General features: G+C 36.2%; 1 protein-coding gene across 1 annotated transcript; it reads left to right on the forward strand.

The window, feature by feature from the left end:
* Positions 1–2,746: 2,746 nt before the first annotated feature.
* SPTLC1 (serine palmitoyltransferase long chain base subunit 1) lies at positions 2,747–34,629 on the forward strand. The gene is made up of 14 exons (XM_085323258.1): positions 2,747–2,869; positions 9,719–9,813; positions 13,816–13,909; positions 14,381–14,453; positions 15,791–15,923; positions 17,410–17,539; positions 19,539–19,628; positions 20,351–20,458; positions 21,923–22,018; positions 22,274–22,370; positions 23,647–23,701; positions 29,236–29,353; positions 30,129–30,202; positions 30,687–34,629. The coding sequence occupies exons 1-14, from the start codon at positions 2,747–2,749 to the stop codon at positions 30,778–30,780; spliced, it is 1,380 nt and encodes a 459-aa protein (XP_085179384.1). The 3' UTR covers positions 30,781–34,629.
* The last annotated feature ends 19,502 nt before the right edge of the window (positions 34,630–54,131 follow it).

Raw genomic sequence — 54,131 nt, forward strand, 5'->3', positions numbered from 1 at the left:
CCGGCTGACGGCGCGGGGCGGGCGAGGCGGCAGCGACCCGCCGCTGGCGTGTGTGGGGCGGGGGGCGCCGCGGAACCGGCCCTGGCGGCGGAGCGCGGAGCCGAGCCGGCCGCGGACACGTTCACGCGTGTCCCGTGGCTGCCGGAGCTTGGGTGGTGCGTGTAAAGGCGTCCTGCCGCCGGGCTGCCTCGTTTGGCGGTCGGAAGGATCGCTTGTTTCTGAGTTAGGAGGTAGGTGGACAGAGTAGAGCCCGTGCTTGGTCTGGTAACCGGCGCGCTTTGCTTGGTCGCAGGGAGAGGGGTGTCTCCTAGGGGGTAATGCGCCCTGAAATGCGCAGCGTACCTGTCTTCAGATCGCCTCTCACCTTTGTCTCATTGAAATCAGCAGCTTCCTTTGAATCGGAGCCCTTTTCCTTGTTATGTAAAACTCTACTGTAAAAGTGTGTGTATACACACACACATGCATATGCTAATGTATATATTTTCCTATATTTCATTTAATAATGTTATAAGCGAGGTTTATGCATTGGCCTGATAAAGCCTGATAAGATGAACTTGCTGAACTGCATTCTTTGAGTACAAAGTCAGGGTTTATTTGCAAAAGAAGAAAAACCACAAAGTGTTTATGTCTGAGTTTCCTTAGAGGAGATCAGCATGACACATTTATATCTAGACTTTGTTTCAGGATATAAAAAGCATATCCTAACRATGGGCAGTGCTGTTGTATCAACCATCCACTTTTCCTCTCCTTCCTTCCAAGTTAGATGACCATCCGGAAAACAGGATTGGCTTTTGAAAGCAGCAGAGATTGAATATGCCATGTATTTAAAATTACAAACCCTTGAAAAGGTTGCAGTCTGTGGTATCAGTGTAGTTTGTGGATTTGGGTGAATTAAAGGTGAGCAATTTAACTAGTGCTTAACTGGCTTCTAGTTAGAAACAGTCTCTTCTGTGTCTTTCATAAGCAATGCTTTACACTGCTGTCAGGTAACATATTCTTCTTGCTCTGTTGCTTGTGGTCCTGATCTACTGATTAGGAGCTCAGCAGGGGTGATTCTAATGAGAGATGTGATTTCCTTCCTCTTCAAAACTAGGCAGGTAGAAAGGAAACAGCAGAGCTCTGGAGTATAATTGGGGGATTCCTGGAATAGTTTATTCACAGAAGTTTGATACTCAATTTTGCTTTGTATTAAATGTGAACAGGTAATGTGACTCCTCAGGATTCCAGCCCTGGCTTATTTTTACATGTGTGTGACRTTATTTGTAATGCCAGGACTAAATATTGAGTGCTGGACTAGTAGTTCCTGAAAGACAACCTCARGATCTGATGCTTAAGGAAATACTGTTTTTCAAGAGCGTAGTACTGACAACATCTGTTCCTCTTACTGAGGTTGCTTTCCCAGTATGATATTGGCCCACTTGTTTTGTAAAATAGGGGGGGAWAAATACAGCCTGATACTCCAAAGGCATTGATTGGTAACTTTTAAAGATATTTATACAAGAGCTTGCAATATAAGTACAGAGGTGCTTTGCTACCAAAACTGGTAATGCAGTGTAGTGTACTGAGTTCATGGTAAGTGTAGGTACTGAGACGTATGGGAAGGTAGTTTGCAGGGACCTCTGTTGCTTCTCTGCTAGGTCCACTTGTGTTATCCTGGAGCCTGTATCACAGATGTATGCCTAATTTCTTTGCTAAACTAAAAAGTGCTCTGCAAATGATGATTTTATTGTTTGTAGTCTGATATGCTGTAAAACTCTTTACTAGTTGTAAAACTTGGTATTCAATTTCCCTTTTTTTCTGGGTGTGCGATGCATTCCATTTCTGTTGCCTGCATGTCAGATCCCACCAGAAGCTGTTGATACTTGAGAACTTTTCCACTGAGTTGAACATGGAGCATACCAATGTGTATGCACTTTCAGTCCTTTAAAAATGATTGACTTCCATAGTGTAGACTGAAATCTTGCTGAAATGGAATAATTATATCAGTCATTTAAACTAGATGTCAAGTGCTGATGCCATAGTTCTGCATAAGCTTTAAACTGCTTCTGCTGCCAGAAGAAACTGGCCTGCCTCGCCCTAGTCATCCAAAGAGACTAGCTTCAACTTAGATCAATTCTCTGTTCTGATGTGCTGTATACTCTCTTGTGTGGACACAAGAGGATTTATGAATGTAAGTGGCATGGGGGCAAAAGCACTTTTGGTGACCATGCTGGGTAATATCAGCTCAAGGTGCCTGACAAACTAAGCGTTAGAATGCAAAAATGGGCTCTGTGGGCAGGATGAGGTCTCCTTGTAAACAATAGTAGCTTTTGTTGCTACTAGTATATAGTTGCAAAAATCTATGCTTGAAGTTGGTAGCCATAAGTGAGACAGACCTTCAAGCCCTCAGAAACCTTCAGTTTGCTRTTGTGAAAGCTTTCTGCTTTCGCAGTTACTGGTGCAATTTTTAAGGCTTATCTGCAGTGCCTCAGCTCTTAGTACTCAATTTACTGCATGTGTAGAATTGAAACTAATTATCATATCATTTTAGAGTTGTTTTATAACAAATAGAATAAATCCATTCAAACTCAAGTTAATAGCTGTGTGGAGTAGTTGCAAAGCAGTGCACTTTTGTACAATTTTTAGTGATTCAGAAATATATATCAGCTGGTGCAATGCAACCTTTTTTCAACTAGAAGTATAATTAGTAGTGACAAAACTATTGCAAGTTTATTCAGATTTATTAAAATAGAATAGTTTTATTTTTATGTTTTATTTCCAGGCCCCAGCTTACCATCTCATTTTGGAAGGAATTCTAATACTATGGATAATTAGACTCCTTTTCTCCAAGACCTATAAGCTTCAAGAACGATCTGATCTAACACCTAAGGTATGTCAGGAAAACATTCTTCTTTAGAGCATCAGTTTATAGCTGTTATTATGTTCGAACATCCATGAGTTGAACTATTGTTGCATCACAAAGTTTTTTTAGTGGAGATTTGAAAGGATTTCTTACTTTGGAGTAAGAAACTACTTATTACTTAAACACTTGAGATCTTGCTCTTAAACTCTCCACTACAGTGTTTACTTTGAGTGTAAAAGAACTGATGTGACCAAAGAATCACTGAGCTATGAAAACCTGGTGTCAGTTCTACTTTATGGATGGATTTCTTTTAAAAATGGAAACTATATTTTTTTAAAAAAAACCCCATGAACTATTTGATTGTAAACAATAGGAAAATATGTGGTCTCTGTGTGTGATATCTATGAATAGTAACTCTCAGAATTTAAAGTGAATTCTAGAGACCTTTGTAGTTTAGCTGGGGGAGCAGATGTTCCTTTTGCAATGCAGTTGCTTCAAACAAGGCTGTAATAGTGTGTGAAGACTAAAATTTCTCCATGACTTCTAAGTGGAGACTATCAGGAATGAACAGAATTTGTTCTGGAAATTTCCCGGGACTCTTTTGTCTGAGGCGTGGTCTGCAGTTGGACTTGCTGCATAATGTCAGAGGCTGCAGTAGATATATCTGAAGGATGATTGGACATACTGTCTTAATGTGAAAATAAYGAGATGAATAAGAAGCCATTAATATTCTCAGTGACAGATGTACTACTATAGGAGTGTAGTACAAAGTAACAGCTGACTTGTTTCTGCGAGGTGTTGATCCAAAATTCCAGGTAACTTACAGAATTTGTTTGCCAGAACTTAAGAGACTAGTATTCTTTGTGAACAACATAAAAGACCAGAATTTCTTTGTGGTGCAGAGGAGGGTTTGTGAAACAGATTCATGGGTATTTTACAGCAGCACTTTTCATACTTTGTCATTCCAACTATATCATGTGCTTGCATACTTTGATCTTACTCACACTAAGGATACAGGTTAAGCGTGCGGGCTTTACAGTACAATGTGTTTCAGGATCATTGAATAGGATGCAAGATCTGTAAACATAGGGCTGTAGAGGTGAATGAATCTGCAGGAAACATGCCCTTTAGAAAGGGAGTACCTGGTAAACAAGCTTAGTGTCCTAAAAACAGGTAAGAAACAAACTGAGCAGGAATTGAGAAAGAGTAGTTAAGTTTTGTGCTTGAAGAGGCTTATGAACTGATCATTAGATTCTTGATATTTGCCTTGTTTATTAAGAACACGGGGGGGAGTGAATACGAGGAGTACTCCAGCCTGGCGAAGCACTGAATGTTCAGATCATCTTGGAAGACAGGCTATAACTTTTTAAGTAGCCTCTGGTTGTCTTTAAATATACTAGGGACAACTCCACTCACAAACTAGGATAATTCATTAAATAGAGTTTTCTTGTCAGATGGTTTTGATCTCTGGTATTTTGGATAACTTTATTTATTTATTTATTTATTTTAAGATTCATCTGCTTTGCCACAGATGGTAGAAAGGAGCATTTTACTTCTTTTGTATCAAACTGGATTTGATAATTGGTGACCTGAACAAAGCWGAAACCTGTTTTTTCCCAACAGCATTGGGGATTATACACAGATATTTCTGTGTGCATGTTGAATGTTACAATCTGGTTGCAGATGACTTCCTTCATTCACTGACAGACCATTTTGCTGAAGGTGTACACAAAAGTACACAGACAAATCTGGAACACTGGTATGTGTTGTGGGGGGGAATTTTGCTCTGCATCTTTTTAGCTTTGCGCAGTGAGCAATTGAGGGATTGCAAAGGCAACTTGTCTGTTGCATCTTAATGGAAGCGGGGGCTCAGGAGAGGAGGGAAATGTTTGCAAATGGCTTTTACTTAATACCAATCCTGTTTCTGCAGGATGGTAAGAATGAAATCCATTGTTGGGACAGTGATAGCAGACTTTCTGAGGAATAGAGGCATGCAGACATATTATTGCTGTCCTGTTCTGATGAGTTTTATACAACCTTTTCTSAGCCTGAGGGGTGGAAAAGAGTGTGAATGCTAGCAAGAAACCAAAGTGATCAAGACTTGGTTGCAAAGATACTAGATGTATTATCAGTTGCAGGGCACAGAAGAAAAAACATGCAAATATGCAAGAGGCGCATTACAKAAAATGGTTTGACTTAAGATACTGAAAATGTTAACACCTCTAGCTTTTTGTTATCTGTRTCTTGGTAGTGAAAAGAATATAGAGTGAATATTCTTTAGTCTGATGGCATGATTAAGGTAGCTGGCAATGAAGCCAGATTTAAGCCAGTCTAGTTGACTTTGCATCCATCTTCAGAGCTGTGAGGTGGTAGTGTTTTCAATAGGAAGAAAAGTATTTGGAAGAAAATGTCTTGTCTACTGCCATTGTTTATTGAAAGTAAGCATAAATACAGCACTGAAGTGAATGTGTGAATAAGTCTACTACAGTCGGAGAAAGAAAGAAGGAGACTAATATTTAACACATCAGAATTGTGGAGTGATTCAGTCTCTTTCCTATAATAAAGGTGAGTGTTTTTAAAAAAAAATAATTGCAGAAACCACTTAATCTTCACTAAAAATCCTCTAGTAGTTGATACTTGTCTGTTTTATACAACATGAGATCCCACACAGAGGCTTCTGTGTGTATGTAGAGCTGCATGTTGTAACATGTCAACTGCTAAGCAAGAGGAGTGTTGATTTGCTCTCTAACTTATTTTAGTTTGATTCATGCCATAGTGTCCAGTCTCTAGAAAGCATGGCTGGGTTGTATGAGTACGGGAACTGGAGATGGGCCAGATCTCACRGTGGAGCTCTGACTACCTTTGTGTCAGCCAACCATGTAATGATACTTGGAGTTTCTCTGTCAATTATTGTGGCAGATGCTACCAGAGCAGAGCTGGATTCATGTAATAAAAATTACCAAAGAATACCACTATTGCACAGCCACGTAACATGATCTGTCAGGACCAGCCTGTCCTGGGGAACTGGAGGTAGATGATATATTGTGCAACTTAGTGAACTGAGGAGTCACGCTTCTGAAATAGTGAAGAAATCCACCCTAAAGGTGGGTTCTGAGTTTAGTCAAATGTGTGGCAAGAGTGCTTCCAAACCAATTCCAAGCAGGAATCAAATTTCAGACTGATTGTCTCTCATCCTTTAATAACAAAATTTCCTGAATCATTGACTAGAAAGGTAGAGTATTTCTCTGTGACTGTCAGTCCTTGGTAGCTCAGGATTTCAGGAGGTACTGATAAATCTGTGGCTAGACGGGATGCTATTCGTATAGATTCCTGTGGACTTCTCACTTGAAATGAAATCTTTAGAAAAGAAGCCAACTGCCAGTAAAGAATGTAGAATGGGTTACAGGAGATGCAGTATGATGCAGTGTGCGCTCTCAAGCCATCAAGCATTTGTATGAGAGGAAGAAGCCCACCAGACATGACTCTTTACTTTGAAATAAATGTTACTGAGCTTCTCTCAAAATCTGTGAAGTCTTAAGAGCAAACGTCTTACWTCTATGTATATATATCTATGTTTTTGGTTTCAGAATTTCCATTACAGCAGCAGTATGAAAACAGTTTTATTATGTTGATATTAGTCAGAGTATTGGTGAGTTCCTGTCAGAGAAAATGCTTAGTAAATAACCTAGAAATGTTGTAGGACATGAGAACTCTCTCTTGCTCACATAGTATTCAGGCATTGGATGCTCTGCAGAGAAGGAGAGAGGCAGACTGTTCTTATAAAGATTTTGAGTTGTTTTGAGACAAGGCTCCTTACATAGGTGAAAGTTCTTTTGAATATTAGTACAGCTTGAAAGAGAGAAATTTCTAACTAGTGTGCTCATTGTTTGTGCCAATTTATGGTATACTGGTATATTATACTATGATTTTGTAAATAACAAATTAAAGACCTGTGTTTTGAGGAGTGTAATGACTGGAAATAAAAAGAAATTAATGTGTGCATATTGACACAGATATATGTATTAAACTGTTTCAAAGTGCTTATGTTACCTAACAGCTGTCTTCATTAAGGTATTATTAACCTTGTTTGAAAACCAGGGTCAGCAAAACAACTTGTTTAAATAATTTATCTTGGATATGTTTGCACCTAAGTACCTCTCTTATCCAACATATCTGGTATTTAAAAATAAAATAAACCAGCAAACCGTAAGTGTGTGTGTGTATATATATGTGTGTGTATACATATATATATATATATATACACACACATACACACACATATATGTGTGTGTGTATGTATCAAAATTATAAAAGAAGGAGGAATAGCTGAGATGAGTTCACTTATATTACAGCCAGAGTGAGAAAATTTGCCAATTTTGAGTTGGRTTTTTCATCAAAAGGGTATTGTCATACAGTGAACCGAGGAGAACTAAGTGAATCAAGTGTATATTGAAGATGKTGCAAATTAAAAACTGGTTTCTTTGTATACTTGAATATTAACATTTTTACTTTTTTAAGTTGGTCTGAAGTTTGGTGCATCTGTGGAAGATACAAAATATCAGTGCTGTTCTAAATGTGAACACATTGGAGTAAAGGCTTTCCAAGACAGTCATTCCATTAAAACCTACTTTTGCTGGGTCTTACATTGATAAATTTTGATAAGAGAGAGATGCTCATAAGCATTTACTCTAAAAGGTCAGCAGGAGAGGCCAGCTGCCTGGCCCAGTTGTAGTTTGGGTGGCCTCTTCAGGTTGAGGTTGATACTGATTTCAATCCTCAGTATTGCTAGTCCTTGACCGTGATAAAGAAACTTATGTCACAGAAACTTTTGGTACACTATTACCTGTGCAGAAAAACATGTGGAAGGAGAAGACATGAGACAAGAAGGTATAAATGTTTGTCCTTTATGTCTCTGTGCCATTAAAATGCAATGATACAGAGATGAGAGTGAATGTGAGCTAGAACTAGTGAAGCTTTGTTGTTGAGACTGAGGTTTAGCCTTCCACTGTGTACTGTATTTTGTGTTGGGGGAGGGGGCAAAGTCAGGATATTGCTACATCTTGTCACCTATGTTGTTAGTTTCAGTGTGCTCCATAYATTTCAAAGAATGAATCAAAGCTTATTGCAACTTAGTATGAGTGGGAGAGAGAGAAGTACTAACTAGGAATTCCATATTGCCTTTGTGTTCATACATCTCAACTATAGTTTTACTATGCTGATTTATTGTAGTTTTGATGTCTTTCTAGAAATACCATTTTTCTTTCTGCTAAACTCCATATTAAAAAGCTTTTAATTGAATTTACACATTTAATTATTTAAGCTGTTCAATGATATGTTGTACCTATAGTTCAACAAAACTAAGACAAAAAGAAAAAAAGCTAGTATTTGCTTGCTCAGCTTAAATTCTGCCCTCGAAGAAGTGGTTAACGATTTCCTGAAGAAATGGAACAGTATTCCAATTCATGTGCTGCTACTGCGTGCAAGGCTCGGTGGTCTGTCTACAGTGGATAAAGAAACTGAGCACCTCTTCCAACATAAGTGTAGCCACTTCAAAATATTAAATATATTTAATTGCATTGCATATACTAATGACACTTATTTCTTTTCAAATATRTGTCCCTTGATTAAAATTATGGTAAGAAGTCCAACATGAAAAAGTAAAATAAAAAGATCTTTCAAGTACATCTGCAAAATATTAGAAATACAAGTGATATTTCTATGCGCACATAGAAATATTTTTTCTGAAATACAGGACTATTGAAATTTCCATYTGAGTTTTGAAGTAGACCTTTATGGAGCTCTTGGGATATTAATTAATATTCCAGAAATACTTAAAAATGAAGTTATTCATTAGCTTAGTGAAAGGAAAGTGATAAAAATGCAGGAGARTTGAACATATATTATTGCCTATAGTTTCCTTTTGATTTCTAACTTTTTTTTTTTTTTTGCTTTGAAGTCTTTAAAAGGTATAGTTGAAAAAAATCGAAATGGAAAATGTTACTGCAGAGATATTTTTAAAAATCAATGGTAGTATTAATATTTAGGTATTGAAATAAGCAGCTTTAAAGATTCTCCTGGTTTGAGAAGTAGTAGAGAAATGTAATACCACTGTAGTAATAAAAATTTAAAGTTGCCATATTAACAACTGTGTTACCAGATTTGTGTCATTATACTGGTAAATAATCCTTGTCTTGTGTCTCATTTTTTTAATAAAGTACATTTATGTGGGACTAGTCTAATGTRTGTGGAATACTGGTCCTCTGCATGTCCTTCAGCAACTTATCTAAGTGAGTTTTTCTATATATTTGTAAAGCACTTTGAAAATGAATGTGCTTTTTCTATTCCTCCATGGTTAGGCAGGGGTATGTGGATTAGTAGTTGTGCTGCTTTGTTGAGTATTTTGCAGTCTATATTCTCCATTGTGTCTTGCCCGTATATGTATTATTTTACTTAGCATTTTAGTACCACAGTTCTTTATATAGCACTCTTGAACATTTTAGAATATGAAGTGAGGCAATTAGTTTGTATTTAATCGCATGTACTGTAGAGGAAGATTTTCATAATTAGTAGACTGAATGAAATAGTACTGATTAAAGCTTGACAGGGACACCAAGTTAGTATCTCTTTTTTTGATGATCATACCATAAGATCTTTAATGCACAGAAAGTTGGGCTGCCTTTGTTTACAGCTCATTCCCTTTGAAGAATGCAGAACTGCTCAGTTGAACATGCTGATATAATACTAACCTTAAGTGTCTCAGAAAGATGTCATATACTGCTGTGCATCATTTCTCATATGTCTATTATCAGCTATTTAATAGAATGTRTTTTTTCTAATGGAATTTTTTTCAGTGGTATATTTTTTCCTCTTCTTTAGGAAAAAGAAGAATTGATTGAAGAGTGGCAGCCAGAGCCGCTTGTTCCTCCTGTATCAAAAGATCACCCAGCTCTCAACTATAACATTGTTTCAGGGTAAATCTAATTGAAGTAAATTGTTTTTATTTCAGTTCAAACAGGTGATGACCATATTTTTAAGTATGTTGCTAAGTAAGGATTTCAGTTCCCCTGAAGGCTTTCATGAATGAATTGCCTTTATAGCTAACAGGACTGAATTTGCCACTGAAAAGAAGGTCTCCCCTGTGCAACCTTATCAAGGCAATATGRAGATAATGTTTACTAATTTAAATGCTTTAATTCAGCAGTTTTTAGAGTACTGATTTGGGGGCTTTATCTTAGAATTTATTTTGAGTCTATATTGTTTGATTTTAATTTCTCATGTTTTGTTTGAATATTAGAGTAGACTTAGAGGTCCAAAAGTGATCAGCAACCTTTGCAGGGGTGGAGTTAAGGGTACTGTATCATCACAGAACATTTCAGATGAAACTGATTCTGTGGCTAGCCATTTGATGCATCATGAAACGTAGTTGCTTTTAAAGGTAGTAGATTTGGATAATCAAAAATAGAGATGTGTGATGACAAAGTTGTTTTGTGAGGAAACTACAGATTTTGTGAAGAAATTGTGGGGTCAGCATTACTTTCTTATGTGTTTTGAGGCTTATAAAGACATCTGTGATGGTTTAGCCAAGAGTCACAGTATTTCAGAAATTGCTTTGGAATTTCTTTCTCAACTTTGTTTATTTATGTTGGTAATTTCTAAAATGTAAACATTCTTAATATCCTGCCAGTGATACTAATATTTTAAAGTAATGTAGTGACAGAGCACAATCATTTGCTCTCACAGGTAGCTCCATTTTGAAGGCTCAGCCACCACAGTAAAGTAATGCCTGCTTTGAAAAAAGAATGCCTATTTTAATTGACTACTTTTATATAAAGTGGGATTTGATTTTTTTTTTTCTCCCTCTGTTGTTATTCAAAGTTTTGAAACAAGCAGTACCTTAGAGTAAAAGGAGGGTTTGGATGGTTTTTTCTTTAAAAAAAAAAAATCAGAACAAAGAAACCTTTTATCTTGATTCAGAAAATGCTTAAATTATTTAGAACCTTACAGTGCAGGGAACATACTGTAACAGAATGTTAATATGTTGTGGTTGTTAAACTTAATAGCAGCTGTGGGGACAACTTGGCATCTGTCTGCTAAGGCCTGATCTGCCAACTAACCACCTTCCCATAAGATGTGGAAACTTAGCCTATAAACTTAGACTGTATTTCAGAGTTAATAAAGAAATGAAAGTTTCTTTATCCTAAATGTAACTCGAAAGCTTTTCTGTCCCCTTTTTAATTAGCATTTTAGGAGGAACTGTATTGATGCTAATGAGGTAGTCCTCTTTCCCTGATTCTCATTTGTTAATGTCTTACATGAATGGTGACTTAGATGTGTCTTAATTATATTAGTCTGTGCTGGTTTAATACTGCATATTTGATGTAATATGTGGATTGGGTTTGTATAGGCTCATAACTACTCTAGGAAGTATTAAATATTTTGGTAAAATCTTAAAAAGTATTTTGACTGACAATATGGAGGGGGGCAAATTTTTTCCTCCCTCAATGTTTAAAACAGTGATCAAAAAATTTTTTTTTTGCTTAAACAAGATTCCAGTGATTTATGTTGCTGAATGATAAGCAATGATACAATGATACCTTAAGAAATGTGTTATGCTAGGGGAAATAAGATGAGGGAAACAATAAAGAAATTAATTTTTTCCTCTTGCAAATACTTATTGTTCATGTTTTCTGAGGTTGCAAGAAGGCTTTATGATATTGTTAACATACATATTTTGGATATAATTATTTACTGGACTAAATTTTTCTATGAGTGGCTTCTGCTTAACTATGAATGTTCCTTTAGAAGATTAGGCAAAAAGCTGATAGTAAAATATGTCCATGTTTTGATAAGGGTTACAGTTTTGTGTAGGCAAGTTGTTAGTGAACATTAGTATATTCTAGGACTGAGAGGTAGTGCTGGGGAGGCAAATTACTTTAGATTTACTGGATTAGTAGCATGCTGTACTGATCCTTGTGTKTATGCCCAAATGCATAGTTATAGACCTGCGCTAGCAAACATTTGTGAACCTAAATAGATGTTTGACTTCAATAGAACAACAATATTTGGTCCAGCTCATTGATGAGCCAGATTGAGGAACTGATCTAGTTTTAATTTTGAAGATGATTAGCTCCGCAAGTCAGTTTGCTGCATGTTTGTATAATGTTGCTGCTGTGCATGGTAGTAAGACAGGACTGCTTTTTTCAGCTGTGTCARTTTAATGTGATAGATTGACAGATAGAATGATAGAGATGCATGGCACATGCAGTATATTAGATGAAAACTTACCAAAGCTGTTATGCAAGCTTTACCATTGCTTAGTTGAAGCAACATATACTTAATCTTCAAAGTGAATAGGTTTAATTTTCTTCATGTTTTTCCAGTGAAGTTCAGGCTCTTCAGTGTTTTTCTTAAATTGTTGCAAGTAACTGACTTAAACTTTGGTTTTACTTGGCACACATTCACCAAATGTACCCATGAAAGTATTGTCAACAACTAGACTCTGAGYAACTGTATGCAGACATTTCATAGAATCAGTAAGGTTGGAAGGGACCTCTGGAGATCATCTAGTTCAGCAGGGTCACCTAGAGCACATTAGGTTGCATCCAGGTGGGCCTTGAAGATCTCCAGAGAAGGAGACTCCACAACCTCTCTGGGCAGCCTGTGCCAGGGCTCTGTCGCTCTCACAGGGAAGAAATTCCCCCTCGCGTTCAGATGGAACTTCCTGTGCTTCAATTTCTGCCCATTGCCTCTTGTCCTGTCACACGGGACAACTGAAAAGAGTTTGTCCCCATCCCCTTGACACCCTCCCTTCAGGTGTTTACACACATTGGTAAGATCCCCCCTCAGTCTTCTCTTCCCCAGGCTGAAGAGGCCCAGCTCTCACAGCCGTTCCTCATAGGGCAGATGCTCCAGCCCTCTGATCATCTTTGTAGCCTTACGCTGAACTCTCTCCAATAGCTCCATAGCAGCACTGTTCCGTTTTGGTTATTTATGGAAACAGCATGACGCCAGTTTCCACATGGGAAAAACTTGTTGGAAATATAGTTTTGGGGAAACAGTGTAGGATCTCAATATTTGACAACATATATGGAAATAGACTGATGCAAGGTTTTGCATTCAGACACAGCTTTGAGACTTYTCAATGCTTTGAATGATTGCAGCTTTTGAGTTTGTAATATTGAATTGTATAGTTGCTAAAACAAGGTTGGTATTTGAAACAGAATATAGATATGAAGTATATATCTAAATGGATAATAACTATTTTTCTCCTTTAAATCTAAAGTAATTGTTTCTCTAAACCATAATTTTTGTACGGCAAAAATACTTTCCATTCTTGCCTTCATATAWAACGTACTCTCATTGTTCTTTTGTTCGTATTATATGTTTCCACACTTTTTGTATTTTCTGTTTACTTGAATTTTTCAAACTCTTACAAATTAAACAGAATTAGAAATTTGAGATGCCAGATAACCAGAATAGTTTTATCTGCTTACTGCTAGTATTTCTATTTTAGAAATACTATTCAGTACAAGTTTGGTATTGTATATTTGCTTTATCATAAAAATATTGTTTTAAATTTCACTTTTATTATTGAAGTGGCAAGTAAATTTCCTTCTTTTTATTCACAGTATTCCTTCTTCCAAATAGGCATCACTTTTAAAGGAGAAATTTTATTCATCTCTTCAAGAATCAATTTTGTATGAAATAAGTTTTCAACAAGGATAACAAAACTAAATATCTCAGGAGGAAATTTAAGGAATCTTTATTAAGCTACAGGAATATGAATTTTGCTAAGATTGGTAGTATATTTATAATTGAACTTTTATATCAATCAGCAGTTAAATGGGAAAAAGTGGGAAAGGGGAATCCTGAAAATGCTTTTTGCCTTCTACTGTTGAAAAACAAAGCTCAGCTACTGTTTATGAAAACATTAACTCTTCACTCGTAACAATAGATCTTTCTAATCTTTTTAGTCCGCCCACTCATAAAATTGTCGTTAATGGCAAGGAATGTATAAACTTTGCATCATTTAATTTCCTGGGACTTTTGGATAATGAAAAGGTTAAGGTGAGTGCTTCTTGTTACTGTGTATTGTATGATGATTCTTTCACTTTGTATATTAACTCAAAATCAGGACTGACTTCAGAAAGCACAAATTTTGTCAAAGAGCTTCTTGCTACTTCTAAATAGCAAGGAAAATTAAAAACCTTGTAATTTCATGCTATTTGCATTATTTTTTTCCTGAAGTTTTAATCTGATGACTCATTTGCAGTTGTTGATTATCATGTTAGATTAGTATCTGCTGTGAGTGTTCATTAGAACACAACAAATGATGTTTAAACACTAGTCTAAAATAGCCATGGTGTGAAATAAATTCACAGAATCCAATACACTATTATACTTTCTATGAAACTGGTTATATTATAGTACAACAACTAGTGTACGTATTGTGGCATAAAGAAAGTTGTGTGAATTGTGTAGAAGAGTTGGTGATCTATTTTAGGAATAAACATTTAATGTAATTTTTTTCTGTTAAAGAATGCAGCCCAGGCATCTCTGAAGAAGTATGGTGTTGGCACTTGTGGACCTAGAGGCTTCTATGGCACTTTTGGTCAGTAACTTTTTTTAACTGACCTTTAAAGATATTCAGACTGGGGTAGCGAGTTGGACAAAATAGTCCTACATAGAGGCAGAAAATTATTTCCCTTACTCTGAAGAACAGTTACCCTCTGGCAATTTCTTTTCTTATTCTTTCTTTCTTTTTTTTTTAATCAATTTCTATGCCTTTTCTCACTCTGTGCTTTCACTACAGCTCTTGGAGGAAAGTTACAAAGTTAAATATAGTCTGCTTTAATTTTGACCACTAGAGTAGACAAAATAAGCTGATTAACATCTAATCAAATATGAATGTGTAAGTTAGTAACACGTTTTTAAGTAGGCCACAAGAGGGCAGTCTGACCTTTGCATTGCATGATAAAGCTTATTCATTAAGTTTATCGAATGCTGTAGTAAGAATGAAATTTTCATTTATTTATGACTTTAATGTTTTGATTAAGAGGTTTGGTGTGAGAGGATGTTACTGAGTTTTTTTCTCTCTTATTAAGAGGCAGCAAGTTGTTAAATATCAGCCTCTGGAAATGGTTCTTTATAGATGCTGGAATTTTGAAATACTGACTGGAAACCAAAGAGCAATAATAAATGAATAGCTGCACAGTTGTAGGCTAAAACATTGGTTTGTTGTCTTGTGAGCTTTCCCAGTGCTTCCCAGAAGTAACGGAATTTGTAGCATGTTTATACTCAAATGATTTCATASAGCTAGCTTGACCTGATTTCAGCATAAGACTAACTTTGACTTTTTCAGTTAATCAGATTGGTCCTTTCCATGATCACATAGTTGCTACATCTATTTTGATTTCATAAATACCCTATATATCAAACAAAATTGAATCTTTGAACGTCTATCTTAAAGATTGTTCATTAGTCTGGAAGTATAATTCTTTCCTAAAAAAAAAGTCATGGTAGCTTATTGATTACTAGTGAGCTTTTAGGAAGCTAGGTTCCCTTCATTGATCACAGTTCTGCAGTAATCTGTGGGGATTCATTCAGGCTCTTTTAATAAANAAAAAAAAAAAAAAAAAAAAAAAGCTCAAATTAACTGCTATAAACTACATTGCTGTTTATTGTCTGATTGTAGTAACTATGCTCCCTAATCACAGACCAAGAACCCTGCCTCAGTTACTTGTGGTCTAATCACAAATAGATTTGAAAATATTTAAGTAATGTGGTGCTCTCATGTTGGTCATAAAAAATCTATCAGAGCTTCTGATTAATAGTGGATTACTTATCAGTTTAAGTAAGATTGGATTGATGTTAAAGCAACCATAGTTGGTCTTTCTGATAAAGAAAAAGCAATTAAACTAAGTTTGTTTTAATTTTTCTGTCAAGTAGATGTGCACTTAGAGTTAGAAGAACGACTTGCAAAATTCATGAGGACAGAGGAAGCTATTATATACTCATATGGATTTGCAACAATTGCCAGTGCTATTCCTGCGTATTCAAAAAGAGGAGACATTGTGTTTGTGTAAGTACTGTTTTCTCCTTGAGAAATTGTAGATTTAAGGCTTCCTTTAAATATTTTTGATTGCTGTAAGACATGTTAATTTAACCATTTAGAAAATAATGCTATTTATACAATAAAATACTCAAAAAGCGCAAATGTCTTTTTTTTTTCTTTCTTTTTTTGCCAAATACTCCAAATACAAACCAGTTACTGCTTTTTCAAGGAAAAACAGATCTGGGGCACTCAGCTGCAAAACAAAATGTGTGTATGCAAGGGTGTATGGAGTCAGTTTTCTTCTTCAGAAAATGTATAGTCATATATGCTTTACTCTTATTTACTATTGCCTTTTTACCTTTCTTTGCAAGCTGGTTGTTCCCCTCATGCATTTTTGCAGTGGATTAGTTAGATAAAGATCACTATGGATTAACATAACATAAGAACACCTGTACTTTGTTAAAGTAAGGATTCAGCAAACCCAGTATCTGGTCCCTGAGAGCAGCCAGTGGGAATTTGTTTAGGGAAGAGTAAAATACCAGAAGAAACAGAATGTAAAAACACTCTAAAATTCCTTAGCCAAAGGGAAGTTTTAGGCTTTAATATTCTTTCATGGATTTTTCTTATTTTTTCCTGTTACTTTTGAACCAGTATAAATCTTTAATATCTGGAGTGCTCCTCCCTGTGACATGTAATTTYGCAGTTTAACTGAGCATTGTATGAATATATATCTTAGCGTTGAAGGAAACACCTCATAGTTTAAATTGATACATTTGATTTTTATAAACAAGACAGTGAACAGTTGTTGCTTGCCCATCTTCTACATACCACTTATATTTTTTGTAGTTGTCTGCCTTAAACCATTTTCAGTTATCTGTTTTCTAAGTTCAGGATCCCTAGCCTAATAGACTTCTGGTATAGAAGTTCTTTCATAACTTTGATCATCTTTTTTGGTCATCTTTGAACACTTTTGGGTTTTTCTTGAGATGAATCACCAGAATTGCACACAATATTCAAGATGCAGGTGCATCCTGGATTTAGCTGTCTTTTGTTGTTTTAGCTTCTCACTGACTGGCAAAAAGATCTTCTTCCTTTTGTTTAAAAAGCAACTTGGTTGAAATTACTGCATTTAGCATGTGCAGAAGGTTTGATTTAGTTGCCACACTACAATTACAATTCACTAGGGAATTGTACCCAGTCCATGGAACATTGCCGTCAAATGAATAGCTGTCACATACAAACAAAAGGACCAGTGCACACTTCAAGGAAACCTGTAGGTTTGATTTCGGTGCAATATTTCAGTGTTATAGTGATAGGAAAGTTGAGAAGCTTTGGAAGTATGTTTCAAAATGTAAATAAAATTTTTGATGCTTTAGTAGATCTGGTTTTAACTACACCTGAGTATAGATATCAACTCAAAAGCAGAACAATCCTAAAAAGATTGTTGGCCAGCTCTCTTCCTTGAATAAACGCTAAACCAAGTGCAAATTTAAAGGGCTTGATGTATTTACAGTGATGAAGCTGCCTGCTTTGCTATTCAGAAGGGATTACAGGCATCTCGTAGTAACATCAAGTTATTTAAACATAATGATATGGCTGACCTTGAACGACTATTGAAAGAACAGGAGACTGAAGATCAAAAGGTACAGTTCCCTTGATTAAATGTTGGTACTCTTTTGTGCCCTATCACCTTTTTTTTTTTCGTACTGAATTCTCTAATTAAATGGACACAGTGTTTATAGACAGTTATTTCATTTTCATGAATCTCTGTTGAACAGTTGATGTTGCTTATGTAATCAAGATCATTTTTTTTTGCATTTGTCAATGTAACCACTGGAAGTGAACTCTCAGACTTTGGCGGCAGGGGATATCACTGTGGGCAAATAACTGAAATATGGAGTTTCTTTGGTGTTCTTGCATGATTTTTGTCCTTTAGATGTTTGGATAAATGTGTTTACCTAACAAATTRTTCCCATTATCAATTTGAACACTACATAATAAAATTAACACAGAAGCAGTGATGCTAATCTTAAGTTTGATTTATAGAAGGAATATCAGTCATTTTTTCTGTATTTCACCTCTCAATCAATTATCTATTTTGCACTGAACTTTTAAGATGTTATCTCCCTTTAAAAACTATTTTTGGGGTCAGCTGGATGACTGACTTCATACTCTGACAGGAATACAGATGGGTGCCCAAAAGCAGCTGCTAAAATCAGCAAGTCCAGATAATTTGTGTGTACAAGTTTTAAAAGAATCTACTGAAGAACTAGCTCTGTTGTATTCCTCAGTCACAGAATGCTGGGGAACTTGCAGACAATTGCAAGAAAGCTGATCTCATGCTAACACTTAGAAAAAGTAAGCTAGATAGATATTTGTAAGCCAATCAGCTTAACATCAGTCTAAATAAATAATGGATCTGATTTAAAGCAAATTTAAAGGAGCTAGTCTACATACATTTATGTAAAATGCATCTTGTCAAATAATCKTTACATGAGATTTTAGATTTAGTTGTCAGAGTAGTGATGTAATCCGTTTGTCTAACACATTTGATTTGTTGGAGCAGAGTGCCTTGACTAAGCTATATGATTAAAGTTTCTTAATGTAACTATCTGAATATGAACATAAAGTTGGTGGCCAACAAGCTTAATGTAGTTCATATGTGTTTAACCACAAACAAGACATCCTAAGCAGGAAGGGGTAGGTCTTACCTCTAGAGCTAGGACAGCTTGTAAAGTGGACTGTGCATACTTTTGGTACCTAGTGCTTAGGAAAGACAAATGTGCTCCAGATCTTTTCCCAAGAATGGAAAAACCTTAAGTCCTATTGGTATTTTCTGATCTAGGGCATTAAAGTAAGTAACAAGGGGACTGTAATTTGGACATTGTTCCATTTTATATAAATATTTAATACAATCAAATGATAAGAAATTAAAACTGGGCAATGCTGAAGAAAGTAAGTGGTGAATATTAATACTGAGGGTAGTATAACCCATTAAACAACTTGTGGTTTTTCCATTGCTAACATTTTTTGAGCTAGAATGTCATTTTAGAGCAGCAGAAGTCAAATCGTACAATCATAGTTTAAACAGAAACCAGTGCAGGATATTCTTATGGCTTTTGTTGTTCAGAGACCAGACTGTGATGTGAAAATTATGACCACTTTTGGATCACGTCTTATGAAGACAACTGCTTCCARGAGGATTGTGCTACATTGAGAATCTGGTCATATAAACCAGTTGTTGAAAAGTGTTCTAAATGCTCAGACTAATGAGGGCACATAACTCTTATGAATGTAATAGAGACTCAGAGTTGCAATATTTGCTCTGTAGGTGTATTGTTTGTATTTTATGCATAAAGTTCAAATGAATTAGTTATGGTTTGTTACAAAACAAGGAATCTTAAAGCTTTTAACTCTTACACAAAATTTAAAACTCTTAGAAAAATAAAGAAAAATAGTTCAATGACACATTTCAACTTCTGTTACAAATGATAAATACTAAATTTAGACTAAAGTAAAAATTTACTTTAAAGGGAGATGTTATTGTCCTTCTCTTCCCATTACCTGCCTCCCCAAAAAAACATCAGAGCTTCATTTGTTAGTAACTATTGATATGAACTGAAACCATATCTTTTTCTGAAGAATCCTCGCAAGGCTCGTGTAACTCGAAGGTTTATTGTAGTGGAAGGACTGTATATGAATACAGGAGACATCTGTCCTCTTCCAGAATTGGTAAGTGGTTTCAGTTTGCTTTTTAAACTCTGTATATGAACACACACAACAATAAAACACAAATATTGTGCAGTTAAGCCTGCACAGAAAAGCTTTACGTATAATTTTTATTTTATCTCCTTCCTTCCTTCCTCAAATATTCATAAAATGTCAATTTGGGATCCACATTTCATTGACATTCCTGATCAGTAAGTAATAATAGTTGAGGAAATAAATATTCAGTTAAAGTCTTAGTTTTCAACTTGTAAAATCTACTATATTTTCAAAAGCCATATGTTACTAAATTGTTAAACTAAAGTTGTATCTTAAAAAAAAATGAGTTTCAAAGAAACCTTCATATTGCTGTAATAAACAGTAGCTACAAGGAACGAGTTTGTTATTCAACATAAATTCACCTGTTATGCAGACTGTAGGTAATGAAAGAAATGCTGTGAAAACATATTATCTTGAAAGTGTTTGATAACTTATCAAGGAAAACAGAAATTTATTTTTTGTACATGGCCACTGGCATTTATGAAATTTACTCCATCTTTAGCAATAAATAGTTACAATAGCTTGAAAGCTTTTTCGATGTCTTAGTGACAGAACTCAACTCTGGAGGTGACATTTTTGCAATACTTGAGATACTCTAGTTGTCTGTATTTACCTTGACTCCCCAACCCACTTTATTACTAAATTCTGATCAACTTGTCTTGTATTTTGCATTATTTTCATTGTTTTAGATAAAACTGAAGTATAAATACAAAGTTAGAATTTTTTTGGAGGAGAGCCTTTCCTTTGGAGTTCTTGGGGAACATGGACGAGGACTTACTGAACACTTTGGCATAAATGTAAGTGCCATTTTCTTGTGTTTTTTGTTGTAAATGAGACCTGTAGAGAGGCAAATTCTAGTGCTTGTTTTTTGTTACATTAACAGTATTTACTAACGTATGATAGAATCCTTAACGTATTTTTCCCTCTGTCTTTCTTAGCAGCAGTAAAGAATCCAGGGTTTGACACTATTTTCTTATACCTGCTTCCCTGAAATATATATATTTTTTTGAATATATATATATGTGTGTGTGTGTGTGTAAGGAAGATAAACAGAGGGTATATTACAGTGCGTAATCTTTGTTTTTGATAGTCAGTGAAATGACAATTATAATATTCTCCAGCTCCGTATGCCCAAAAAGCAGTATACATGCACCTGGGAGCTAGGGGTAAGTCAGAAGTGTTTTCTCAGTGACGGCTGCCCGGTGCCCACTCTGGTCTATTACCTTTGACTCCAGTGTAAAAAAGCAGGAGAAAGCTTTCTTTAGACCTTTCAAAGGTATTGTCCTACTCCTTTACTGGCAGATTAAGCCAAAATATTTTCCCAACACAGCAAGTCTGTCTTGTATAGCTTTTCTTCTGCTGAGGAGTACTGACATGGAGTGATCTATATATTTTGGAATCCTTGCAGTTCTTTGCTACCACAACCACCTGAGCTGAGGAAAGAAGAAATGCTTTTTTGGCAGCCAGTGTCTCCTCAGAGTGGAGCACCTTTTACTGCCTCCTAAGGGCAGTGTCAGAGTGCAATTAAGAAGTCATGTATCGAATTCTGATACTCCGTCTTTTCTCTACTTTCTTACTTTTTATTTATTTTTAATTTAACTATTTAATCCAGAGTGTGGAAAAGGGAGAATGAATGTTAAACAGCTTTAGAAAAGGAAACAAACTGCTGTGATGCTTGCCAACCACCATCTGATTAACTGGCTCATAAGTAAAATCCTTTTACATGCAGTCTTTTACTCTTGACTACTCAAAATAGCAAATTGTAGTAGTAGTCATCTGTATGCATTACAGAGCATAGCAAAAGGAAGAACTTGTTTGGAACTAATGAGTGAAATAGAATAATTATGTCTCTGGAGTCTAAACTCTGGTTTAGCTAGGTTTAAATTTTAGTCACATTATAACTTATTGACTGCTGTGGGACTACTTACATTTATAAAGGACACCATGACACTGAGTGCTTTGAAGAGCTGTGGCCCATATCCATATAACTTGTTTTTTTTCTGTTTTTGCTCTGTACATTACAATGTCTGAAAGAATAATCTTGTGTAAATTATATACAGATACATATATTTTAAGTTATAAAGTCCTTTTTGTATAGTTTGAAATTATTTCAATTACAGCTTCATTTAAATATGCAATTTAATTCTGGACATTCTCTAATATTTATAATAATATGAAATAAGACATGTTTGGATGTATTTTATATCTATTATTTAATCAAAGGCATTTCTTGATAACTTAGTTGTTAATTTAAATGGCAGATAGATGATATAGATCTCATCAGCGCAAACATGGAAAATTCACTGGCTTCTATTGGAGGATTTTGCTGTGGAAGATCTTTTGTTATTGATCATCAGGTAAGCCAAGTCTTATTTTTATATGGCATGGCAGGATTAGTTATTGAGAAATGGGAGTAGTTTATTTACTTACAAGCCATGTTATGATATAAATTATTACACAACATTTGATTCTATATAGGAACTTTCTTGTTCTATAGAACATTATAGCTGGACAGGAGACCTGCTTTTAAATTTAAACAAATTTACTTGTAGAACATTTTCTATACTGTTGTAAACCAAAAATTGTTTTTTTTTTTTTTCCCCTCCCCCCAGCGATTGTCTGGTCAGGGCTACTGCTTTTCTGCATCCCTACCTCCTTTGTTAGCTGCTGCTGCTATTGAGGCTCTGAATATTATGGAAGAAAATCCAGGTACTTAAATTGGGAAAATCCTATTCTTCAGTCTGTCTTCACCCCAACTAACAAATCATATTTTTCCCTACTTTGATTCCTTACCCTTTTTTGTTTATATGTTCTCTCTCTTCCTTTTCAGCTAATCAGTTTTGCACTCATGATTATTTTTCTTTTTATAAAAATTTCCCATCCTATTTTTCTTTCTGACTTTTTTTTTCCTACCCCTATCGTCCTTCTGGGTAAAAATGAATTACTTGAGGCTAAAAGGGGCACAGATGGTAACTGTTGAGCTCCAGATAAGAAATTATTGTTCTACTTTACAGAGTTATTATCTGCTCCTTCTTTGAAAATTAATGTCTTCAGGACAAATGGAGGAATGGAAGGTTAAAGACACAAGAGTGGGGAAATATTTCCTTAGAATTGAAGGACTCTTTCATTTCCACTTTCACTCTGTTTTTTATTGTTGTTGTTTTCTAAGTGAGCATCCAAGCAAGGATCTTGGGCAGGATCATGGCATAATCACTTGGGGTTTTAACAGGATTAAATATAGGATATTTCGATGAAGTCATAAAGCTCTTGTTCCTAGGAGCTAAGAATGTATTTCTAGGGCAAGTGATATAAAAGGAGGACAAAACTGGCCAAATTACGTTTAATTTTTGGAGGTTTTTTTCCTCCTTCATTACCATCAGTTGGCTGAAGGAGATCTGCGGAGAGTTGTAGTATTTTAATTTGTCACAAATAATAAAAAAACAATAGAAGTCAAAACAGGAGGGTCCTATGTAGTCCCTGCTTGGTCCTCAAAAGTTAAACAAAATCAACGAAATATTCAGAGCAARTTTTGAGATTGTTAGCTGTTGTAAAGCATTGACATTTACTTAGGGAAAGAACCAAGGTTTGTAGATCCAGGAGTCAAAATTTCCTGTTTAAGAGTCAGCAATGAGTGCATGAGAGGAATCAAGGAACAGAAGTCTGCTTGACTGTAGTTATTATATACACATAAATAAATTGGATCTGTCATTTCAATCACCTTACTAAGTGTTTGTGTCATCCTTTCCATATGATCATGAGCTAGTGCAGCTGGAGTAGAGAGATAAAGGGAAATAATGCGTTTGGCAGACCTTAAAAAACCTGCCATTCATGACGGAAATGGGAGCGAGGAACATTATGAAGAGTAATGAAGAGGCTTAGCACTTTAATATATCCATTTTCTTTACGATTTTTTTTATCTTAGACTTAAAGAAATGTAAAGTAGAAACAAGATCTGAGGGATTTTTTGTTTGGTTGTTTTGTCTAGACGTTTTTCAGACTCTTCAGAGAAAATGCAAGCGAATTCACAGAGCTTTACAAGGGTAAGCTATTTTGCTTGTTGAGGGTGCTTAGGGTTTTTTTTTTGTTTTGTTTTGTTGTGGATTTTTTGTGTTATTGTCAGTCTGTCCATTCCTTTATAAGGTCAATTTTAAATAATTCTCCTTGCCCCAAAGTGTCTCTGAATATACTGAKACGTAGACTGCAATTTTTAGACAAATTTTCTAAATCCCATTAAAGGTATTTAAAGGTATGAGATTATACGTTATTTGTAGTGTGGATGTTTACAATCTCATAGGTATTTAAGTCTTTAAGAGAGTGCAGTGAGGTTTTGATGGTGCAAAGTGTTGATAATCACAGTGAAAGAAATGTGTAAGTAAAAGCATTTCATTTGATCATAGCTGTGGGCATAGCTTAGCTGATAGGCCTTCAAATAAAAAAAGCACCTTGCAATCTACTTAAATACCATATTGTTTTTACATAGGAGATTTGGATATTAATAGTAATAGAAGTATTGATTATTCTGAAGGTGTAAATTTGAGCAGTTTGCTTTATCTGAAAAATAAGAATTCCTTTAAAAAATTTCCGAACAGTAATCTGTTTTAAAAGGTAGCCACCTGTACTGAGCAATTGTATTTTTTCTGACAATTTTTGATATTAAAAACTATTGAAATTTCTCTGACTATTCAAGTACTGATTTGCAGATATCTTATACTTCATTTTATTCAACAGCTTCCTGTTAATATTACAGAAATACACCTCTAAATCGATAGTGCATTATTAATGATATATATATATTTTGTTTTAATGCATTGGTCAGTTATTCAGTATGAGTTACTTCTTATTTCAAGTAAGCATCTGTGTCTTGAAAGCAGTTTAGCGTTTAACTCAATTTATATGTTAGAACTTCTCTGGTAGTTGTTAACAACATTCAACTTCTTTGGAATAATTCTACCATCAAATAATCCTAGTCTCTTTTGACTGTGTTTTGTTTAAATAGTGCTTTGAAAATAGGTGTTCAGGTCAGAAACATACAAATGCTCCTAAATTTGAAATACTTTACAGTCAATTGAAAACTGTTAGTGTCTCTTCTTTACTAGTAATAGCATTTTATGACTGAGGTAAAAGGGAGAGTAATTGTAACATTCTTCTGTACTTGTCGTTTTTAGGTGGCAGTTATAAACATATTTAAAATACAGGAACAAACCATGTGTAAGAATAAATTATCAACATTTATTCATTGATATCTACTATAAAATATTACTGGATAACACATAGCTAACACTTGATTATCCTGTGGCTAATACTATCTTTTTCCCTTAAGTTCTTTGTGATGAGTATAGTCACAAATTATCAAGTAGACAAAATGCCTGTCCTATAATAGGATTTTCCTATTTCTGCCTTATGGAAAGTAGTGTGATAATACAGAGGTCAAATTACATAAATTGCAAAGGGAGTTACTTCTTGGTCACACTGGAAGAGAACCTATAGGATTTAACAGTACCAGATGATTAGGCAGCCATGTAGCAGTTGTGTTAAGCAATATTGGAGGGAAGATTTCAATTAATATTTTCATGATCCTGTGTGGTGTGGGGTTTTGTTTTATTTTTAGTTAGGAGCCATGCTGGAAAATAGATGCAACCTAATCTCACCTAATCCCAGCTACTGTTTGACTCTAATTTTTGTTGTGCTCTCCCTTTGATAGAATGGAACTATCAGTTTAAAAGAGAGCATAAAAAGGGAATAGAACTGTGCTCAAAGAAAGTGAAAAAGAATGCACAGCTTTTCTTTTTTTCTCATGATAGAACAAGTGAGAGGAACAAGTTAAAAATAAAGGAAAAATTTCTTTTAGCCAAAATGTAACAAGCCTGCAGAATTTAGGAAATGGTGTGGAAGAATGGGTGCATGATTAACTCCCTCAATTTTTGTCTTCATATGGGCAATGGAAAAAAATAGTATTATAAGCTGAAAGAATGGCTAGTGTTGCTTCCCACATCAGGTATAAGCCAAGTGCTGGTTTATGGAAGAAAAGAATTCTTCTCAACCTTTCACAGAGTTGCTTTCTTACAGCCTACTGCAGCTTATATAGCATAAGAAAATGCAGTAAGCGATGGGATGCTCCGCTAACACAAGTTYGGAATAGCTTTCTGAATAATCTTAAGTAATGTGGCTATTTGTCCTGTACTAAGAAATCTGTAGGGTCTTCGTAAATAGAAATGAAGAAGATTTGGTGTAGGAGGACAGGATAGAATGGAACAGGATTTTGTGCTTCCTTAAAAAGCATGAAAGTAGTAAGTGGTATTTCTTAAATAGTTCATTAGCCATTGCATGTCCTAGACTTGGTTGAGAATTTTTGAATAAAATTCTAAGAATTTTGTGGAATTCCCAAAGGCTAAGAGCCTTGCCGCTCAGTTTTGCGGCTCGACCTCCAAACCGAGATGCAGAGAGCTTTGAGACACACCCTGTCAGGGAGCTTCCTGAGGTTACAGCTATACTAGTAAATTAAGGCCGGGAAACGTTCCTGGGCACTGGAACTCAATTGTCTGTACTGTTACATTGTTAGAATGGTCTGTGGCATGGTTTTGGCTCAGGCCAAATAGCACTCTTTGAAACAATTCCTGGATACTGTTCAGAAGTTAGAACGAGCCAAGAACCATTACGATTAGACAGTTTGGATATGGCCACCCTGACTTGGAGACTCGCATTTAGGGATGAGAGCCATTCCATACCCACTGGCCTCAGAGCCGGAGAACAGTGCAAAGCATGTTCAATTTACTAATATAGAAGTAGCCCTGAAAGGAGCCTTGGAGTTCAGGAGCCCGGTTTTGTTCCTTTGTTACTTTAAAAACTGGTCTTTCAGACATCTTTTGTTTTTTGCATGAAATTTATAGATTTTTGTTTCAGAATGAAATCTTTCTTTTTCCAGCATTTCATGTGGAAAGGAAATTCTGATTTCAAAAAACTTATAGTGTGAATGCATTGGATTTTAAAGTATCTATTTGATTTTATTTTGGCAAAGATTTGAGAAAACATAGTTAATGCTCTACAAGAATGTTAAAATACTGTCATCGAAAAACACTGTTAAAACCTGCTGTTTCTTCAAATAGTTGGATAGGAAGAATTATATAGTTCTGTTTACTACAGCTGTGACCAATAGAAGAAGTTTTTAGACTAAACTTAAGTTTGAAACTTGTAAGCAGCCTTTATGACTAGCTAGTACACGGAATGTTGTTTGGGCGAAGACTCAAAGTTTGAATGGAACTGATACAAAGCTTGCTTTCTACCTATCTTTTCTTGTTCGTTCTTTTTTGGGAGAGGAAGTGAAGGTGCTATTTATGATCAGTTGTTTTAATTGAGGACTGTAGTGTATAATTATAAGCTAATATTGTGTCAATCTTAAAACCTAACTGTCATTAGTAACTTGTGGTCTTTGTAGTAAATGCATATTTTGTCTTAAATCCATTTGCTAGAGGGTGGCATTTAAAGTATGATACAGCTTTGTGTGAATTTTATTCTCACCTCCCTTCTCTTTAGAATTATGCTTCTTAAACATGAGGTCACTCTTAGAGAACATTACAAATAACTGATGTATTATACTGTATATTCCATTTGTTTTTCTRCTTTGTAGAAAACCTTGGACTGCTTTTCTTGGTTCTTTATACTGCCAAATTTTGTCCTCCTTGATTGCTGGCTGTGCACTGTTGTAGTGGGACACTTGCACAGTATGTGCTTGTGCATTAAAGTAATTGTCTCCATTTTGTTTGTGTGCAAGTGTAAGTAAATGACACCTGAAAGTTTTGTCATTTGGTGGCCAAAGAAGAGGATACCAGCCTGACCTCTTTCTGAACTGGACTGTGAACTGATAGTGTTGTAGGAGTAATGCAAGATACTTGTCATATTAGAGAATATTTTTATTTTTTCAAGCTTATAATTGATTTGGTGTGATTGCAGTGCCTGTTCTTTCTCTTGTAGGCTCCAGTTTTGCAACTATGGATTTGGTATCTTTTCTATTTTGAGTGGCTTTTAAGCTTTGTAAAAATAGAAGACTTACTTTAAAATAAGTCTTCTAATTTTAAAATAAGAGTATAAATTTATGTGTCTGTGTGGTGCAAACTCATCAAAGTCAGGAAATCAAAATTATGGTTGATGATAGATATGTAGTGCAATTATAGGATCTGCTAAATTTTGTGCACAGTCTTGCTATGGCGTTGGATACAGGTTTTTAGAAGGGAATAATTCAGTCCTGTGTATCATAGAATTGCAGAACAGTTAAGGTTGGAGGGGGCCTTTAAAGATCATCTAGTCCAAGCCCCTGCACAAGCAGTGTCACCTAGAGCACATTGCCCAGGACCCTGTCCACATGACTTTTGAATATCTCCAAGGAAGGAGACTCTAAAACCTCTCTGGCAACCTGTTCCAGTACTTTGTCACCCTCACAGTAAAAAAGTTGTTTCTTAGATTCAGAAAGAACTTCCTGTGTTTCAGTTTGTTCTCTGTGCTTCTTGCCCTGCAGCTGGGCACCAGTGAAAAGAGACGGGTCCTGTCCTCTTTAAACTCTTCCATCAGATATTGAAACACATTGATAACATTCCCCCAAGAGTGTTCTCTCCCCTAGGCTGAGGAGTTGCAGCTCTCTCAGCCTTTCCTCGTATGAGAGATGCTTCAGTCCCTTAATCATCTTACTGGCCCTTCACTGCACTTGCTCCAGTAGCTCTAAGTCTCTCTTGCACTGGGAAGCCCAGAACTGGACCCAGCGCTCAAGATGAGGCCTTCCCAGGGCTGAGGAGAGGGGCAGGATCACCTCCCTCCACCTGCTGGCAATGCTCTGCCTAATGCACCCCAGGATACCGTTGGCCTTCTTGGCCACAAGGGTATGTTGATGGCTTAAGGTCAATTTGATGTCCACCAGGACTCCCAGGTCCTTCTCTACAGAGCTGCTTTCCAGCAGGTCAGCCCCCAGCCTCTCTGGTGCATGGGGTAAACAAGGTGTGGAGTGTAATGAGACCATGTTTCAGGACTGTAGCAATCAAATTCTAAGAACCTGATTAACTGTTGTTTGCACATACGGACATGTGAGTTTTACTGTCAATGACTGGTTCCAAAAACTGGTTTCTGGAAGAGCTTTTGACTGAACATTAGAAGGTGTTCTAAAGATTTTCTGCAGAAATAATGAAAAATCAAATGCATTGCCAAATATAGATCTTCTCATCACAAAAGTAGGTAGAAAGATTAATTATTACAGATTTTCCTAATGCAGGTTCTAAAGACTTGAGTGAGCTAGCTGTATTTTTCTCAGCCAATTGTAGACCTGATATTAACAATTTTCCTATATTTTTGGAAAGATCCTTTCAGAATCCTTTATTTTGATTCCTTGATCTGTTTCACAGAAGGAAGAGTTGCCTATTGTAATACAAAAACTTACTATAACTAGATTTAGTAAATGCTTTGGGAAAGACAATTTTTTTGTGAAATATCCTTGTCTTGTCACTCCTTACCTGGGAAGTAGAAGCATTTACTGCCTGGAACTTTAACACTTTGTTCAGGTAGATATATCTTAAAAGTTTCTTATTTATTTTAGGATTTCTGGCTTAAAGGTGGTGGGAGAGTCTTTTTCTCCAGCATTGCACCTACAATTGGAAGAGAGCTGTGGATCTCGAGAAAATGATGTGAAGTTACTGAAAAGAGTTGTAGATTATGTAAGTGTCCCCATGGCATTTAAAATACATTTTTGCCGTTTAATTTGAATAATGAACCAAGTGTATGTGCGTAGAGTGGTTACCCTATTTCTTGTGTAACTTGCTGGAATGTCTTTCAGGATTGCCTGCCCTGAAACCCAGTTTTCTTTGCTATCTATAGGGCTATATTAAACACCATCTTCTAACCTTTTCTGACTGAAGAGAGTTGGAACACTCAAAAATATATGCGTTTGAACTTTGTACTTTAGAAAATGATTATTTCCTATTATGTACTTTAAAGCTCAAGTTAAATTTACATTTAAAACAGTTGCTTAGAAAACGTATGGTGTTTGTGGGAATACAGGCTATCCCTTGAGCGAAGTTTTGTTGGTATATTTGAACATTCTGAGATGTAGTTTTCTGTCATTTTGCTTGTTTGAGACCTGGTCATGTGAAGAATCTTGTTATGTTTTGTACTTAATATTTTCTCCATTTTTGGTACATGCTGGTTCTCCTTCTCTCATGTGAAGGAGCTGGAGGTTGACGAGGATCATGTGTATCTCAGGTGGCAGGTAAACAAGACTGCACTACAGAACGAATGTAGTTGATTCTCCTTTAAAATATATTTGAATATGATTTCATAGTCTAATTTAAGACTTAAAAACCTCCGTTTGGGAAAGAGCTAATGATTATCCTGACACTAAACTCAAAATTTTGTTGAATGTTGTTAGTGATCATAAGAATATGCCACCTGAAGTTCCCAGACTGAAGACTGCTGTATTTTCTTTATCTGCAGTGCATGAATAGTGGTATTGCATTAACTCAGGCACGCTATCTGGAGAAGGAAGAAAAGTGGCTTCCTCCACCTAGGTTAGTAGAAAGTCAATTTATTATTGCCTTTTATTGCATATGACTATCTCTCTTTTCATACAATATTGAGGTTCTGTTAAGTAGCCTAGATTGAATAGTGTGTTAGGTGGGGGGAAAAACCCTACTTTTTGAGTATATTTCCAGTGCTGTTCCAGGGTGCAGATATGCCAAAATAACTGTCAATAGTAACTGAATCTTAGATTTCAGCATGTTACTGGCCTTGCCTGTTTACCAGGCATATTTCTGTGAGCTGCATGTCTGCAGGTAAGAAAGAGACCAGTTAAAAATGTGCTTCTTGTGTGTTTGGAAAAAAGTAGTCTGACCATTTTTATTTAGTCATATATCTTGTTTCTTACTGAATTTAAATTCATAATCCTTTCCTGGAGGTGACAGTTGTAATGTGTGTTGAGATTAGTACAAGAAAAGCGTAAAACTGAGGACAAAGTGTAATACTATTGTGATTGTTCTGGTTTTCTTTTTCTAGTATTCGAGTAGTGATAACAGTGGAGCAAACAGAACAAGAACTGGACAAGGCTGCATCACTTATTAAGGAAGCTGCACAGTCTGTACTGAATTAGACTGTTTTGGATACCTATTTTTCCCTCAAATTATCAGGATACATGTTTTACACTGTGTAGTGTCTTGGCTTCCACTTCAGATACTCAAGTTCGCCCACTGAAGGCACTGAAGCCTTACGAGTGACAAGATTGTTCCAGAATGGTACAAATGCAGTGAGGGGAAGAATACTGAATTTCAGAACTGGTAAATGACCCAGTGTATTTACAACTTCAAACTCTTTATTATTTAGTAGCATTCCTTAAAATGGAATATCAACATTGCACATAGATTTTCATAAGTTTCATCTTAAAAAGCCTTAAATTTATTTCTGCATCYCTTTAATGTTTTCAAAAAAGTGTGTAAACATTCATTTTTTCCCCAAAAGATATTTAAAATGCATTATTTTCTCTGAATACTCTCAGAACGTAGGAACTTCAAATAAATTTCAAGGATTTTGTTTTGTTCAGAATTAAGATAGCTTGTCCCTAATACTGCCAAAAAAGAAAGAAAACACATTAAGAGATATATTTCAGCTATATTAAGTTGTTCGTTATTGAATCACAGTGTGAACTTCAATTCTTATTTGTTAACCATTTCTGGAAGGCAGTTTTTCAGAATACCTGGCCAGATTATTCAGTTGTCTAAATGATAAATTCATATTAAACACTATTTGCTTACTGCATTTCATATGTAAATATATGCATGATTGACATATGGGTGAGGTTTTTCATATCATTAACTTAAATACCTAAACTTAAACCGCTGAATTGTGAAATTGGTGCAATTTCACTATAGTATGTTCAGACAGGGGGCCTTTGCACAAGTCTTGAAGAGGAGGTGTAAACAATATGATGAATGAAACAAAATTCTGAAACGGCCACCGGTATAAGCTTGTTCAAACAACATTGAAGCACTAAAATGTGTGTGCTAAGTTGTATCTCTAAACAGCTATACCTTAGAGTGGAACACTCAGAGATAGATAGTAAGATTTTAGGGGTACAGATACTACTGAAATGCAGCTCAATATGTATGCCTAAAATCCTCACGTCATTGGAAAATAATTATTTGCAGGTTGTGCTGTAAGGATTTTCAGTAAGCACAGATGGACAGAAACATTATACCAATCAGAAAACTGGTAAGAGAGGTTAACAGTGAACTGTAACTTTTTTATAAAATAGAAACAATAACCATGTATTTCAGGATTTTTTTTTAAGAATACCTGTTTAAAAAACTTTGTATTCTGCCTGATCTGTATTCTGCATTGTTTTATAATTATGTGCCTTTTTGGTTGCTGCTACAAGAACTACAGTACTATTTTTTTGAGAAAAAAAAACATTGTTTGAATAAAATGTTAAACATGGTTAATTAAAATCTTCCTGTATCCGTGGCTGAAATATGCTATAAAATCTAGTTACATTTTGTTGAATGTTCTGCATCAGATGCCTATAGTCCATGTTGTTTCCTTTGGTTCATAGTGACCAAATTTGTACTGATTTTCCAACCTTCTCACCTGTGTATATTCAGGTAAACCAGCTAAAGTTATGTTCAGGCACTTTTGTGATTGTTGCTGCTGCTATTAGAAATTGTGTCTCTGAAAACACACTGTGCAGTGTAAAGAAACCTTTATCCCTTTGTGAATGAGTATTGCTATTATATTGGCATTTATGAGTCTCCCTCTCCCTTAACTTTAAGAGCCTATGAGAAGCCAACAATTTAAAAGAGCAAAAAAATTGTTCCCTTCTACTAGGCAACTGTCAGATTTTGTGCCTCAAAATCCTCACAGGTATTTTTTCTTCTGTCTTGAAAGATACCTATAAATGATGCAGTAGCATGTCATTTCTTTAAAACATGAGGAAGAAGGCTGATTTTCATTTTACAGGTGGGAACTGAAGCGCAGAGCAATCAACTTTTCTCAGGGCCCTCAAAGATTATGACAGAGCTGGAAATGAAAACTTACTGCTCTGCCTTGAGTTTGTTAAGCATTTTTGTTTTTATAATACAAAATTGTATTGTCAAAGGCATATTCAAACCTTAGATRTGTAAGCTGGGAACAAATGAGATGCTTGGATCTAACATGACATAGTAAATTGTTTCAGAGTTCAGGGTAAGCCTATGCAGATAAGCAAATCACTAGTTAATAGTGAAATTTTAGATTGCAAAATCTATTCACTGTTCACATTGTGTTTCAAATTTTCTCCAAACATGGAGAATTCTTTTGGTGCTGCTACTGAGAACTAGAAGCAAACTTTAGATATATGTGTGGTTTTGTTTTTTGCTTTTTTTTAAATGAGGTGATGACACCTAAATTGGCAGGAAGCAATGGAACTTGTGAGAGTTTCAAAGCCATGACTAAGTGGTTCTGAGGGAAAAAAAGTTTGAGTATGTCTTTAAGAGACATTATCCTCCAATTCATTTAGCAAACTTAAACCCAGCATTAAAACATTGGTAAAACTACCTTTGTCTGTTGCTGTTGTTTATAGTGCTTAGAAAATCAGCACTTAGATCACAGTGAAGTATAATGGCTTGTAGTTAATAGCAATTGAAGTATTTTCATAACGTGTGTTTTACTGATAGACTATATACATGGCCTCTGGCAGAAATTAAGAAGCTCAGGTGATCTAGTTGGTGGAGAGAGATATTCCATGTCAGTTTAAGCATGTCTGGCCTTCTTCATTTTGGCTCTTTTGAGAAATGCCTCTGACAGGGCAAGCAGACGAAGGGAATGATGGCTGTGGGGAAGAATGGTTGGCTTGAGTTAGGGAGACAGCAGGTGATTCTGGTTAAACTTTTGACATTAGGAAGTCAGATTTGGAAGCCTGTTAGGAAKCTTAAACTCTCAGCGCTGTAGGCTGATAAATATATGAATAAGCCTGGTTTAGGTGCTTTGTGGTTACGTTTAGATGAAGCCAGACTTTTTCACACATTTCATCAGATGTGGCAGCAAGGCTGGATCTTGGGTCCAAATAAATGGAAAGGTATTCAGCTTTACAGTGAGGTAGATCAAACCAATAAAGTCAAGTTCATCCTGAACTTYGAAGTTTCTATTTAAAATAAAAGTCCAAATTCTTGATTCAACTAATTTATGTATTTTTGCCTCTGCCAAAGATTGGGATCAAAGTCTCATCAAAGTGAAAGCATCAGGATGATTAGTGATTAAAAAATAAATATCGTTAATTTTTTACTAAAGCTTAGTATTTAATACTTGAGAAATAATATATTCTAATTGTGAAATGACCATCTGTTGAAATTGTCCTTATGATTATGGTTGTTTGCAATACATAAGTAGTTGGATAGTCTGGAAATAATTTATACTGTAAGATATTTTTGCATAAATAAATGTCTGCATTATATTTGTGTTTGTATAAATCTATCTATCTATATATTTTTTTTAAGTAGAGAACATGTTTTCCTTGAACACTTAGAAATAATTGATTGTTACTTGCGTAGGCTCATTGTTTTTATAGGAAAACGTACAGATGCCTTTTCTGTTTATTATAGAAATCATTATTTTTGGATAGGAGGTGAAATGCATAAGGAAAGTATTAAGATGAAGTGGAGGTAAGGCTGAATAACTTTGATTTTTTTTTTTTCACTTTTGAAATACGATCCCGGTCACTGCACAGAATGGTGTACTGTCTCCTTTCTGTCACTCCATCTGGACTTTATTACTTTAAACAGGGTTGTGGAGTGTTGGCATTCACTATTCTATGAAGCTGCTACTGCAGAAGTATCCTGCATCTTAAGATGACTCGAGAACTGTACATGAGCTGTAAATGCTGCTTAAACAGACGAAATGCTTAGCACTAACACAAAGCATTTGTGCATTAAACTGTTTCAGTGTCTCAATAAAAGGAAGTGTCTGGAGAGCATTTATTGTTGTGTTTTTATGTTTTTTTGGCAGTTTTTGTGCTATTAAGGTAATGGACTTAGTCTGTCTTACTATTGATGGACTATGTAGACCTTCGTTTCCTGTCCTGTGAGTGCTAGATCATTCCAAAATAATGCATAATAAAAGTCATGTACACTAATAAAGCAGCCAAGCTGCACACTACACTGGAAGCTGGAAGCATCTATCGGGGAAGAACTCCTCTATACGTGACCAGTTTCTGATACTTAGGTAGCGAATACTTAAGGGGAACTGCTGCTGGAAAGTAGAAACTGGGCCAGATATACTTTTGCTGTGATTTGGTATGGAATTTCTTATGTTTCAACAAACCCTTAATCCCAGATGAAATATGCCCCAGACTTGAAAGACCTTTACAGAAGAAAATAGTGCAGTTTTGCCTGTCGTGTTGTATGGGTACTTACCCCTCATATTAAAGATGTTATTACCTGGCTTGGGTTAACTGAGCTGCATTTTCCAACAGGGAGTCCAGTGCTGGCAAAAGCCAGTAAGTGTTGGAGTCAGAGGAGGAACAAAAGTAGAATTGGAAAGAGAATTTAGCAAGCATATTTACATTTGATGCAGAACCAAAACGAGAACTTGTATAGCTGCACAGACTTAAGATATGGGAAGACAGGAAATCAAGGTATGTAAACTAAATTTCTCAAAAGATATATAATAGAATCTAGGTGGAACCCATATTTTTGCCTCTTGGACTACAAACTCCTAAGCCTGTTTTGACTTTGTATACATGATGCTGGCCAGGACTCTGGTTCCAGTGTAATGTAACTGCTATTCCTACAATATAGATAGTTTGGAGGCAATTGGAATGGTGAAGACTACTCAATATAGCATTACTGATCTCTCTGTCTTACAGTAAATAGCATTAGATTTTTTCCTTTCTTTTTTTTCCCCTTTTAAGACAGCTGTTGCTCTACCCAAACTACTCTCATGTAGCAATTTAGTAGGAAAACATTTGTATGATTTAGTAAATGGTGTTTGGGATGAAATAACTAACAACCTAGTGAAATGGCTGTTCTGAATAGTTAATAGCTGTAACTTTTTTTTAACTTTGTCAGGTTAATATTATAACCTARATTAGTTGTTCAGCATATTTATATTGGGTGAAACTTCGTCTTGGTATCATTGGTAAATGTGGACTTTAATTACAGGATCTAAATACAATGACACCCCTTACCTTGTACCTTGGTGTGTAGCCTATAGTTTTTAAAACTGGGAGTATTTGAGTGACCTTAAAAACAAACAAACAAACAAAAAAAAGTGAACTAATGGTAACAAAATTTCTGCTTATGACTGTTCAATTAGGAAATCTCATTTGTGAGAGAGAATGCCTGATCAAATAGATCAAATTTTGATCTACCTTTAAATTTCCCCAATCAAGCTACACAAAGAATTTTTAGCAAAAGGTAATTGGCATCTTTTGAAGTAGTAAATTTCCTAGTTTTTCATGGGTAAAACCCTTCTTGGAAGAGGTTAAACTAATTGACATAATCATATGCAAATTTTCTTGCTGTGAAGTACTGTTTTCCAAAATTTTTAATTAGCAAATTTTGAATACTGTAATTGTTTGTACTTAAATTGCTATCTTGCAGATAAAAACTTTAAAATATTTAAGAATTTGCAAAGATCAGAATTCTTTTTAAAAAAACAAAAAAATTATCATCTTGTTCCTGAAATCTTTCATCATGTCATGCACCTTTCTTTTTAAATCTTTCTGCCGCCTTATTTTGGATTGCAAAGCCACTAAAAATAAATGCATTGTTACTTGCTCAGCTAGTTTATTAAGCAGCAAGAAGTGTTTGATATACAATAGACCTTGTTTTCAGTGATTACATCCACATCTTCCAAGTGTGAAGGCATATCATTTGTCTACCTGGTATGAGGCAAAGGATGTGCAGCAAGAAGGATTAGATTAGGGTAATATGATAGTCTTTACAAATGAGTAAATTTTATGTTACGATCAGCCTGGTGAAAATGGTATGACTTGATATCRGTCTCTACTCAACTATTCTTAGGTACGTAACACTGGTGAATGCTGTGCAGTTAAACCACGTAGTGACTTAAGTGTCCATGCTCACCTTTAAGTACAAAAAAAGACAAAGGCCRGTTTTGTCACTTTAGTCGCTTGTCGTTTGAATCCGCAGAATTGAGTAAGGGTGAAATATCACAGCTGCAATATCAAACATGCTGGAGTTACAGGTTAAAAAAGGAAACGTTTTTTGGATGATGTAGGGTAAAGATAGCAAGGTTTTGACCAAGGTGACATTCGTTAGTAGAGGGGGCCTTGGGCTAAACAATAATACGTGAAACATAAAGCACTCATTAAATGCTTGTTGAAGAGTAATACAGTATATGCAAATAAAAAATGCAAAGCCTTCCCGTGGGGAAGGTGGGCAGCAAGAGCCTAGTTATTGTTGGTAAAGAGACTGTAGTTATAAAAGTTAATTATCACCAAAATTGTTACTACCCCAGTCTAGGGAATAATAATGCACATGGCAGAATGGTGAGCCTGATTCTGAATACTGGAAACTGTTGCATATCATGAATCAGTTGTATTCTAAAGAAATAGTTTCATTCCTAAATTTGGTGGTAGTGACTGATCTCACAGCAAAACTAGATGCAGCTGTGAAATCGTATAGAAACTACCAAATGAATTAAGTATATATACCCATTACAAATTGGAGGCAGAGTACAACAGGATGACAAAATTTATTATGTATCTGGACTTCTTTCTAATAAATACAATTGCTATGCTGGGCTAAAGAAAGAATTGAAAACAGCTAGGTGAAAAAATAATTGACCTCTAAACAATTTTGAGCGGATCTAAGAGAAGGTTATCAGATGGCAAGGTTTGAACAAGTTGTGACTGCTTCAAACCTCAAAATTAAAAAAAGAAAAAAAAAATCTAGCAGATATAACTGCTTTGACCATATAAGTTTTCTGTGCATTCAGTAGGACAAAAGAAAGGTGCATTAAGACAACCTGCGAGTGAAGGAGTTCTTGTCAAGAYTGAAATATTGCAGTAAAACTTCCCTTTGGGACAGTTTGTTGTGGAACTGTTGATGGACAGCATGAAATTTGCACAATAACCGATCTTTTTAGCATTTGAATTTCTTATTCAGTGGGTGAAGGGACTGTCACAGTCCTTTGCTTCTAGAAAACAGAAGTAACCTCAGAACAAAGTCTTAGGCTGAGAGCTAACATTTACCTCTGTGTTTGTTTATTTTCCCTTAAGGCAGTATTGATAGATTTGAGGAGACAGTGTAAAGCTCCTCCTCCACTTATCTGCTCTGTCTCTATTCAGTAGTACACAGCCCAAAAAGCTATTAATTAATTCTGTTCTCTTAATTCTTTGCAAACATCACRGTATTTGCTTTTGCCAGACCTTAATGGCAAGAAAAAGGTTGGAACATCTGTGTTACCCATGACACTAGTACAGCACCTGCTAGAGCAAAGGATAATTTCATATGGCTCATCACCCATGTATTTACCTAAAGAATCTAGAGACGGAAGGGGCTTAACATTCATGTTGTCTCAGAAGATCCAGGTGTGGGTCCCATCTGCTGGTTATCACTTTACTTGCAGTGAAAATATCTACTGCTTTGACATTGTGAAGTAATTGCTGAAGTTCCTGAAAGAGCAAGCCATGTTACTGAAATAGCGTGGGAGCGTCATGCTGTGTTTCAGAAGGGTGTTGGAATGTGTGACCTCTGTACTACCTGCAGCTTTTCTGCCCATTTGTTTCTGTAAAATACTTCCAATATGCCAGTTTCCCAGGAACTGCACATAACTGAGGGATGTTCCTGAGCAATAATAGTAACACACAGTATAACTATGAAGTCTGGCTATGTATTGTTACATAGAACTACTTAAATTAACAAGGCAGTAACTTCTTTCTTGACCACTCAGTAACTGTGTTTGTGATATTTCCTACTCTAGAGGCACTAGAGACAATATAGCTGGCAGTTATCACAAGCATTTTGGTGTGGTCTTCTAAAATTACTCATTTTCATGAATTCCGCATTCACTTGAAGTGTCTTAGCTGGAATAAACGTACATTAGTACATTGGTGTGGTGTTTGTTATCCATCATGTATTGGTGTTTAAGAAAAGCATTTTGCAATAGACACAGTACGCTTATGTTAAAAGAAAGCATTGCTAGTGATAACTAAAAAATAAATAGAACTGTGTAGTTTTGTGTGTATGTGCGAGGGAGAGAAAATACACTTTGTTGTTGTTTCTTACATCTTAAGTTTTTCTTACACCAGTAAACATGTAAGCCCTTTATGCAAAAGCAAATTTAGCATTGAAGAAAATGTAGTTAAAACTCTACCTGTCGTTAATAAGCAACTGTTTTCTGAAGACTTTGATTTACATCTATTTAGGGATCTACAAAAAGCAGCACAAAAATGTTACCAATAGCTGAAATTTCTTTGGAAACCTGACTCAGGTGCATAAATTTGTCAGAGAAATGTATCTTCAGCAAGAGTTTTTGCAAAGAGCTAGCAGGCTGTCAGTACAATCACAAAGGGAAAGGGAAACCTTTGAAGCCAATAATCAGATAACATATTGTTCGCTTAGTATTTATGTTCACCTACAATTATAGAGCTTGTATTAGGATTTTACAATTCAACAAGTCTTTTTAATGTTAGCTTTTAACTTTGCTTATTTCAAAATAGCAATGCTTTTCATTGGTTTGGGAGAATCCTTAAAGCATAGTGTAGGAGAGTTCTCTGTTTTTAAAAAGAGTTTAGATTTATTGTTTCTAATGTGTGTTTTGAGTACATGAAGTACAATAATGCCCAGCCTCATCACAGAGTTGAGAAAATGGAGCATACTAGGGGATCCTTACTTCTAAGCAGAGTATTGATAATGTTTTATTGCTTCATCTTGGTAGTTTTCTCCATTATTCCCAATTAATTTTTTGATTGTATGTTCATTTTTTAACTTTTTCTAATAGTAAATCTGCTTCTGTTTTATTAGGCAGACAAAACATTTGACTCCTACAGGTATCATCTTTTAAAATTCAGATCCTACACCACTGTTTCTATTTGGCATAGCAGTACTTTTCTCCAACTTTTGCAAAGAGTAACAGTACATCTCAGTAGAACTGCAAGAAGCTATGGTTATTAGTGTATGTACGTATGAGACAGGAACGTTTTACTAATTTCCAGTGTTAGTCAGGTCAGCTTCCTAGCATCAGTAGTAATGGAAAGAGCCTATGTAGATACATAGGGTGTCCCAGGTAACTTTGGCACCCTGCATAAGGATATAAGAAAGTGTGTGTAGAATCCATGCCTCATAGAAGTGAGAGTATTGTTTCTTATTAGAGTCCTGATTTAGCAGTCATGTGTGCACTTAATTTACTATTACTAATATTCACTTCTTAAAGGAAGTGAGTGACCGACCTTGTGGGGTATAGAGATTATTGACGTTGATTTATCTGTATACCCTTTTAGCCAAGTACACTCTATATAATCCTAATGCTTTAGGACCAGAGCATTTTTGTTAATATTCTGATCTTAGTCCAAAACTGTAGCTGAAACTGATTCTTCAGTAATTAGTATTAATTGTTTTTTACTCTCAGCCACAAATGCATCTAATTCTGACTGGGACATGTGACCGAACGTAGCCTACTAATCAATGCCAAATCTCTTCTTCAAAGTTCTATCCAGCATCCTTGTTTCCTTTCTGCTTGGATTTTAGCCTGTTACTGTTGTTTATCAGTCTAAATTAGAATAGCATTTCAGTAAAAGGAAGTGAAACTAGACTTATTTTTATGAGGTGTGTCAAAAGTTATTGAGGATCTTGAAGGATATGAAGAAATAATTGATGTTGAATATTTTGTTGAATCCTGTTGGTATTAACTGTTGCATTGATTGGCTTAAGAACTGTAATATGGAAGGCAACTGTAGTATAATAGATCAAGAAAGCAATACTTTTACCCTCAGGCAGGTGGTTATGTTTTTGACCCAATATAGCTTCTTTAATCATTTAGCTATACAGCAGATCTGAGAAGGCTCCAGATGGAGGCTGAACCTACGACCCCCTAACATAAAAACATCTATGATACCAATTACACCATCTGTTGGTCATAAAAGCACATTCTCTATCTTTTCTTGGCTCTTGTGTTATACAAAAGCTGAAGGGTGATATTTGGGACTGTTCTAGTTTATCCCTGCACTTTAATGCAGAACACATTTTCACATAGGGAGAGAACAAAGCACAATAGCACTAAAGTTTAATTTACATTCTCAGTCAGTGAAAACAAAAATGAAAATAAAAAACAGTTGTCTGAGTCATTATTTATATCCAAACTGTGGCTTCAATTGTACTTTTTTTCAAATGCTTGTGACAACTCCCCCTCCAACAAAAACAACAAAAGCCCCCTAAAAACAACAAAAAACTTCTACCACCCCACAAATTCTGAAAGTCCTGAATAGAAAGATCTATAATGGTAATAGGAAATTATGGCAGTATTGCAGGTTACATTGATCACATTGATACATGATGCATACCTAATAATCTTTCTAACTTTTAAACTTGCTGTTTTGTGTTTGGTGGTAGTGATTGGGAATGTAGTGGTTGTGAGTGTGGATCTGTAATACTGTTATGCTAAAGATTCAACTGGTCCCCTGCAAGTAGCCTCAGAATCCTCCTGAATCTCTCCTGTTTTAACTCTTTTTGAAGGCTTACCAAGCTAGTTCTGAAATGATTGATAGACTTTGAAGTTGGATCCCAAATTTTGTCCTCCTGTGTGTGCAAAGTTTAGTCTAGGTGATTTATTGTGGTTATCAGAAAGGATGATGGAATACTGAAGGCTGGGATATAATGAATGATATATAACGCTTTCAAAAATGTATTCAAATAAGAGAGCTAATATATTAGGGATAAAGATGATAGCATAGGTCCCTCAAAGCAAAGAAGCGAGAGGAAGTATGTTACTGGTGCAGGATGGATAATTGAGACATGAGATGACTTTTCAGTCTTTTGGGAACATTCTCTTCTCATAATATAAATTCTCTTCGTAGCATTTGACTACACTTTAATTCAGAATAGTAATGACTAGATATGGAGACTCTATTCTTAGTTTCAATGACTGCTTTTGCCTATATTGTCTTAAAGTCAAGAACAGTTTGGAGAACGATATGAGCATATGGTGGYGTGCTGATGAGTAGTCAAAAAGTAACAGAGATACTTATGACTTAGAGATTCTGGTGCAACAGCTGATGGTTCTGTGCTCGGTGATCAATAAGGTCTGTACAGGATTGGTTTTTAAGAAATATTTTATTCTTTAACCTGCTATTTGTCTATTTAACACTAAAATAGATTACAATTATAGTGCATAAGGGCCTAGATAGCGTAAGTAGGGGAAAGCTCTCTTGAGAGAGAGACCAGTATCTCCAAAACTTCTGTGTCCTTTTGTGTCTTGGATGCTAGATTCTCCAACCAAAAATCAGGCATTGAATAAAGTATGGTTTAGTTTGCTGTTAATACATTGTTGTTTTCTTACTGTAATTCTATCATTACTTTTTAATAAACCATCTTTTTCTTTCATAAATATAGCATGTAGAGAAGTAGAAAGGAAAGAATTGGAAAATGGAATTGAAAAGTTTCTCTGGAATCTTCGCTTTTGAGAAAACTGAGCAGAATATTTCAGTTTTCTATTTTGATTCATCCCTTTCATGTACATCTCCATAGGATTGTATCACATATTTGGCAATTAAAAGTAGCTTTGTAGTAGCCAGAAGGAAGAGGAAATAAGTAAATGCATACCAATGAGCAGGATATATAATGTGACAAAAACACAATTCGGACATTTTTCTTCTGCCACCAAAGTAATTGAACATACTGTCACCTGAAACCTTTTGCTTGGCTAGTATTTGCATGTCCCTTCAGAAATGAGTGTTTTTTTTTTTTTTCATGGTTATGTAATAATCTATATTCTGAAAAGTAATACTGATATAGCTTATAGCATGAAAAAATTATGTCTATATTTTGTAAGTTGTCAGTTCAGTCTCAACTTTGTATTCATTTTCCTAGATAAATTTGGATACTTCAGTATCCAAATGCTTGTTCATCTCAGTGAAAAATTATTGTATTTCTTTTGGCAGAATTTAATGGAATTTGTGGTCGCAGTTTCTTAATACATTTCTTTATATATTAATAGTAGTACTCATCTTGCTGGTTAAAACAAAAAAGAAAGAAAGAAAGTAAGTCTTGGAAAGGATCTCAGRAGGTCCTGTAATCTGTTCTGAAGCAGAATCAAGTAAGATGTACTTTTATGCTTCTTTATCATTCTTAAGATCTTTTTACATCTGGTAAATGTTCTCGTTAACAGCCTTTTTTGTTTGTTCAGCACTGCCATCCAGGAGGCTGCTGCAGATGATAAATCTCCTCAGTGCCATTCAAACTCAGCCCAAGTTTTAAAGGGGAGAAAGAGGTAAGGTCTTTTGGCACCTCTTTCCTCTCATGAGAGCAAAGTACAGAATTTTACCCAATGTAAACTAACTTTACATTGGTGTTTTGTAATGATTCCATTATTCTGTATTGAATTACTATTGTTAAGAGTTCTAGGGATAGAAAGCTGAACTGCAAACACAAACTGAAATTGTACAGTGCAAAATTTTGTGTTTCTTCTTCCATGCTTTCATCAATTTCTTTAGATCTCAAGATATTTTAACTAATGCGGATGGAATTCTGCATTGAAGACACTACTTCTTAAATAGAGAAGAAGGGATTTTCTTAAAGATGAAGATTAATCTTTAGTCACAGTCTGAAAGTCAAAATGATATGAGTTTTTAATGTCCTAATCTGAGATGCAGGTATTATTTTTAATACTAGCACAATTTCTGTGAAATTTTGGTCAACCTCCCCGTAGTTTCTTCCACTCAAAAAAAAAAAAAAAAAAAAAGGCCAACACAGCCACCTTAACTTAGAATTAAATATCTAAAGCAAGAAGTTATGTAGTACAAAGTATTTATTGCAAGGCAAATCTCTATTTTTGAGTCTTATGTCTTCAGTTACTTTCAGACTCTGTGCAGCATAATTTACAGTAATGCTTTAGAGCTCTTTGGGAAACAACTTTCATCTGAACTCCATCATAACTTCTGACAGACATATCTAAATACCAAACTAAAGGACCGTACATAGGCATTAATATTAAAACTTTTTAGATAACTATAACCTTCAAAACAGACTTTATTGGTGTATGTGTTTTGGGCAGAAAGTCACTCCTAAAGCTTAATAAGACCAAATAAAGCTAGATGGAATAAAACTGATAGAACTACATCGTAAATGTTAATGTAAAAATAGTTGTCTTGGTGGAAAAGAGTTAGTGAAAGATGACCTGATAAACAGATATGTATTGGAAATTTTTCTGTTAATCTGCTATGCATTTTTTTAAAAGATCAGTKCTGTGAGATTGCACCAAGTATTTCTATATATGGTAGTCCTAAAAATGTTTAACTGTAATGTTTAATCCTTTGTTGGAAGGTATGCATGTTTTTGTTTATATAGAATTTAGTTATATTACTTTTGTTAGACATGTCTGATTAAAATTTGCCAAGAAGGTTGTAGAATAGTTCCCATGTGGATACTAAGTTTCTTTTTATAACATTTCAGATTTTATTGTTTCCATAAGTTTCCAACTTCATTCAACCCTTTATTTCAAGTTTTCCCAGCAAATTTTAGTTGTTATTGTTCAAATCTTCTTTATAATCTATTGCATCAGGTTTTAAAGCAAATGCTGACAGCAGCAGTATTAGACCCTACATACCAAGCAGATACCACATGGTTTGAATAACAGGCACCCCTGTTGAGTGTGGATCAAATCAAAATCCTTGCACAGTCRTTGTACAATGCACTGATAGAAATCTGTCTTTAAAACTGCTTTTTGATGTAAAGATGAATTCTTCTAAGGTTTATCCTATCACTGATGCATGCATGTAATTCCCACCAATGCTAATGAAATTTGAAAACACTATGGTTTTGAGTAGTCCTAGAAGTCACCTTGACATTTCATACCACTGACTAAATAAAATGAACCGCATGGAGTTTACTATAGGTGACTCGAAGGCTAACTTTGTTTGAAGTCTTAAAAATCACAGTCCTGTCTGCATTATCAGTGCTAAAGATGTAAGGGTTTTTTTTAATAAGCTTTGGCCCGGAATTCTTAGCAACAGTTATATTTTYTTTTTCTGCTATTCAAAATTGGAAGGTAAAAAATAAAAAGAAAGGGCAAAAGTTAAAGTTCCAGGAGTAGCATTAACTCAGTCATRTTGTATAAGAGAACATATCTGTTTATATTTAGTTAAATTTCTGTTGAAATGCTGTTGCCTGAAAATACAGTAATAGATAATTTTATGAAATTGCAAATGTAAACAGAAACAAGAAATGTAGTTCATCTATGCAAGTATTTTCTCCTTATTATGTAACTAATTCTRCCATCTTCATTTTGCTTTATTGAACTATTTTCGTGGATTGTTTCCAATGAATAAGTGTGTAACCATTTGTGTGGCATATCATTAATAAAATAGCTGTACACCTAGTATACAGTTTCTGTGTTCCAATAAATAAAGTTGTTGCTCACAGACTCCCTCAATGATGCTAATATCCAACGCAAGCTGTAGGTTTCACATTCAGCCCCACTGGAACAGTTCTRTTCAAGCATATTCCAACTTTTCTGCCTTTTTACAATGGAAAAATTGATTTCTCATGGCTCAGTCCATCCACCCAGATACATTGCTTAGCAGGTTTTATTTCTAGTGCCATGTGTGGTTCAGGAATCACTCAGTCAAGCAGTCTGCTCCATTCAGGTTCACTTSAGTGCAAGCAGCCCTGTGCACTGTATGTCACTATATAACAAACGTCTACTGGTCCCTTTCATACCCTTTCAAAAGTGCAGTTATCTATGCTGTCTTTTCCCCTATCCCATTTGATTAAAAGTTATGCATGTTTATAAATAGACCACCACCTTATGTTTTATGTTGTAGATTAAACAGGGGCCTATTAAGATAACATATAGCTTTTTCTGTCAATTCAGTCTATGCCTTCCTGTCTGACTTAACTGAAACTACTATAAATATTGAGTACTTCAGAACCAACCATGGCCAGAAATGATATTATCTTTCAACAGTCTTTATTTTTTCCTATTATCTTTAACATATGGGCAAAGAAAAGTGCAGTTTGGACTTTCCCCAATTGTCTTTGATGTTCCCACCGGGGTTCAACTCTAAAAATGGGCTGATCCATTTCTCCACTTGCTGTTTTTCTTAGTTGGGTTTATTTCTGGCACCATACATTTGTTCTATAGTGGCTGAGAACCTGACAGAGGACAGTTTTGCACAGGGTCTGCATTTTGCCTAGCCGGCATTGCATAATRCCAGCTGTTGCATTGTGCAACAGCTGGCACATGCTGCGGCCTTTTAAATGAACTCTTCTCCACAAAAACGACACTGGTGTTTCAGAGATATCATCAAGTCTATGCAATAGCTCAGAGCATCTGAGTCTAATTTAACTGTGCTATTTAATTTAATTACAGATTTGTTGTAAGTACTATGTTAAAGTTGACTGCAGCTGCTGTTACAGTTGGTTGGGAAAGAAAGATGTCRAGAATGCTCATTTAAGAGGCTCTCACATGAGGCAGGTAGATGCTTGCGTAGCACAGCAGCTGATGTTATGCGTGTGATATAAAACTTCATCAAAACCTTTGACTCAGCAATTTTGGAACAATATAAGAACCAAAGCAGATTTCCTCTTCTGCTTGATCCTGGTCGTATTACAGCTGTTATGGGACAGCAATAACRAATGAGCTAATAATCCATTCTTGCCTGTTTGTTCGAAGTGAGAAATGTAAACTGATACCCAAACKAGGGATAGCGACCCTTGTAACTAGAGTCTTGGACTAGGCAGAAATTCAGTTGCACAAATGCTAGTCAAAATTGGAAGCGTATTCTCATGATCCCTGAAACGAAACAGGATGTGATGCCACCAACAAGGCTGACCAAGTACAAAAAATTAATTCCTTCAAAGTTGTAACAACTTGCTTTCCTTCAGTCCCTTTTCTTCTCTCTGTGTAGCGTATGGAGATAACTCTCCTGAATGTATTATCTAATCTGCCCCTAGGGTGGGACAATTACCTATCTCCCTTTGCAGATCAGACTGAGCTTGCAATTTAAACCTAAGAGAAAATATAAATCATTTTTCTAGTTATTGCTAGTCTCCAATCTTGTCATGTCTTTTGTGAATGAAAGACATAGAATGTCAAAGGGATGATAATGAGATCTTGAAGGGAAAAATATATATACGTAACATTTTACTTCCTGTAGTAGTTAAAGAACGTAGCCCCACAGAAGAGAGAAGGTAGGTATTTAAAAATCCACTTTAATAAAAACAGAAGTTCTAGAAGAGGAGGAAAAAGATATAGCTTTTTTTGTTGTTTGTGCTGTCTATTTTAATTGATTTTAATGATGAATAGCTGTTCAGCAGTTCTAATTCCAGTAAAGGGAAGAAGAGCAGATGTAACACATCTTTAAGTGAACAGAAGTGTCTCGTTTTTCTACTTTTTTTTTTTTTTTTTTTTGGTTAAAAAGCACCCTTCTGGGACATGGGCATAGATGAGGAGCAGGTAAAATTAAGCAAAAATACAAAATATTGAGTAGCAGCACTGCAATATCAAAACCACTGGATGGCTGATTCAGATACAATACAAGCTTACGATTATATATAACAAAAAAATCAAATTTTAAATAGTTTTGCATGTTATCACTGTTTTTATTTAACAGAAACTTAACTTCAAAGATCCATATGGGAGTTGGGGACCTAGTTTTCATTTTCTTTCTAACTAGAGAGAAAAGGATTTATATAGTCTTGAAAATGTTTTAAAGGTAGAATCCAGTGGAGTCTCAGCTTCTTCAGCAGGCTTCTCAGTCTGAAGTTTTCATTATCTATGTTGGTTGTTCATTTTGTGCACTTGTATGTGTTAAGTAGTTTTATTCATGCTTATAGATCTATTTGAGCTCATGCCACTCTTACTCTGAGAGTGCTGTAGAATGAATTATTTGTTTAAAGTATCATGGATAATTTAAAAATCATAAATATGTCAATTTTACTTTCGCAAGTCTACAATTCAGAACTCTGCTACAAATAGAGTAGAAGATGGTGAAAGCTAAATAAAAGGGAGTGAAGTCTGATGAGAGGAGGGGGGCAAAATGTGGCATAATGTCTTCCTCAGTGTTATAGACCCAAGGGAACACAGGAATGTATACTCAAAGTGGACAGTACTCATCTGCTCCAGCACCGTGCTCCAGAACACAACAGCCCCATATGGATTTAACCTGTATAGATGTTCCCATTACTTTTTGTGTGTTGCCTTTGAAGTATTTCCCATGGTAGCGATTGCTGTCTTATGCATGTATGCCATATGTGCCCATGCATTGCAGAGGGGAAAGGAACTTTGCTTTACCACACAACTGATCCCTAATGCAGGGTTGCACATWTTTAGCTTGCCTCTGCTGGAATGTGTTTGTTGTCCATTTGCAGGATGCTTTCTGACCCTGAGGAATTGGAACAGACAATGTCTGTGACATAAGAAATAGTAGCTTGTGCTGCCCGCTTCTTGTTTTGTCCTAAATTCTGCCACTTTCTCCAATACATCCACCTATTTTTTTTCCAAAGCCAAGACATTCTTTGCATTTTTGACAAGCTACTAGTGAGATATTTCCCATCTGGAGAACGCTTTAAGTACACCTGAAAGTGGAGCATATAACTGTGATTCTTGTTTGATGGGGCCCTTAACCATGATGTGTCAGTGTTGAAGCCTGCCTGTCCCCTAGCTAAGACCAGTTTTAAAACAACAAAACCAAAGCTTCACATCTCCTCTCTTCCCATCCCTACTGTCAGCTGTCATTTAGAGATCAATATATATATAAAGTCTCTCAGAAAAATGCTCTCTGTAATCTGTACCTTTTGTTGCTGACTTTTAAAGTCTTGGTCATGGTAAGTGTGCCTCTTGACACCTCCCTGGCCAGGTACTGACCTTTCTAAATAATATGTGGTTTTGCAGTGACTTGCAAAGTTCTGGTGCATTTTCAAATTAAACTATTTTCAAGCTTGCCTTCGATACCATTTTCTGATGTCTAGATCCACTGAGATAGTTATATCTGCCTTGATGAGATAATAGTGAATTTTTGTTTTTGTGTAGGGAAGTACTTAACACAGTATCCTAGTACTGCCAGAGATTTGAGGGTGCTGAGGGCTATGGCTTTACTTTCTGAGTTCACAAAAAAMTATAATGTGGAGTATTAAGAGGGCTTAGTTACCTTTTTTACTTTCCAGTCTATGGGATTGGACAACTAAGTATCTGAATGTTTTTATACACCAGCTTGCCAGCTACAAATAGAAATACATTGTATTGGGTATTACATAAGTAAGTTTAATGGTTATGATTTTAATTGTTTGAATGTTGTTTACAAGACTGAAGTGTTCTAGTGCTGTGATGATGGGAGACATTAACAGCTCAAATAACTACACAGAAGTATTTCAGTACAATTGACAACAAATGATAATGATGGTTGCATTAAAAACATATCTTGGTTTTATTTTGGAGGGTATGGGAGACTAAATGCCAAGATCATTCCTTAGTGTATTCATAACAATTGCAAAGATTAGTCTGCCCCTGCATTAAATTAATTCAGACTCTTCAAGCTCTTGCTTTATGTGTATAAAAGAAGGCAAATCCTTCCCGCTGAGGTTCAGCAAGCCASTCTCTCATTGTTTTACCTATAGGAGTAACTGATGGAGAAGAGGATGAAGCTTTCCCCTGCTTTCCTTTTCAGGTTTTGTGACTGAGAGGATTCAGAAGGCATCAGCCTAAAAACACCTTGTGTTGTTCAGACCCTCAAGTGAGTATGATTTTACAAGTTAAAGAGATTGGCTCAGTTTCTGAGAGTGCTGTCTGGATCATACTTTAAGAAGTAAGTGGAAAGCTTTTTGAATGTTTTTTGTGCTTTTGAGCATGAGAAAGGCTCATGGTGACATTCTTTTAACAAGAGTGATGATGATGATGATGTGAATACTTGTCACATCTGTTTACTCGGTCTGGGACTAGCTTCTGCAGAACTACTATGTGATATATTTGCATGCTGGTGTGTTGGGGAAATGCAAGAAAAGATGATGCCTTCTTGTGTGCCCGTTTGGGGAAGGGGAGAGGTAGAATATTTCCTGCAAAATATTTATTATGGCTTACTGTTTTAATAAGCATATATATACATATATATATATATAAAATGTATATTTAAAACATAATAAATAATATTCTAAAAGCGTTGATGTAGAAAACTGACACTATTTTGCATCTTTAAGAGGAAAAGGCTTTATGATGAGCATTTTAAAACTCTTTATTTTGACAGTTACAGACTTTATTAAAGAGTTTGGAAACTTGGAGATAGACTATGAATTTAGGAATAGCGCATACAGCACAGTCCTTTATTCCAGTGCCTTCTCCCAAATTATTTCTATTTTCACTATTTTCACTATATATTTCACTATAATCACTATTTTAATCCAGTGATTGTGTAACTAGCATTAATCGATGTTTTCTGACTTGCAGACTTCCCAATCCTTGGTCAGTGCTGTAGCCAGAAAGTTGGGCTGCTTCCTGTGCTTTTTCATTTTCGTTCTAAGATTCTTATGTTTCTTTATGTACAATGGAACAGCTTCAGTGAGGAGGTAGTGTCCTGCTCTTCTGCATAATGCCATGTGGCTTATCTGTCTCTCAGAGGAGATTTGAATGCCTTCATGCTGAGAAGGTCCAAGAGCCTAGCTCTTCATCTCTTATGCCTCTGACTGCTGGACTGATGCATAAAATTGGGCATCATTACCAAGCTGTGCTTTTCAGGAGATAGCAACTAAAACTGTTTGGGTGGTGAGAACTGGGTATGCACTAGGCATTCTTAGAAGATTTGGATTGTCAGGGTTATCATAATGCCTTCAGCATGGTGCCAGTTAGTTTCTTGGATCTCAGTGGAATTGTGTGTCTAGTTGCTATGGCAGGGGCAGTTTTAATTGTGTATAAAGGAGGAATTTTTAGGCAAAACAGAAGACACCTAATGACACTTCAGATCAGGYAGATACTTTCTGGGGGGTTACAAATTCAGACATGGGTGTCTGAAGTCTGACTGACTCCTATTTTAGACAACTAAATTCCTTTTTCAGTTTTTGTCCTTAGCAGAATTCCAAGGGATGTACTTTGCTGTTTTTGTAATAAATACTGTAAAAGGGAGCCCAAGGGTTGATCCTGCAAATCATGTAAATAATTTTTGCAGTAATGTTTCCAGTGCAGCTTTCATCACAGGAATAGAAAGATCAAGTGTGAAATGCATTTTTGGAGTAAGGGTAGTGCATCAATTAAAATTTATCTGACCTTATAAAATGATAGTGGGAAAGCAAAGACCTTGAAGTTTGAACCACATCAGATCTTACTATTTCTTTAAAGTTATTTCCGTTATGTTTATTATGAAAGCAGACAAACACATGGTAAACAATCCAAAACCCTATCAAGGATTCCCAAACACGTTCAGGCCRAATTCCAGCTTTGCCTGTTGCTTTCAACTACTCCTATCAGGCACATACCATATGGTCATGAAAACAAATATATGGACAGCTTTTTCTTTGTCAAATAGTGACAAAACAGTTTGGGACCATATGCTACAGAACGTGAGTGAGCACTGGCTTACATCAGCTGAATGAACAAACCCAGAAGAAATGTACAGTTGCCTGTACTCCACTTGCTGCATATATGTTTCTACAACACAGAGCAAGAATTTATTCTGTGGTTTCTTCACTATAGTGATTTCACCTCAGSTCTGCCAACTGATTCTCCCTCCATGCATATTCATCAGTGAAATATGAAATGGAGGTTTTTGCAGTCAGTGACAAAAGCTTATGCAAGCAATTTTATCTACTTATGTTTGCAAGGTAAGAAACTCAGCTGAACAATCGTAAATGCCAGCTGAACACAGGCTCAGATCTTTAAAGGCTTTAGGCAGGTAGCTGCTTGTGTTTTAACTGGTTAAACTTTACTGTAAAAGTCACAGGTTGCAGCACTCTCTCAGCCTCCTGAGCAAACTCCTTTGTGTATTGAGTTCACCTACTGCCCTGCACTAAAACAGAGGCATCAATATCCTGTTGCTCCTAGGTACTACTGTGGTGAGGATGCATGCCCAGAATAGCTCCTGAAGGGAGCCAGAGACCTRGTTCATCAGGTCTGGTGTGAAAGGACTTGGCACTGCAGGTTATAGCCAGCTCCACAACAACCTTCGGGGAGCCTTTCTGCTGGCACCTAATAAGAGGTGTGCTTATCATCACAACCAAACAGCAGATATTGCCAGAATTATGGAAGAAAATAAAAATGAGTGAAGGGAGAAGCAATGCATTCAACTGTAGACCTGGTTATGCTTTTTTGTTTGCTTTTGTTCCACACCACCACCACCACCACCAATTAGTCTACTGAAACAAATGCAATACTATGTAACTGGAAAGTAGCAAATGCACAGACTACATGTAGGTGGTGGCAAAGGTGGCAAAATAGTGAAGGGGGAAAGAAATTGCCAGGCCAGACACTTAAAAAAGTTTTTGCAGTTATTCTCTCTTGTTAGATATACATTGGAAACCATAGAGGAAGAAAAGGACACATATTTTCTAAATGATCAATCTATAAGTTGAAAAGGTGATGTAATCATCTGCATGTATCAGTTAGTCTTGTTAGCACAGAAAGGAAAATACAAGTGCTTTGGAAGAGAAGGCATCTCCAATACTATGCAGAGCTCAAACCTCACATGTTCAGAAAGATCAAAWCAGAATCCAAAATGCCAAAATGCAGGGGAGGGAGGGGTGACGACCCACGACCCACTAAGGTGATCAGGGAATACAGAATCAGTAATTTCAGAGGAGAATAGAAAATGTAGGCTTGCTTAGTGGAATAAAATTGAAGGCTGAGGAGCTACTCAATAGCATTATACAATAGAGAGGGGAAGTGGGAAGCTACTTATGCAAAAGGATAATAGTGGCACAAGAGATAAGGGGTATAAACTGGTCATGAATATATTAAGGCTGGAAGTTAGGTGTAGGTCCCTGACTATCAAAGATACAAGGTCTGGAGCACCCTTTGATTAAAAGTGTGGMGCTTAAAAGAAAGATCCTCACTACTCCTGAATTAAGTTTTGGATGTTTCTGAAAGGGATTATAACATATGCTGCTGTGTTAGCAAGGCACTGGGTTCAGTCAGACAGTCCAGTGTTCCTGCCAAAGAAGGATCTGGGTCCCCCTTTGACATCTGTAGGTGCCAGAAGAGTTTTCAATGTGGAAGTGGAGACTGAAGAGGAAAGAAACTGGATGCAAGAGCATGAAGTAAAGAATATGCTGCAGCATTTGCCTTTGTGGTAAGGAGCAAATTTCATTGCAAACAAATTTCATTGAAAGAAAAGTAAATTTAGAACTTGATTTGGGGAAGAGCTTAGAAGAATTTGTGTGTATGCAGCACCACTGTAAAGCATCATATCCTTAGAAATTAAGCCTAAAACAGTAGGAATACTGTATTTATACAGAATGTATACTGATTACATTTTACTATTAAGTTATAAGTTAAATACATAACAAATATTCAGGTGTCATTAATATGATAGGCTTTTGGGGGACAGTTTGTATGAGGTAGCTAACAGATGCCTGCTCATGGCTCTGCATTGTCTTAGTGGACTGACTTCTTCAAACTACAAAAATGAAAACTAAAAAGGATTTAGGAAAGCCTATTTACATTGTGCTCAGGATGTCCCTCTCTCACACAATAATTTTGCTTTTGAAACGTTTTGCAACTTTAGGGTAACAGAACCCTTTTCTGCCCGGTACGGACGGGAAGCACCATTTATTTTTGATGTTTACCTGTAACAGCAGGGCGCCCAGGAGAGGATGCCAGTGGGGCTTCAGCTGCCCCTTGGAGTAGGTGCTGCGGTGCGAAGGCGCCTGGGCGCTTCGGGGGCAGGAGCGATGGGTTTCCGTCGGGCGGTGCTGTGCGGGGGCAAGAGGCGCCAGTCCTGCGGCCAAGGGGAAGGAGGCGGGGGCAGCGGAGCGCTTGGCCGCTCCGGGTCCCCCCTGGGCCGTTTTGTTCGGGGTGTTTCTTTGCGGAAGCTCGGGGGCTCCCCGGGCCGGCCCCCGGCAGAGGGTGCCGCAGCGCAGGGGCCGCCCGCGCCTCTCCCCTCCCCGGTGTCGGGTTTGTGCCCGGTGACGTTGGGATGCCGGGGAAGGAGGAGGAGGAGGAGGAGGAGGAGGGGAAAGGAGCGCGGCTCCCTCCGCCCCCAGTCGGGACAGTCCGCTAGCGGGAGCGCAGGGCCGGCGGTGCCAAGGCCGGCTGCACACGCCGCACCTCCCCGCCCGGCGGGGCCGCGGCCAGCGCCAGCCGCCGCCCGGGCCAGGT

This window comes from Rhea americana, unplaced genomic scaffold, assembly GCF_003343005.1.
Source record: "Rhea americana isolate MKP2758 unplaced genomic scaffold, rheAme1 scaffold_83, whole genome shotgun sequence".
Classification (NCBI taxonomy): domain Eukaryota; kingdom Metazoa; phylum Chordata; class Aves; order Rheiformes; family Rheidae; genus Rhea; species Rhea americana.

Coding starts and splice junctions, on each gene's coding strand:
- SPTLC1 (XM_085323258.1), top strand. CDS start 2,747: ATGTTTTATTTCCAGGCCCCAGCTTACCATCTCATTTTGGAAGGAATT. Junction 13,910..14,380: donor TGGATAATGAAAAGGTTAAG/GTGAGTGCTTCT, acceptor TTTCTGTTAAAG/AATGCAGCCCAGGCATCTCT. Junction 22,371..23,646: donor TATTATGGAAGAAAATCCAG/GTACTTAAATTG, acceptor TGTTTTGTCTAG/ACGTTTTTCAGACTCTTCAG.